Below are 72,089 nucleotides of genomic sequence, written 5' to 3'. Positions count from 1 at the left end.
TAGTAGTAGTAGTAGTAGTATACTATAGAAGTTCAGAGGGGGGAAATATTCTTTGAGGACTGGAGCCTAGGGAGAATTTCATGGAGGAAGTGAGACTTGGACTGCCTCTTTTTTTTTTTTTTTTTTTTTTAAACCCTTGTACTTCGGTGTATTGTCTCATAGGTGGAAGAGTGGTAAGGGTGGGCAATGGGGGTCAAGTGACTTGCCCAGGGTCACACAGCTGGGAAGTGGCTGAGGCCAGGTTTGAACATAGGACCTCCTGTCTCTAGGCCTTACTCTCACTCCACTGAGCTACCCAGCTGCCCCTACGGGACTGCCTCTTTTAAGAAGGAAGACTATTTAGTTAAGTCAACTTAGTAAACATTTACAAAGTGCCTACTCTGTGCCAAGCACTGTGCTAAGCCCTGGGGATACTAAAATCAGAAAAAAATATTCCCTGCTCTCAAGGAGCTCACAATCTAATGAGAGAGACAACATAGAAACAGCTTTGCACAAACAAGAGATAGACTAAATTGGGAGTAATCTCAGAGGGAAAGCACTAAAATTAAGGAAGCCTGGGGAGGACTTCTTGCAAAAGGTAGAATCAAGCAGAGACTTGAAGGAAGCCAAGGAATCTGGGAGGTAGAGGTGATAAGGGAGAGATATCAGGCATAAGGGAAAGAAAATGTTTGGAATGTCTTGTTCAAGGAACCACAAGAAGATCAATGTCACTGGATCGCAGAGTATATGATGGGGAGAAAGGTATAAGAAGCCCAGAAAGGTAGGAAGGGGATAGGTTGTGAAGGGTTTTAAAACCCAAATCTGGAGGGTTATATTTGATCCTGGAAGCAATAGGAAGCCCCTGAAGTTTATACTTTAAGACAAATGACTTGAAAGTTGAGTGGAGAATAGAGGTAAGTGGATAGAAACTTGAGGCAGGAAGCCCAATTGGTAATCCTGGACCACAGTGGTGGCAATGTCATAAGAGAGTAGGGGTCACATAGGAGAGATGTTAGAATGGTAAAAACAATAGCTTAGTTAGGTAAGGAGAATGGGTAGAACAAAGATGAGTTGATATGGATGTGAATTGAACAAGGGAATGATCAGCTTAGCTAGAGCAGAAGGCTGCTCAAGAACATTGAGGAGAAGGCTGCAGAGATAGGTTCTGGGTGGGTGGATAGGGACAAATTGCAGTGTAACTCTGCCACTTGCTTCCTGTGTGACTTAGGGCAAATCTCATCACCTCTGATAGCCTCAGTTTCCTTAAGTGTAAAATAAGGGATCGAAATGCATGACCTCTGAGGTCAACTCTAAATCTATGAATGTCAAGGCTAAAAATTAATAGACTTTCTCCTGCAGGTAATAAGGGCAATTAGAAGTCAACTTTGTTCCAAATCATTATATCTCCCTTTGACATGATTCCCAGGAACAGACCAGATACTGAAGTGAACAAGTTTTCCCACGCAGAGTTTGCTTTAATTATAATATAATGACGAAATGCTAGGATTTTGAAAGCAGAATTTGCAATGGGGAAACTACCTCGTTCAGATTCTTCCCATTGGCAAGCAGATTCTAGAGGATCAGTAAGACAACACACCAAAAACAGCATCCAGAAGAGTCATTTTTAACATTCCTCCCCGCTGATGTTTTATTAAATCCCACTGGTTTTTCCTCCCTCAGATAATTTACAGGTTAATTACTTTTATTGTCTCTCTTCCTCCCTCTGTTTCTCCTCGAATTTGCTTCCTCTCTTTAATCTTGGAAACTTAGAGGCAACAGGAACAGGGATATATGGCAAAAGCAAAAGGCAATAGTGGAAAGCGTAACTCTGAGATCAAATATTTATGCTGCAGCAGGCAAGCAAACTGATGGTAATATTCAAAGAACCATAAATCATTTGGAGAGGGAGGAAAAGTGATCGATGCATAGAATATAATATGCCTTCCGTCACATGCTGGCTGCCAAGATACAGATTCTTTGCTACTCTAACTCTGATCGCCTCAGAGTCTGTTTCTCTCTGTCCATTTCTGTCCCTCCCCCTGGCAGCAGAGGACAGGGTCATCAGATCAAACTCTCCATAAGTCGATGATCCTGTAGGGATGAGTGTGAAGGCTGGCTTCCAGTGCCACTGCTGGACTTTATGGGTAAGAGAGCAGGAATAGCATTTTATATCTCAGCCCCAGCATATGAAGGGCCCCTACTGCTGGAACATGATTAAGAAATTGATTGAAGTCCAAGGGGCCGGGGCTTTTCAAAGGCTATCCATGTTCAAATTACTGATTTCAATAAATGAGCCTCATGAAAAATTAAAGGCAGCCAACTGGCTAATATTTCACATCCACAGATTACTCAGCCAACAGGAATAGCAGGTTACAAGCATCTATTACACAAGGAGAGGAAAAGATCATGAAGGCGTTGACATCTCTTGACTGTTAAAGTTTTTGAAAATCTGGTTTAAGGAAGTTTTAAACACTGCTATTGATCTAGAGACTAATGGCATGCTTGTAACCTCAGCTTCTTCAGGTACTATATGCTTATAGGACAAGGATCTCTCAGGGTAAGTCTACAAGAAAATTTCTATGAAGCAAGAGAAACGTCAATTCTGCTTTTCCATCAGATGCTTAATTTCCTCTAAAAATGGCCTGTCACTATCTGAATGAATATGCCAACCTTTAAAATAACCAATCCTTTTAGTGCTGCTCTTAAGTCAAGAGGTCTCTTGGGTTTTTTTTCAATCACTTGATTTTTAGAGCCTTTTAAAAACCTTTTTTAAATGTGGTTGGTAGGGAGATCTCAAACGAGTTTTAGCTAAATGGTTTGTGTTCAAAGAAGCAAATTCTCTCTGCAAGGTTACAGGGTCCTCTGCCTAAAAAAAAAAAAATCTCCACTATCATAAACTTTCGCCCTTGGGACTGACACTTGGGATGATTTCATTATGTGTAAATGTTCCAGGTCTTCTGAAACACCGGACTGGAGTTCTATGACTGGGAATTTTTATTCTGTGTTGTTTCCCATTATTCTTCCTCACTTGTATTTTCGTGTACAACTCATGACCAAATGGCCTTGATGGCATCAGATTCGGTGATATATGAGGAAGACAGGCTGCATTCACTCCTGGGGTGAGACAGGACACAATGGGAGGGATGTTGGGAGTCTTTAAGACTTTAAGGTTGTTGTGTTAATTTTCCCACACCTGCAAAAATTCACACAGGCATAGACCCAGGTGGGTAGTCTCCCACTGCAGTAGGACCACACAGATAGGTTTCTATAATCTGTTATTTCCTTTTTTAGAAAGAGGAAACTAAATTTAAAAAAAAAAGGAAAATCCATATTCTATGCAGTTTCCAGGCTCATCCATTCAGAAAATATGGTCTTTAGGACACCCAGTGAATAAGTACTGAGTGGTTTTGTGAGAAAAATAGGCTGATTGGTGGTGATTATCAAGAATCCTGGTACAATCCAAGGAGTAGGATAACAAATAGCTCAAACTGTAAAGACAATGAAATTCTTGGTCTGTGTCTCTAGGATCTCATCCTTACATCCATGCTGAGATTCTTTCATTCTTCCTTGTCCTCCACCCCCATCTTATACCCCCACAAAGTTGCAAACAACTGACAACATAAAATATTCCTTTCCCATGAGCCGCTAGCTCCCAATCTAGGGTTCTTTCTGTTGTACCATTGCTCAATTAGAAAATGTGTCTTGTAGGAGGTGGCATGTGAGCTGATCCCAGAAAGAAATTAGCAGTTGCAAACTTTGGGAGATTTGGAGAGGATGAGAATCCTAGGGGTGCTTGGCATAGAGTTTTATGTCTGGGACATGCACAGTGGTGCTGAAATATAGAGTCCATCAAGGGTAAATAATGTGCAATATGTCCAAAGAGAGAATTCAGAGCCAGATTGTGAAAGGCTTTTGAATGACAAACAAATCATTATCCTAGAGGTAATCAAGAGTCACAGAAGCTTCTCTAGCTGGAGAATGGCATGATCAGGGTTAGGCTTTAGTAATAAAGCTATGAGAAAATAGATTGAAAAGAAGAGTTGGATTCAAAGTGGCCAGTCAGCAGGTAGGTGGTGATAGGAAAGTCAGACATAGGACGGCCGTTATTTGAGTAGAGATTGGAGAATAGAGAAGAAAGATACTGATGAGTTCAAATCATCAGGTCACCATTGGTAATACTATATAGTCTGTCTATGAAAAAACAAGTAGATGTGTCTACCATGTCATTGTCTTTTTGACTATTTGTCATGTTAATATTTCTGATTCAGATGCACATACCATCACCAGCAGAATCTAGTTATTAAAGGAGAATTTTTGCAGCAGTGAATAGTTTGGGGCCATTAAAAGCACTGCATGATCTAAACAATTCAGGTTGACCTCCCTTTCAATTCTGCATTCATTTCATGATCTGTTTCAAGATATACAGGTTGATGGATGTGATGGTTTGTCCAAACAAATGAATGTTGTAATCTAAATAATCTGAATTATTTATCCACTTTGTTTTTCCAGTCTGGATGGTTTGACCAATCTCTCTAGCATTACTGTGGATCTCATTCAAGAAGCTTTGTGGTTTCCTAGAGCTATGATATCATCTGCAAGTATGAACATGTGGATAACCTTAACATCAACAGAAAATCTTTATCTTGTGTAGGCCTTATGCCAGACATCTTCCATGAAATCAGCAAGTACTTTTAGCAAACACAAATGTCTTCACTTAATTCCTAGACAGATATTAATACTCAGAGGACTAATAAACAAAGTCAGATTGACGATTACATCCATTGTAGAGTCTGGAAGGATTTTGATGTACCCACGAGAGGCATCTTATCTGGAGAAAGCCTTCAAGACTGCATTTTGGTTTTACTTTTTTTGTTTTTGTATGATGTTTTCTTCAAATCAATAAACAATAAACATGGCAGACTCATCTTTTCTGTACCTCTCAACCTGTTATGTGACCATAAAAAATGTGATCCATTATAAAGTGGTCTGATGAAAGCCTATAGGTTTCCTTCTTATGTTTTTACCTAATGGTATCTACTGCTCAATGGAGTCCATGAAAGCATGGGAGGATGCCCAGTTTAAAATACACATGAACCCATGAGAACTCAGACTGAAAAAAAAATTTTTTTACTCTCCTCTCTTTGTCTAGTTCAGCAACTTGCCTCTTAGAGTGAAATCAGATTTCTCCCTCGGATTTTATTGCAAATTTTGTGTTTTAACACTGCTTTTGCCTCTTAAACTTCTTCTAGTCTCTGGCCCTTTCTCACTCCTCAGTTTACCATCCTGGCCCCTAATATTGGCTTTGTTTATTGGTGTGACCGACTTCCAGTTGTCTACTCTGGGACATGTCACCCCCCCCCAAGAAACAAAGGAAGAGATCAGCACCATGAACAGTGTTCAGTCTGTAGGGACCACGGGGAGGGCTGAATGGCACAATGCAACTTTTTGTGCTACAGGCAGGGACTTCTTCACTCCATAGATTAGGGAAAGCTGTCAGCTGCTTGCTAGTGTCCTCCAACAATGGCTATCAAAAACTGATGCCCAGCCCACTGTAGCTATTTGATAACTTAAAGGTTTCATGAAAGAGACAATGCTCAAAGAAGTGGAGACTCACATGAGAGAAAACAGGGTGACACTAGGAGGGAGGAGAGCAGAGGGTAGGACTGGGAAGAACCAGGGAAAGAAACAACCAAAGCAGCAATTGATATGATACCTCCAAATTGAAACAAGAACAAAATGAATACCATCGGAGCACTCAACATGACAGGTAAGGGTTAATGGTTTTATAGGGAATAGTAGGTTCTCCCCCAAGGCACCTAAGCAGCAGTAGAAAAGATACTATATTTTTTGCTCAAAGTTTTGATTTCAAATTTTAGTTCTACCATTTACTCTGCCATCTTGGGTACTTAACTTTTCTAGGTCTCAGTTTCCTAATCTATAAAATGAAAAATGAAAAGGTTAGACTAGATGATCTTTGAGGACTGAACTAGATCTAAATCTATGATCTTGCAATAGGTTTTCACTTCCACTATCACAAACAGGGCAACACTAGCCAGCAGAGAGCACAGAAGTTTGCAACATGGACATTTCCCAATGCCGAAGGTGACAGAAGAGGGTAGGGTATGTTAGTGGACAGACAGGTCCACAGTATAGGTACCCTGCAGCAAATGAGCCTTTATCCAACATATCTCTCTGGGTTACAGTCATAACTGTAGCCATAGAATATCCAGAGTAGAAGGTCAGTTAGGCAGACAGACAAAGCCTGGCTATGATCCCATCCACATGATCCCAACTCTATGAAGTTCTCCAATCAGGTGATGTATCTTCCTGGGTTTCAGGAGGTCCTCTCTGAGTATAACCAGGGAGCTTTTCCTGTAATTCCTCCTAAGAAACTTTGAAGACTTCCTGCAGAAGCTGAGAAGTGGTCATGACTCACTGCACACCAATGGACTGTATGGCTTCAGTGGCAGTGATATTCCGTCATGGAGTTCACCAGCAACTCTTCAGGTACTTTCACTGAGGACATCCAATGGAACCAACTATTTCTGTTAGACCAATTTGTGGAGTCCAGCATATGCAGTCTTGGATGAGCTATCTTAAACGTCTTTATACTTGAGTTTAAATCCCACCTCTGATGCTAATTACCTGTATGACTTTGAGCAAATCACTTAACATCTTGGGGCATTATTTTCCTCATCTATTGGAGAGTTGGGCCAGATTCCTTCTAGCTCCATATCCACAATCCTATGATAAAAAAATCCAGCCAACACCTTCGTGCAGCTCATTAAATGATGTTGTCAAATCAAGACCAATTCCAACCCCCAATAAGGAAGTAACAGATTCCTTGAGAACCGTATCCAGTTCTCCCTACTGAGTCCTACCTTGAGAGGAGAGGGGAGGGGAGGAGAGGCTGAGTACAGTACCTTGAAGAAAGCCTATACTTATTAAATTGAAGAAAGAAGAGCCAACAAAGAAAATGGAGTGGTCAGAACATAGATAAAGATTCAAGAGAGCAAAATCATGGCAGCTAAAGAGGAGAACAGGACGTCCTAAGAAGGAAGTACTGTTCATGAAAGTGTCAGATGCTTCAGAAAGGTCAAGAAGGAAAAGAACTCAAAGACCCCTAAATTTAGCAATTAAGAGGTCAATGGAGAACTTCGAGAGAGCAGATTCATCAGAATCCTGCCTCCATCAGGACCTATCCACAAGATATCCACGTTTCTTTCTATCCAAAAGGTCAAATGGTCCCGGGGTCTTTGTATCTCCTTGAACTCAATAAGCCCTGGCCTGGAATACTCCTACACATCAAGGAGAAGCAAAGGTGAAGTCAAAACCACAGTCCTAAAAAAAACGAAGGTTCCCACGAAATTTCACCCCAGCACAAAATGAGCCAAGGAAATTTAAGCATACACTTATTTTTTTTTAATGCGGCTCTTTATAGGCCACCAGCTCTGGAGAAAACATAGTGAAAAATGAGTCTATTGTATTGCGTTCCCCATCCTGCTGCTGACTCTAGTGGGATTAGAGGTAATAAACCTCTGAGATGGAAGATTGAGTTGTAGCTGCTGAAATCCTCATTTTATTTAGTTACAGATAATATGTACTCTCTCAAAGTAACTTTATTGTTCTTCTGGCATCTTTTATTTAATTCAGGAAAGGGTAATTCCAGGCCTGAAATGGGGTGGCTTCATGCCAACATTGCCACTCCCCTCAGCCCTCCACACCTGGGGTGGACAGCTGTGTGAGCAGAAAGAAACTGGTTCAGTATAGTATTTGGAAACTGGAGCTTCCCTTGGGTGGGGACACTGGTTGGTGATGGAGCCTTTCTTTTCACTTTCCAGGTAAGGCATTAAAAGGCAAAGCCTCTTGGGAAAAGGTAACAAATGCACTTAAACTCCCATTCAAGTGCCGGATACTGACATCAGCTTTTCAGGGGGGCAAGGGAAAGAATGAGGACCATCAGGGGGAGACCAAAAGAGAAAGTAGAAAGGTACAGAAAAGAGAAGCCACTGACATGAGAATGAGTCTAGAGAAGACAAGAACTAGGGGCAACATACTAGTCTAGTAGTCTTGAAATGTCTCAAGAGCCCTTGTTAGGTAGAAAGAATAAACATTTTTAGATCATAGAAGTGATTTTGATTCAATAAGCATTTATTAAGCACCTCTTATGTGCAAGGCACTGGAGGTTTAAAGATCAAAGCATGATAGTCCCTGTCCTCAAGGAATAGCTGGGTGGTGAAGTGGATTGAGCACCAGGCCTGGAGTCAAGCAGACCTGAGTTCCAATCCAACCTCAGCCCCTTACTAACTATATGACCTTTGGGCAAGTTACTTAATCCAGTTGGCCTCAGTTTGTTCATCTGCAAAATGAACTGAAGAAGGAAAAGGCAAACCACTCCAGTATCTTTGCCAATAAAACCCAAATGGGGATCAGGAAGAGTTGGACATGATGGAACAAGGGCCTACGATGTGCAAGACACTGGGGGCTCAAAGATAAAAACAAGATCAGCCTTGCCCCACTAAGAACTTCAAGGAATATTCAAATAAAAGGAGGGGAAATGGCATGGATTTAGAGATGGAAGGGCCCTGAAGCAGGGGTGTGCTGGAGTCAGCCTGTACCGAAGCTCATGATTAAATTTTCTGTGTGAGCACTTACCCCTCAGAAAGTGGCAGCACTACAAATTGGGATGTGGTTTATTGTTTTGCTGATTGTATTTGAGAAAGTGATGAGGGATTTTTTTCAGAAAGCTGATTGTTAAACATTTACCAGCACACTCCAGTCTTAAAGGCCATCTAATCCAACCCCTCACTTTACAGAAGAGGTAACTGAGGTTCAAGGTTTACTTGCCCAACGTTGCACAGGGAGGTAAAGGTAGAACCCAGTATTTGACACTCGCTCCTCTCGTCTGAAAGTCAGCTCCTTCCATCACACCATAACGCTTGACCCCAAATGAGGAGCAATGCTTAGAAGTTACAGAGAGGCAAATTTCTCTTTTATGTGAGGAAACACTTCAAACAATTGGATCTTCCCCAACTCCTCCTAATTGTGGTGTCTCCCTTCTGTACATTATTTCCTATTTATCCTGAATAGAGCTTCCTTTGCATATATTCAGTGGCATGTTGTCTCCCCTAGTAGACTGTAAGCTCTTTGAGAGAAGGACTTTTTCCTTTATAACCCTAGCACTTAGCACAGTGTCTTGCATACAGTAGGATGACTAATCGATTTACCAGTCCAAAAGTAAAAAAAAGATTGTCTCAGATGTTAACACTACTGCCAGAAGGCAGAGAATCCCCCAATTTCCCTCAGCTGTTGGGTCTTCTACACCCCCGAAATCTGCTAGAATACCTAGACTGCTAGGATCATTTTAGGACTTGATCATAGCATATCTGCAAAGCTGAGTCTCCCCAAAATAAAAAGACACAATTTTGCTGGAGAGAGAGAGAGGTTTTTCATGGGAGTCATTGGCATTTATACTATTGAGGAAGGCTTAGCTCAGTAACAGTCTATTTTTAGCAGAAATAGCAAGTGCTTAGACCATTACATGAATTATTAATTCAACAACAAATATACTAACTCTCAAAACTGAATCTTAGCTAAAAAAAATAGAATCTGTAGCTATCACCCTAAACACATAAGCACATCATTTTTCCCATAAAGAGGCTGACAATGGACCACGATACTTGACCTAAACCAAGCAGGGCTTATCAAGACATGACAACACATGGACCTCTCAACTCCTGGAAGAAAAAGAAAAAGGAAAGCCAGGGCTCTGCCAGTTGGCTCAGCTCTCAAGTTTTGGCAGATCCAAAAGAACGAGCAAGACCAGACTGGACTACTTTCTCACGATTGTGAGTAGATAAGGGTGGCCAAGAAGCCTGGCTCAGGAACTCCACAATTTTGGGCCACTAAAAGAGCAGAGAGAGCAAGGTATGGAGGCCAGGGGAAAATGAGGGAAAAGAGGAATGGAGCTACTGGGTTCCTACTTCTTGGGTAGCCAGCAGAAAAAGACATAGGAAGCAAGGTCAAAGAGTCAAACTCCAGAAGCCCTGAATGACTACTTCCAATCAAACTAGGTCATAGGCTCTAGATTAAATAATCTGAGCTCCACCTTGCAAGTAGGAATAAGTTTCCTATCACAAGTTCTGTCTGGAGTCAAGAGGAACTAAGTTTGAATCCTGCCTCCACTCTTACTAACTGTGCAATCCTGAAAAAGTCACCTAACCTCTTTCTCCTTCCATTTTTGTTTATCTGTAAAATGAGAGAACTGAACTTAATAACTTCCCTTCCAGCTCTAGATCTAGGATCCTATGAATCATTTATGAATTAAAGAGATTTGATTTCATCCAGAAACAGAAAGCCACCATCTCTACCTAGTTGACATGACTAACTGGGAAGCAAGATTCTGGATCAATCAATTTATCAATAAGCATTTATTAAGCATCTACTATCTGCTTAGCACAGAGTAGAAAAAAAGAGGCAAAAGGCAGTCACTGCCCTGAAGGAGCTTACATCTATCAGGGGAGAAAACATGCAAGCAAATATTTACAAAAGAAGATATATCCAGGATAAATAGGAAATAATTAACAGAAAGAAGCACTAGAATTAAGAATGAAAACATATTATCTTACATCTATCAGACTGCCTAAAATGATAAAAGGACAAGATGGCAAATGTTGGAGGGGATATGAAAAAATGGGGACACTAATATGCTGTTGGTGGGCCTGTGAATTGATCCAGCCATTTTGGAGAACAATCTGGAATTGTGCCCAGAAAGTTACAAAATTATGTATACCCTTAGACCCAACAACTTCTGTGTTTGTTTCTCAAGATGATCAGGGGGAAAAGAGGGAAAAGAATCTAAATGCTCTAAAATATTTATAGCAGCTCTCTTTGTGCTGGCAAAGACCTGAAAATTGAGGGGATGCTCACCAATTGGGGAATGGCTGAACAAACTGTGGCATATGATTATGATGGAATACTACTATACCATAAAAATGATGATCAGGTTAATTATTTTTAATGGAAAGACCTACACAAATTTATTAAAAGTGAAATGAATAGAATCAAAATAACATTATATACAACTACAGAAATAATGTTTGAAGAATAATTTGTGAATGTCCACCTTCAGAGAAAGAACTGATAAATAGAAACACGAAAGGCATAGTTTATATATGCCTATCGTTTTTTGCTTGTTTGTTTGGGGGTTTTTTGGTCAAATGATACATTCTCTGGTGCAGGGAGGAGAGGAAGGAAGAGTGATGCCTGGAAATTTTAATGTAACCAATAAAAAATCAATTAATTTTTTTAAATTTCAAGAATTAAGAGAAAGGGGGAAATCTTCCAGTAACAAATGGGATTTTAGTTGGGATTTAAAGGGAATTCTAATCTAAATTTATGATGGAAAACTGTCCCCATTTCTGTGCCCACTGGGGAACATCTTGGGACCTAAGTGGGGAAAGTTGGAAGAGGAATGCCATCCATCACTCTCATTTCCATGGAAAAGTTGTTACCTGCCAACAACATCATTAAGCATAGGAGAGAACTGGGAACATACCGTAACACAGTAGGTAATAACAATGATGATAATAACTAATATTTATGTAGATTGAAGGCATATTTTACACTTATTGCCTCATTTGGTCCTCACAATAATCCTATGGGTTAGGTACTATTATTACACCCATTTTACAAATGACAAAACGGGATGAGGAATTGAGTGACTTGTGAGGTTCACACAGCGAGATATTCTTTACTCAAATTCCTAAACTCGAGTGTTTAAATCCAGTGCTCTATCCACTCTACCACCAAGCTTCCAAGGGTAATGGCCTCCCCATTAGCAGAGGGCTCCAAGCAAAAGCATCACTTGTCAATGAGGTTATAGAGAAGATTCTTGTGCAAGTAAAGGTTGGACAAGATGGTCACTGCGGTCCCTTTCAGATCTGACATTCTATAATTCTGTGCAGAATTCTGAGAGCATGAATTCATAATACTCAATTTAACATGATAGCTAAATGTTTACTAATCTTGCCTCCCCACACTGGACTAAGCTCTGAGGGCGCAGATCTTATTCATCTCTAGGTTTTCCCTCACACTTGGCATAGCGTTTTGCTTAATAAATGGCTGTTGAAAATGCCAGTGCATCCATGGACTGCTGAAAACGGGCCCCAGCAAAGAAACTTAAGCTGCCAAAACTTCCCTGACTATCTGCGGGGACTGCTCTGCTCTTGCTACTGAAATGTGTCCATGGTGTGACAGTTTTGACAGGCAAAGTCACAACTCCTTAGCAGGCTGGAGATTTAGCATTTCAGCCTCTGAAGCTGCTCTAGGAGATTCCAATTATGATTCCTATTAGCTTTCAAGGAAGGATTCCTGTCACTGAGACACCACTACAAGGAATCTTCACATCTTTGAGAGCTCCAACATTTTGGGCTATAGAAGTTGGCCCTCGTTGGTCAGATGGTGAGGTACCATCTCCCTGGAGCTTAAAATCAGACATGTCAGGAGCAAAACTTTATATTTGTAAGACTTTTCAAAGTGCTTTCACATCAATTTTTATTTTATTTAAAAGAGACTTTAGAGGGCATGTAGTTGACCAATTTCATTTTATTACTGGACTCTATTATTCATTGAAGAACACTCCCCTCTTATGCCTCACTGTGGTGTGGGTGACCCTGGATTCTGGAAAGCTCTGAAAGCAGAACATAAACTTGGGTAGTTCCTGCCAAGCTGGAAAGTCCTTGGGGATAAGCCTGAGTCTGCTGTGTGAGGACCAGCAGAGCTGAATCCTTAGTTTGAGGGACTTGTCATGTTTTTCAGAAGACTTTTCACATAGCTTGACATCTACTGCTGCCTCTTTTGTGTGGCTTAGATTCTGCTTCCTCCTTTCTCCATCTCCTTATAGTGATACTATCCTTTGATGCAGCATCTCATGGGAATTTGAAATTTCAATATTTTGCAATCAGACTAGAATCTTGGGGACTGGGACCTCTTGGGAATGTAGTTCCAAATGAATTGAGCTCATCTTTGTTTCACAGCCTACTGGGAAGTGTAGGCTTGCTTTTATGAGAGCTGTATTATGTCTAAATAATTAACAGAGGCAAAGAAGGTACCAGAAATCAGTTTTGTGAAATAAAAAATAATTAGCAATATAGTTGAGACAAGACTCGGTACAAGACAGAAGCCTCTTGTCTCCCTTTCCAGGGTGGGGTAGAAAATCATTCATCCATTGTTTTAGTGGCATGCCACATATACCACTTATTTTTGTTGTTGTTATAAATATATAATAAATTATAATAAATTTGTTTAGCCCAGAGAAACAAGTTCTTACATTAGCTAGGTCCAAAAATCTATGTCTTGTTTTTTTCCCCTCCCTTGTACCCAAGAAAGCAGGTAATGAAATATAGATTATACATATATTGTCATACAATACATATTTCTGTATTTGTCATGTTGTGAAACAAGGCACATAATACTTACACTAGAGAAAAATTCATGGAGGAAATAAAGTGAAGAATCTGCATTCAGATTCCATCTGCTCCTTCTATGGCGGCGGATATCTTTTTGTCATTATGAGTCCCTTAGAATTGTCCTGGATTCTTGTCTTGTTGACAATAGTTAAGTCTTTCACAGTTGATCAGCATACATTATTGCTGTTACTGTGTACAAAGTTCTCCTGGTTCTGCTCAGTTCACTTTATATCATTTCATGTAAATCTTTCCAGGTGTTTTTGAGATCATCTTGTTTGTTATTTCTTATGGCACATTAGTAGTCCATTATGATCATATACCACAACTTGTTCAGCCATTCCCCAATTGATGAACATCCCTTCAGTTTCCAGTTCTTTGCCACCACAAAAAGAGCTGTGATAAATATTTGATAATATGTAGGTTCTTTCCTATTTTCTTTGTTCACCTGAGGAAATAAACCTAATAGTGATATTGCTCAGCCAAAAGGTATACAACAGTTTTATAACTCTTTGACGTATAAATTCCACATTGCTCTCCAAAATGGTGAGAACAGTTCACAGCTCCACCAATAATGTATTACAGTCCCTATTTTTCCAAATCCCTCCGAAATTTGCCATTTTTTCACTTTAACCCATCTGAAAGATAGGAAATGATATCTCTGAATTGTTTTGACATATATTTCTCTAATCAACAATGATCTAGAGTATTTTCCATATAGTTATATATCTTTGATTTCTTTTTTCCAAAACTCTCTGTTCATTATCTTTTGACCCTTTATCAATTGGTGTAGTACAAATAGAGTCAACTGCAACTTCTCAAGATTCTAAACCCTTCTTCAACTGTCAGAAACTCTGCAGCAAGGCTTTGCAGGGCTGACATGCACCCTATTTGCACTACATTTGAGAATGGCTTATTTTCTTATGTATTTGATAAAGTTCTCCTTATATATTATATATAATACCTCTATCCAACAAATTGTCTATAAAATTTTCCCTAACTTATTGTTTTCCCTCTGATCTTGGCTTTATTAGTTTTATTTGTACAAAAACTTTTCAATTAATATATTCAAAATTATCCATTTTACTTTTCACAATACTTTGTTTCTCTTGTTTATTCATAAATTCTTCTGCTATCCATAAATCTAGTAGGTAATGTGTTCCCTCTTCTAATTTGTTCATAATATCTCCCTTTATACCTGGGCCATGTTCTCATTTTGATCTTATCTTGGTAAATGGTGTAAAATATTGGTCTATATCTAGTTTCTGCCAAACTATTTTTTAGTTTTCCCCACTTATTCTTTAAAGATGTTCCAATAGATAGATCAGGGCTGAGACGAAATGTGCATACAATCTGAAAAAGGAAAAGGATCTAAGAGTTTTCTAAGGGATTGTTTATTTCTCATCTTTCTAAACTTCAGAAAGAGCAGGAGCAAAATCACAGTAGGGGAGGCATCGTGGCAGAATAGATAGACAGCTAGAATTGGAATTGGAAAGGCACAAGTCCAAATCCTGCCTCAAAGACTTACTAGTTCCCTGACCCTGAGCAAATCATTTAAGCCTTTGTACCTCAGCTCCAAAATGAAGAGTTTGGACCTGATCATCTCTAAGATGCCTTTCATCTCTAAATCTCTGGGTCTATGAACTATGGGTACTTAAATTAACTTTGCAAAAATTTCTGAAGGGTCTTTCAAAAGTAGACAAAGGAAAGGAGGTATATGTGATATATATATATGTGTGTGTGTATGTGTGTATAAATAACACATTTAGAGGTACACATATATGTGTACATGTGTGTGTGAAATTGAGTCACTTGGTTACATGTGAATAGTGAAAGAACCCCACATAAGAGCAAGTCACTTGACCCCACTGTAGAATGGGAGGGTTAGACTATACTACGTTCATTTCCAGCTCTACAACTATGATCCAATGCATTCATGGACAAATAATCCATCAGTTTAGGGCCAAACAACCAACAATTGCTTCTCTCCATAAAAATTGTTTTGGCCAGACCTATGATTTCAGTGTTTAAGGGCATTCCTTATACAAACATCAATCAGCAACAATTCTGCACCTCATAGTCTGAAAAAGCAACCTGGAACACAGACAGGTAAAGTAATTCAGCAACTATAGAACAGAGGTAAAACCTGAACTCAGGTCTTACTGATTCCAAAACTAACTCTCTCCTCTGTAATACATATGCCTTGAAGTTGGGTTACACCAATAAGAAGGTGGAGGTAGGAAAAAAAGTTGGGAAAATATGGTCACAAATAAGAAATGAATGAATCACAAAGTCTGAAGGTTACTTAGGAATGTCATAGCTTTTCTTCATGAATTTTTTTTTCAAGAAGAATCAGAAGAGATCAAAGAAGTGGCAGTGCCAAATGCCATGAAAAAATGAAAATGACTCCTTAACAGATGGGAAATGTCTGGGTACCAGCAAGGAAGTCAGTTCAGAATCATCTATCTGTGTTTAGTCAGAGCATAGACTTGTGGCTAAAAGTCAACAATACAGATCATCAAATTCAATCACTTTCTTTTACTCAGGCCCAGGGAGGAAAAGAGGCTTGCTGATGGTGACAGGTAATGAATGGCAAAGCTAAGATTTGAACCCAGGCCTTTTGAATCCAGAGCATGTATGCTATTCATTGTACAACACTGTCTCCTAATCTGGTGGATATAAATGAACAGTTCTGGATAATTATATTCCTGAGCCTACAATAGCAGGTTTGGTTTTGGTTCTGTTTTTGTTTTGTTTTTCTTTTTCTGTTGATCTAGATAATACTTTTCACACTTTTTCTCCAACAAAGGACTAGAAAAATAGGAGCTGCTCCTGCCGAAGAGATATCACTATCGCTAATGCTAGTTCTGTGGTTTGCTTCAACCCAAGACATACTATGATTATGGCCCAGACAGTGAATCTCTTTAGATCACTTTCCCTCTGTCCAATCCTTGGAGGGAGGCAATATGATGTAGTGGGCATTTTCTCTGTCTGCCCTACCTAGAATACTCTCTCACTTCATCTCTGACTCCTGGATTCCTAGCTTCCTTTATTGTTATTGTTGTTCATCCTTCACTTTCAAACAGAACAAATGACACCAATGGGGTGATGTCTTGACTTGCAAGTGAATTGGATTTAGATGAGGCAGAGTTGCACAGTCCTCAGTCTCACACTCTCTTTCAGAGTCATCAAAGTCCAATGGCAAGACAAAAGTCAGGACTGGCAATGGCCTGGAATGCAGTGGATGCCCTTGGCTCTCTATGAGAAGAGTAAAATGGTCAGCCTCTACCCTCCACCTCCTGCTTTGCTTCTTTATAGAAATTGAAGTATGTCTTAGAGAAAGTTTGGGAGAGTGCCACACAATGGCACTCTCATGCTATATGTGAGGGGCAGCCTTCCTATAGATATATATAATATAGTCATCACAATGAGAAGACAAAAAAGAGCCCAGAAGCTCTTTCAGCCAGCAAATAAGTTTGGCAAGAGATTCAATGGGGCAAATGGAGGAGATATTGTGGAGATACAACTGAAAGGGCTTGGCAACTAATTAAATAAGGGAGGACAGTAAAAGGAAGCAGAAAGAGTAGATGATGACCCCCAAGGTTATAAACCTGGCTTGCCTGGGATGATGATTCCACCAAGAGAAATAGAGGAAGGATAAGTTTAAGGTAAAGATGATGAATTAAATTTGGGACATGTCAAATCTGAGATATTATGGAATATCAAGGGGAAAAATCCAATGGCTTTTTATCAGTCCATTTTTTTCACCCTTTCTTCAGTCTTGACACTGTTGATCACCCTCTCCTCTCTGATTCAATCTTCTCTCTAGGTCTTCAGGACACCTGTTTCTCTTCTGTTTCTTCTCCCACCTATGATATCAGTCCTTCTCAGTCTCTTTTGCTGTATCCCACAGGTCTCTGCCTTCTTCTCCCTCTAAAGGACTTCCCTTGATGATTTCATCAGCTCCCTTGTGTAGAATTGCCATCTCTATGCTGATAATTCTCAAATCTACTTATTCTTCCCTAACTTCCCTGCTGACCTCCAATCTCACATCTCCAACTGCCTTTCAGACATCTGGAACTGGATTCTACTTTATTTACCAAGTATAAGTATGCACAATTATAATCAAGGAAAAAAGAATAGAAGGGGGGGGGGAAGAATTGAAGAACTTTTATTTTAGGACTTCCATGGATCTGAGATCTCCTTTATTGATCTAGGTTTCAACTGATCCATGCCTTCTGTCCTATGTCATTTTTGCCTATATCCTTCACAAATCCTCCACAGATCATGGTAGGGATTCAACACAGGGTAAGGCATTTTACATTTGCAGAGTACCAGTAGAGCACTTGAATAACATCAGTTATTCCTCCCCTATCATGTTCATCTTAAATTCAATTATGTCCCCTCCAAAAAATCTCATTATCTTTCCCCCCTAAAATCTCTTCCCCTCATAATTTTCCTATTACTACCAAAGCAATCATCTTCTGACCCCACCTTCCCAGTTTCTCAGGCTGGCAACCTGGGCATCATCCTTGATTCTTCACAATCTCTATCCCACCCCTCATATCTAAGCTGGGGCCAAGGCCTGCTAATTTTGCCTTTGCAGTATTTCTCAAATTCATCCCCTTCTCTCTTCTAACGCTGCCACCAGTCTGGTTCAGATCCTCATCCACTCTTGCCTGGACTATTGCAATAGCCTGCTGGTAAATCTGCCTGCTTCGAGTCTCTCTCCACTTCAATCCATCCTCAATTCAGCCACCAAAATGATTTTTCTAAAGGGGAGGTCTGACCATGTCACCTCCCTATTCAATAAACTCCAGTGGTTCCTTATCATCTCCAGGATCAAATACAAAATCCTGTTTGGCAATCAAAGCTCTTCATTACCTAGTGCCCTCCTACCTTTTCAGTCTTCTTACGCCTTACTCCCTACCATGTCCTCTTTGATCAGTGACACAGGCCTCCTGGATGTTCCACAAACAAGACTCTCCCATCTCTAGGCTCTGGGCATTTTCTCTGGTCATCCTCTATACATGAAATGAGCTCTTTCTTCCTCCATCCTTGCCTAATTGCTTCCCTTGCTTCCTTAAAAATCTCATCTTCTACAAGAAGTCTTTCTCAATTACTCTTAATTCTGTAAATTATTTCCTATTTCTTCTGTGTATAGCTTGTTTGCATATATTTGTTTGCCTATTACCTCTTCCAATAAATTGGGAGCTTCATGAGAGACAGGACTGTCTTTTGTCTCTTTTTGTATCCCCTTTGATTAGCATAATGCCTGGCACACAGAAGTTATTTAATACACATTTTCATGTATCTTGTTGACTTTATATATGTTATCTCATTTGGTCTTCACAACAACCCTTTGAAATAGGTGCTATTATTTTCCCCATTTTATAGATGGAATATTGAGGCAGGCAGAGGTTAAACAGCTTGCCTAAAGACACATAGTAATTGTTTGAGGTGAGTTTTGAACTCAGGTCTTCATGATTCCAAGTTCCACATTCTGACCATTGTATCACCTAGCTGCCTGTAGATATAGAATGTAAGGGAGACTAATGTGAAATCAATTTGGAAAGAGAGCTCATAATCAGAATATTAGTTTATCTTATCCTCAAGATAATATGGATCCACTGAAATTTCTTGAGTAGGGAAGGATAAAAGTAATCTAACGCTTCAAGATTATAATTTGCCAGGTGAGGAAGATTGATTGGCAAGGGTAGAGCCTGAAGAGAAAAAGTCCAATCAAGAAGCAATTATAATATTTGTTACAATAATTGTGACTGTAATGTTAGAAGTGATGAAGGCTTAAACTAAGGTATCGAACCTATGAGTCAACTGAAGGGAATTGAGGTGAAAGGAACTGTAAAGATAGTAGTGATAAGACTTTAAAACTAATTGGATGAAATTTTTTCTACATGTAATTGAAAAATAAAATTAAAAAATTTTAATAATTCCATAAAACAAAATATTCTATTTGCTGTTTAAAAAAAAACAATTGGATGGAGATAAGGTGCTTGAGAGAGAATGAAGAGTCAAGGCTGACTTCAAAGTCATGAGTTTGGGTAAATAGGAAAATGGCGGTAGCCTTGAGGGAAATAGGAAAGTTAGGAGAAGGAATTTTGAGGAGAAAGATAATGAGTTATGTTTGGGAATATTTGAGTTTGAGATTCCTATGGCATATCTAAGGGGGATTGTGGAGCTCAAACTCAAAAGGAAGATAAATAGGTAGATTTGGGAGTTATCTGCATAGAGATGATAATTGAGCCTATGAGAACTAATGAGATCACTGCAAGAGAATATATTGAGAGAAGGTCCAAAACAGAACCTTAGGGTATACCCAACAGCTGGGAGGCATGACATGGTAACCAGAAAAAGAGACAGAAGGAATGGTCAGTCAGGTAGGAGGAGAACCAGGGCTGGGAGCAGTGTCTTGAAAGCTTGGGAAGGAGAGAGCATCTAGGAGGAGGAGCAGGCAATCAATAGTGTCACCTTTATACCATCCACATCCAGAGAAAGAACTGTGGGAGCAGAAACACAGAAGAAAAACAGCTGCTTGATCACATGGGTCAATGGGGATATCATTGGGGATGTAGACTCTAAGCGATCACCCTAATGCAAATATCAATAATATGGAAATAGGTCTTGATCAATGACACATGTAAAACCCAGTGGAATTGCATGTTGGCTATGGGAGGGGGTTGGGAAGAGGGAAAGGAAAGAACATGAATCATGTAACCATGGAAATATTTTTCTTAATTAATCAATTAAAAAAAGAAAAAAATTCTACACTGAGCATCTAAAAAAAATTGTGTCACCTTTTACAAAGAAGTCAAAACCCTAAGGACTAAGGAAAGGCCATCCTATAAGCAATCAAGGAATTCTTTGTAACTTTGGCAGGAATAATGAAGTCAAAAGACAGACTGTAAGCTATTTATACAAGTAATTTACATTTTTTAGTACAATCCTGTTTTTCTATATGGTGGATATATGGAAATACTCATTTTACACAGGGTGTTTGCTAAATTCAAAATTTTTTAAATTAAATCAGATTTTAAAAGGTTAAGAAGAAGAGGTGAGGAAGTAAAAGTAATGAATGGAAATAGCTTTTTCTCTATTGTTTTTCCTATTATAGTTTTCTCTTAGGAGGGTATCCCAGCTTTTAAGTGATCCACAACACATTCAAGTCATGGTAAAAGGAGAAAGTCCTAGCTTCTAAATTTCCCACCACATACCACACACTGGCTTGGCAGAGGTAGCCATCGGTCTACCCAAATCACCCAGATAAATGACTTTGCTCTACTTTGTAAGGGTAGATGTGCCTAGAGAAGGAGCACACCCAATGCAATCCCTATACATAACATACATAACCTCTCTTGTACATTCCAGATATCACCCTTTATATTGGCTCCTTCCAAGAGCAAGGGTTTGGGGATTAATGGGGAAGTCAGAATAAAATGAACTGTGTGTCACCTGTCTGGCTCAGCATTTGGAATCAAATGTCCCACCAAGCACTTAGCACAGTCCCTTGAACCTACTAGGCACTCCATATTTAATATCTCTATTTCCTACTTTCCAATTCAGCACAGGTTCTACTTATGTGTGTTTTCTTTGCACAACATTTTAAAAGAGTTTGTTCATCTATACTCTCCTAAACAAGCAGTGATAACAACCATTCAAACCAAGAACATGCTATCTACCTCCAGAGAAAGAACTGTTGGATAGAGAATGCAGGTGAAAGCATATGATTTTTCAATTGTTTATTTGGGTTTATGTTTTGGGGTTTTGGTTTCATAAAATGACTCACAAAAATGAACAATTTGGAAATATGTTTCGCATGAAAATACATGTATAACCCAGATCAAATCACCTGCCAGAACTGGGACGGGGAAGGGAAGGGAGGAAGGGAGAGAAGTTCGATCATATAAATTAGGAAAACTTGTGTGGAAATTTGTTATTACATGTAATTGGCAAAAAACATACAAATAAATAAATATCAAGAACACAGAATAATAAATATTTGTTCTTCTTTCCTTTCTCCCTCCCTCTCTTCTTGCCCATCGATCAAGTGGGTGGACCATAAATGGCCATGGCTGCCCTATGGCTTCTGGGGTGAGAGAGAATCCCCATCAGGTGCCACAAAACCATGAATTTTGATGGTGGTTACAATCCCTCTTGAGCTATTGTTAGGAAGTACATGAGTTATTTTAGAAAAATGTCTATATGTAAGGGAGGGTCCAATCTACTTAAGAACTTAAAAAATTCCAACATGGAGAGGTAAGGTTGTCCCTATACACCAGTGGTTCCCAAACTTTTTTGGCCTACCGCTCCCTTTCCAGAAAAAATATTACTTAGCTCCCTGGAAATTAATTTTTTTTTACATTTTAATAGCAATTAATAGGAAAGATAAATGCACCTGTGGCCATCATCTCTCTCCTCTGGATCACTGCAGCACCCACCAGGGGGCAGTGGCACCCACTTTGGGAATCACTGCTATACACCCTCAGAAGAAATGCTGGACCTGATTGAGCAATAACATCAATGACAACAACACACTAGGAAGAAAGAACCTGCTTCCCCTTTCCAATTTGGCACAGGCTCCCCTTACATGTATTTTCTCTGTACTCATCTATGTTCTCCTAAACAAACACCCACCACCACATTAAAACCAAGAACAACACAAGTAGAGAGTAGATTAAGGCCCTTCACCTTTCTTTCTGCCATGAATCCCTGGCAGGCTGGTAAAGCCTGTGGACCCCTTCTCAGAGAAATGTTTGTTGCCTGCATTCAAAATCAAAGGAAATCCTACATTTCAGTAAGAGGTTAGTGAAAACAAAGCCACAATTTTTCACATTCAAGTTCACAGATCCCCCTGAAATCTATACATGGACCCTGCAAAGGTCAAGAATTCTTACACTGGATTTTCTCTTCCTCCCTGGTCTTCAAAAACATCACATTCTGAGAGTTCTCCTCCTGCCTTCCTATGTACCTTTGCCAAATACCTATCCTCTTCTCTACCCCTTAATATAGGTGTCGCCTCCCCATACTCCTGCTACTGCTCCTTGGAAGATAATATGGAGATCTATGGGTACAGAATATTAGAGATAATGTCATTCTTTCAGTGTAGTGATCATTTGCTGAATACATTTCTCTTCTTCCTCTTTCTCTTTAAAAATGTCCTTTATTGTAAAATATGGCTCTCTGGAAGGGAGGAGGGGAAGAAGGGGCAGGAATTTCGGTTATTTTAAAACAAAAGATAGCAATAAAATATCCTTCACAAAAGATCAGGCTAGCCACAACCCACTTAGCTTTCCGCTTATAATGAATTTCTTAAAATTCAAATCACATCAGACACACTTCTTCAGCTCATGTAGAAAAAAGTGTGGCAATAATGGATGAAATCTTAGATTTGGCCTGCCACCTCTGAAACTCACTAGTGAGGGAGAACAAGTCACTTAACTTCTCTAAGCCTCAGGTTCCTCATCCATAGAATGGGTATGATAGTTGTATCAACCTCAGAGAGATGAGGTGAGCCACAAACAAGCTAATGCATATAAAGCACTTTACAATGGGCTATCTGTGTCCACTATTATTATTCATCCAATTCATTTTTCCCCATGCAAAGAACATTTTCACCAGATTAAAATATTTAAATCTATAAAAAGATCCTGTTTTTCTCATTTCTAACTAACTGGAAGACAAGCTTGCAACCTAGCACAGAAAGTGTGCATACTCACCCCAGAAAGGTATCGAGCCTCTTTTATCAAATAATGTACAGAAAAGAAATATGATCCTGTCGGAAAGGCCTAGAAGAATGCAGTGTCATTATTGTTGTTACTATTATTCATTTTTCAATTAGCATAATGTGTCATCCTTAGCCAAAGTGGTAAAAGACAAAATTCCAGAGGACCATGAAATTGCATTTTTACACACTGTGTTTTAAACATTGCCAACACAATCTATTATCACCATACCATTAGGTGGCTAAACCTTTAAAGGATGACAGCATTACCAAGAATGAAGCAATAGTGGTCTCTTGTGGGAGAAAACTGTATTTGCCACTGAAATGCCCCCAAAAAATCATTCTGAGCTATCCAAATCACAAGACTAGGGAACCGGAGGAAGATCCCTAATTTAGACTGGAAAAGGGGCCTTGGAGGCAGAGGCCAAGCCCTGCATTACCCAGAAAAGAAAAATTAGGTCCAGCAAGGTTCCTCGGCTCCCCGGGGTCACATAGCTGATAAAGATTCAAGTAAAGAAGCCATTCTGCCTCCATCGCTAGTCAGGGCTCTCTTTCCATTGTCCAGTGCCTTCTCTTTCCCATTCCCATTATTGATTAGGCAGAAGCTTTGACCTGCTCTGTTTTCCAACCTAGCATTCACCCCTCTTTAAGCCAGTTATTCGCCATATTAATTCCAGACTTCAGTATGGATTTGAGATTGGTTTCAGCCATAACGGAGGCTGCGCTAACTCAGAACTCCTGAGTTTAAGTGATCTCCCAGCCCCGGCACCCCTGAATGAGGAATTCCAGAGGGGGATCCTATTCCAGCCAGTCCTATTTCCACATTCTACCCATATAATAAAAGTGGTCAATTTGATCATTAGACCTTTTACTGACTGGCATATTTATTACTCAAGCCAAAATTAAGGGCCATTCAAAAGCAAAAGCAGCAGTGAATCTGTCTTTAGGTAAACAGGAGAGATAACCCCCTAAGCAATGGTGATTTCAGTCCAACACAATGGAAGGCCATTAAACAAGTATAAGACATGTGTCTTGCATGGATAGCTCCCTCTGGAACTTGTGCCATCCTTCTTGAAGGGAGAAAAGGATTTCTACTTAAAAGGGAGAAGGGCGAGAAGGGCTCCTTCTTTCGTCTCTCTAGATGGCACAGTGAGTAGAGTGCTGAACCTGGAGACAGGAAGACCTGAGATTGAATCTGGCCTCAGACACTTTCCACTGGCCTCACACAGTTTGTTTTTCTGTAAAATGGAAATTATAATACACCTACTGCAAAGCATTATTAAGACAAATGAGATGAGTTGTGTAGTACATTACAAATCCTGAGGTTCTATGTAATTCCTGGCTATTCTTGTTAGCTATTATCATCCCCAAGAGTATGTTGAATTACAATTCTCTCCGTCTGCTCCCTCATATGTTGGTAGTTTAGGGAGACGGCTCTGCTCAGGACAAAAGCTGCCTCCCTGGATGCCAGTCCTTAGTTCGTTTCACCAGCATAATTCCTTCTCACTGAACATTGTGACACACTTAACAAATGGCAAATGAGCAAAGGAAGAATAAACTCATTTATCCAAATAAAATAGCAAAAGTTCATCAGTAGTGTATCAGCTTGCACAGACACTGGAAAATGGATGGTGCTCTCAAGCTTTCCCAAGTCACCAATGGAATGAAGCAAGGCTGTGTGCTTGCTCCCATGCTTTTTTTTTTTTTTTTGGCATGATGTTTTCAGCAATGTTATCAGACACCTTCAATGAGAGACCACATCAAGGTCAACTACTGCACTGATGGCAAACTATTTAACTTGAAAAGGCTCCAAGCCAAGACCAAAGTGCAGGGAGAGTTGGTGCGTGACTTACTGTTTGCAGATGATCATGAGCGCCACGATAGACTGAGATGCAGCAGAGAAAAGATCAGTTCTCCAGCATTTGTGCTCATTTTGGCTTGGCAATTAACACCAAGAAAATGGGGGTTCTCCACCAGCCAGCACCACACCATTCATACATGGAACCATCAGTTACAGCAAATAGAGACATTTTGAAGGCTACAGATCAGTCCAACTTACTTTGGCAATGTACTTTCCAAGGATGTGCATGTAGATGGTGAAATCGATATAGGAATTGCCAGAGCTAGCTCAGTGTTTGGGAGGCCACAAAGGAAAGTATAGGAGAGAAGAATTGTATTAGGCTGCCTACCAAAATGAAGGTCTACAGAACCTACCTCACTGTTGTACGCATGTGAAATTTGGACAGTATACCAGCGCCATGGCAGGAAATTGAACCTCTTCTCTTTGAATTGGCTTAGGAAGATTCTGAAGATCACTTGGAAATGTAAGGTATTGGATGCTGAGCTCTTTTTTTGAGCTAAACAGTCAAGCACTCAAACTCTAATGCAGAGAGTACAATCCAAGAGGCTGGTCACATTGTTGTTCAAATGCCAAGCACACTTTTGCCTAAAAGACTCTTGCAGAGAACTCACACAAGTCAAGCACTCACATGGAGGTCAGAAAAAGTGATACAAGGACATCCTCAAAGTCTCTTTGAAGAACTTTGTTATCAATTGTGAGACATGGGAGACACTGGCACAGGGCTGTTCTACATGGCATGCCCAAATCAAAGAAGATTCTGTGCTCCATTAGCAAAGCAGAACTGCAGTAGCTTCAAGAAATATGAGATGCACAAATTTAGAGACATCTCAATCCCAAATGTTCATACCAGGTACTTTTGCCTGATCTATAGTAGAGCCTTCTGCTACAAGGAAGAGGATTTTAGCATGTCAGGCGTACAAAGGAGAGTGGCAGGAAGGAAAAGATTCTGGAATGTTGGGTAGTGAGTGGGTTTAGGCAGTTGGGTAGTGAGTGGGTTTAGGCAGTTAAGTAAGGTTTGAGCTGAGAGTTTTTCTCTGGTTTGCCCTGGAGAAGACTGGCTATCTTCCTTGGTGTTCAGACTGCTTTAATCTCCCATTTTACCTGCTTACCTGCTACTTGCTGTGATCTACTGGTGTGATCCTGAGTCTTTTGGACCAGCTGTCTGTAAGATCTGATCTGGATCCAAAATCTTCCCCTAGGCCCAGATACCTGCCATAGACCACTTCCCTATTATCATCAAAAAGGGGGTTTAGTTTAGCATAGGTCGATCTAGTTTAGGATCAGTCACACAGGGATCAGTCTCTGTGAAGACTCCTTGAGGAGACATTTAGATCTGGGGGGGAGGTTTAGGTAGTTGATATTAGCTTAGGGTTATCCAAATTCTCTTTCCACCTTTCCTTGTTATAATAAATCCAACCCTATCCCTGTTATTGAGTGGTCTGTGTGTGTCCTCTTGGTGTCTGGCTCTGCCTTCCCAAAGGCTTGGTTGGCCTTCCCAAAACAGCTTAACCTTCAGATATTGGCCTAATTAAACATCTAATCCCATCCCCCAAACCCACCAACATTACACTTCTGAGCTGGTATTGGCCTGATTAGTCATATACAGACACACTGTACATTGACCCCAACATAGTGATGCCATTTTGGTCCTCTTGAAGTACAAAGGGTAATAAGCAACCAACCAACCACACTTCCCCTCTCCATGAATTCAACAGATAGAAAGGAAATAGAGAGGGAGAGATTTGAAGCCTCTGCCATCATAATCCCAATAAGAGTCTTGGGCCAACGTCATGGAACTAACAGAAGTGAATGTGACACCTTCCAGGCAGGAATGGATCCCATCTTCCTAGACCCCTGGTTGCAAGGAAAGCTAAAAGAGCTTACTTAGAATAATAAAGAAAAACCTCACTGGAGATGGGACTGAAGAGAAGTCTAGCTATTGTAGGCTTAGAAATGCAATTGTACAGCATAGTAATTTGCCTACACTGGATCAGGGAGGAAGTCTGGTACACTAGTGAAGTGGCTCAGACGATTGAGAGCTAGACCTGGTGATGGGAAATCCTGGGTTCAACTCTAATCTTAGACACTTCCTAGCTATATGATCCTGGGCAAGTCATTTAACCCCCACCACTGGATATCCCTTATCATTTTTCTGCCTTGGAACCAATACACAATACTGATTCTAAGAAGAAAGCTAAGGGTTTTAAAAACAAACAAAAACAATGTATAAGAGTACAGGTTCTGGAATCCGAAGGCCTGGGTTCAAATCCCGGCTTTGCCACTCACAATCTGTCACCTTGGGGAAGTCCCTTTTACTCTCCTGTAAAATGAAGTAGTTAAATTTGATAATCTATCATGCTGACTTTCCGCTCCAAGTCCATGAGCATTGCTTACATATTCACTTGGTTTTGTTTCTATAAATAGAAGTTAATGATGTTCAGCCAATGGAAGTAGGTGGTTGTTAAGATACCTTCCAGGTTTAAGCTTCTGAGAACTGAGCAGGAAAACACTCCTTGGAATATCTGTCAAGCAGTCATCCAGTTTCTGCTTAAAGACCTCCAGGGATGAGGATATTAGCCACCTCCTAAGTCAGTATAGTTTACTTTTGGACAGCTCTTGCCGATTGCAGTTACGTGAGGTCTTTTTCAGCTAGAAGGCTCCTTGGATTCATCTTTGTGAATTTAAATGATTTCCTAGAATTTGGATTTCCCTAAGAGTCAGACAAAGTTTACTTAAATGAGTCAAAAAGAGTGGGGAGGGTGGGTGGGAAAGGAGGAAAACATGACACTTTCATCCATAATAAAGACAGCACAACCAAATTCTTGGCCAAGACAGCCTTCTGAGGATTCTGAACAGCTAATTCAAGACTGTGACTATTATCTCCTTTTATGATAGATTTTGCTCACAATCATTCAGCTGGAAGTCATTTCTAGTATCTCAGGGGCTCTTCTCTGCTGCTCATTTTTCCCCTCATAGAACCTTATTAGAATCAGTTAATTTATCAGTTTGACTGAATTCATAAATCTCTGCCACTCTCTTTGAAGATCCGACTTGCTTAATGACTGTCTGGAAAACGTGAAGTTATATCATGTAACCAGATTCATAAGTGAACAAGATTCCCACATAAATAAACACATAAAGAACATTCCTACATACTTCTATTGCTTATTAACTCTTCAGGAAAATTATACAGAGTATTCCAAAAAAGTCTTAGGGACATTTAAGATGATCAAGGTTTTAATAGCTATTATATATATTACCCTATTCCATTAATATCTATTAAAGGTGTGGCTAGGTAGCATTGTGGATAGAGCAACAGGTCTGGAGTCCAGAGGATCTGAGTTCAAATTTGACCTTGGACATTTCTACACTCTTTGTGGTGGTAAAAAATTGGAAAATGAGAGGGTGTCCCTCAATTGGGGACAAATTGTGGTATACGATAGTAATGGAATACTATTGTGCTATAAGGAATAATGAACTGGAGGATTTCTATATGAAATGGAAGAACCTCAATGAACTGATGCAGAATGAAATAGGCAGAATCAGAACACTACACAGAAAGTGAAGCATTGTGGTACTATCCAATGTAATGGACTTCTCTACTAGCAGCAATGCAATAATCCAGGACAATTCTGAGGGACTTATGAGATAGATGTTATCCACATCTAGAGAAAGAACAGTGGGAGTAGAAACACAGAAGAAAAACAGCTGCTTGATCACATGGCTTGATGGGGATATGATTGGGGATGTAGACTCTAAACAATCCCCCTAATGCAATTATCAATAACATGGAAATAGGTCTTGATCAATGACACATGTAAAACCCAGTTGGGAGGAGGGGAAGGAAAGAACATGAATCATGTAACCATGAAAAAATATTCTAAATTAATTAAACTTAAAAAAAAAAAAAAAACTAGTACCATTGGTGCCAAGAAAATTTATTCAATCATTCACAGTAAATAGAAACCAGTAGGATTCTGGGTGGGACTCTCTAAGGCAAAATGCTTAATTAAGAAGTTGTTCTATTTCACCCAATTCAGTATTCTTGACCTAAGTTTTCCTGGAAAGGGGAAAGATCTGTCATTCTGAGAAGTGGGAGCACAGGATGACTTTGCAAGAAACTAGGTCACAATTAATTGCAAACAGCTGAAAGGAACTGAAATCATCCCAAGTAGGTACTAATCTCACAGAAATGTTTCTCCTCACACAATAAAGGACCCATCTCCTAGGAGGAAGAAATAGCATCGAAGAGACGTTAGGGATCTAGTGAAATCCCCTTGACAAAGCAGCATGGTGCCACAGATTACACACTGGATTTAGAATCCAGAACTCTCCATTTCAAATCCTGCATCTGATACTTACTACTCCAAAACAGCTGTTTAACCTCTCTGGGTCCTACTTTCATCGGTTAAAATGAGGACATTGGACTTGGGGCATCTCAAGGCCTTTCTGGCTTTCTGATCCTTTATTTTACAAATGAAGAAGTCAGGGCACTAAGGTATTAAAGTAATTTACCCAGAACCAACAGTGACAAAAACAGGTCTTTAAGTTCAGAATGTGAATGTAGGTTCCTTGGAGTCAGGAACCACCTCACTTCTATATTTGAATCACAAGCATCTGGCTTGTTCCTGGCACAAATTAGGCACTAAAGAAATGTGTAATGTCTATAATGGTAAACACTATAATACATGTATATTGATTCTGACCCTGCTTTAAACACTAATTCTCCCCTTACGTCAATATCATACACACACACACACACAAAAGGGTGCAAGTAAAAAAAAATCTTTTAATGAAAATCGTAAAAATTCTAATAAATTTCAAAGAGCAAGAAGATATTCTTCATGACATTTATAAAAGAACATTTGGTCCTTTTACAAAAAAAAAAGCACTCCCCTTTAATTTAAAATCATTTCTTATTTACATAGATTAAACATATCATTTGTTGTTGCAAATTATATTGCACATTACAGAGTGAGAAGCACAACAGACCTGTATATTCCAACAAGTCACCCCAGCCGTTTCCAATTCTCAGTTTTGCAAAAACAGATTTGCTTTTCTAGTGCAAAATAAATAAAAATATGCCCTATGTTTTGCTATTTAAAAAACAAAAACCACCTTCCAAAATCCTTCCACCCCACCTCCCTCATCTCTTGGAATCAAGAGCTGAGAAATGGGTTTGAACTGGGAAGTGCCATGGCTACCAGACATTTGCCCAAATTCACATTCATTTCAGTGTGGTCACTCTTCAGAGCCTGCTTGGTGGCCCCAGAGGTGACCAGTGTCTACCCAATTTGATCTTATCTCAGTTGGCTTATCACTTATGGAACAGATCACAGGGACTGACTATTTTCCTTCTAGGAGGGCCCCTCGATAGCAGAGGCACAATGGTGGGAGTCAAGAGGACTGGGGGCAGAGGAGAGATGGTTACAGCAACCATGATGGGAGAGCTCCTTGCACCTAGCAGCAGACTCTGAAACCTTCAAATTAAAAAAAATACTACTATACCCCAGAACCCTTAAGTGGCAAAGGGACAAGGTTTCAGGGTATGTGTATTCACAGCACAACACAAAGGAAGACTTTTTATAATTAACAAGTAACTGCAGATTGGGGGATAGGCAAGGCTACCCCATACCCTGTCCCATGCCCAGCTCTGATGAAGTAAAAAAAAAAAAAAATCATTGATCAGAACTGATAAACTATTTGTATTAAGGCATCCAAACTAGATAACTACTAAGACTTTCCTTCATATGGAACTGCATAGATTTTTCTTTAATCATTAGCCGCTTTTTTTTTTAAAGTCAGCTAAAGATTTCAAATCGCACATTCTAATGCACCATCAAAATGAAGAGACTCAAGAAGGCTATTATTTTAAGCTGTTTGGAAGCTACAGATGGTAGCATCAGGACCCTGGGCAATATGTAAAATTAGGAAAGTTTGATGGCACTGAAGGAAAGTCTGAAAGTGCAGTGGGCTCCATGGTGAGCCTGCAAAGCAGAACACAAATCAAAAACAAAATTAAACAAAATAATTTCCACCAAAAATTTGGAGGCCTGACTTTGGTCGTGTTTTTGATGTATAAGAACTGTACCCTACAATGCTTTGGGACTCTGGGTGGAGGAATGTACAAAACACTTAGGAAGATTGAGACGATACAATGCTAATGTAGAGACCAAGACTGTCATGTATTAGTCATCAGTCTTACATGCTTTGTAGGGACCCATAAACAATGTTTGCCAGCACAGTCATTAATCCCACACGAAGATGGCACACAGGTGATATCAGTGCTCCCAAAAGCCAAATCAGCAAAAATTGCCCTCTCTGTGGCAATTACCTTTCTTCTGCCTTCTGAGAGAGCCACACTGATGACACAGTGAAATAAAAAGGTGCCACAATTATTGGAGTCAGCATCATATTAAATGGCTAGTGCTGGCACTGGTGTGTTGCTTCCAAAATAGAAAATGAAAGCATTTGCTCACAATCAAATCTCATTAATATAGCCTCCTTTTGAAAAAGCCATCAGACTTGGTTCAGCTTTTCCTAATGATGAACCAACTGATGCCTTCCAGGATCAATCCTGGGACCTAATATCTAGCTAGGATGTTTTGGCTTGGGTAGGGCTGGAACATTCGGGGTTTCCATGAAGCCACTCACCAATCCTCAATAACATTTCTGCAAAAAGGTGCAGTCCTGGGAGCTGATTCTGGATTGGAGCATTAAGTCCCTGAGTTTCATAAATAGCTCAGCAAAGGAGAGGATCATGATTCCAGGCACAGCTTCTAACACCAAAAGAAAGGTGGTGTTAGACATGCTAGAGGAATGGGAAAGGAAGACATGCAGAATGGAGGACTAGAAGAGGATGTTCAAGTGGCTCTCTCCCACTTTGTCATGGAAATATGGGATGCAGCAAGGGCAAACCCAGAAGAGAAAGTTGGCAAACCCAGTTCCCACCCAGATCACACACACTGTTTGTTCCTCCTCAGTGCCACCAAGGTTTTTTTTCCTCAAGTTGGCTGAAGAAGGAAATTGGGGGAGGGCAAGGAGGAAAAAGGAAGGAAGAGTTGATTACAGGGAGTCATGGAAGACTTTTTAAAAAGTAAAGTATACTGAATGAATGCTTGATCTACACAGCAAGTGCAGGTGGTGATTCAGAATAAGGCTTTTGAAGATTAAAAAGTGAAAAGAGCAAAATATTTTATGTTCTTGCTTTAAAAAAATTATATCTTACATAGTAGCAAAGAGTTTTTAAATGAGTTCAAGGATTTCTTAACCTCATTATTAAAAATAACCAAGAGCTGAATTTTATATCTAACTTAAGAAAACATAAAACACCTAAAACTTATAAAACTTACCAAAGAAATAAAAAGAATGAAAAATTCCCCAGTTGGTTGATAAATGTGAGGATTTAGGTTCCCTTTGGAAAAGGGGGAAGAAAATTTAAAGTGGGCAGCATTGACTAGCTAGGAAATACCAAGTGAAGCTAGAGCTTCCTGTGTTGAATAGCCTAGCCCATAACCCCTGATAGTAACACAGTATTCAGCTCAATTCTAGCTGGAGTTCACTAATGACTAGTTTAAATCCATTCATGAAGGAAATACACTACCACAGGAAAGAGTTTTCTGTTTCTTTCGAATAAGAGGAGGCTTTAACTCCAAAATGTGTCTAATTTCCTGGTTACTTACTTCCCTGAAATGAAATATTGAAAGGTCTGTTCTCTCCAATCCCCTTCTCTCTCTCTCTCTCTCTCTCTCTCTCTCTCTCTCTCTCTCACACACACACACACACACACACACACACACACACACGCACGCACACACACACACACAAAACATTCCTAAGGAATAAGAATCTAATATTTCACTGTTTATTCTGGTCCTGGTTCTATGCTAACACCATGAGATCCTAACACAAACTGAGCCTGCTAAGAAGGAGAAGCAGCTTCAATTTTCAATGACCCACAACTGAGTCATCCTAAGGCACTAACTGACAACCTGGGCAGGCCAACTGCCCAAACCATGTAAAGAGCATCATCCTTTCTCTCCCCATCCCCATTCAATGAGCACTAGTGATGTATGAACCAAAAGAAGGGAGGGGAAGATTTTTTTTTTTAACCCCAAACATAGTTAGGATCAAAAAAGCACAGTCAGTAAACGTGAAATCAGGATAGGGCTGGGAGGAACTCTGGGCAGGCTGGCTCCACCCCAGAGTTCTGGACTACAAAAGCTCTTCTGCAGAGTCCATGTGACATTAGATTTTAAGACAAGGTCATTTCTTAGTTCCATGATGTGATCCTTCAGAAGCTATTGGTTAGAATTCAGACCTGGCAGTAATGATTAGTTAGGGTTACTTGGTGCACTGGTGGCAAAAGATAGATTTTCTTTTCTTTCAAAAAAAAAGTAATCCAAAATCAGGGCAGACAATGGCTTATCGATGAGCTAGAAGGCAGCCTAAGCATCCCACAAGAGAAAGGGTTGTCATTTCAAGAAAAGAAGTGATTCCCATAAACCCTTCTGCAGAGATCTTATCCACGATCCTACTGTGAAGAGGGAGCAAGAGCCTCTCTTACGAGGGCTGGCCGCTCCGCGACACTTCCCTCCACAAGCAGTACTGTGTTCAGTAAAGGGACAACCTGTCAGCCACTCTTGATTTCAAATCTTAATAAAGAAATAAGGGAGACCAGTTTGGGTTGTTTGTGTTTTGAACCAGAGAGAATAATTAAGATATTCAAGAACAGAGAGCAAGTATGTTGCAGGCCAGATCTGCCGCCATTATATTCACAGCCAGACTTTTGTAGTCCTTCTTCCACTTCAGTTAGAATTCTGCATTTGTTTTTTGAAGATCACCATGCAATGTAATAACTCAAATCAGGCCAACCATCTGATCAATCTGTCTCATGTAGATGCTCTTGAGGGGTAAAGAGTACCTTCTCTCATCAGGAATACGATTGCACTAGGAGGGAAAGAAAATGTAGGAAAATTAATTCTGAATTTAAAATTCCTAGCCCACCAGTACCCAGGTAACATGACTGTCATGACTGTATACCTGCCCTTCAATCTAAAGAAGCTACAGAAAAGAGAGTTAATGTATTGGGCACCATAAGATGACATTACAAAATATGAACTGGAAAGGCATTTCACAGATAAGGGAAACTGAGGCTCAGAGAGGTCAGCAAATCTAGATCATATAATCAGTGACAATTAGGAAGAGAAACTATATTTTTTGGCTGTACTATAAATTAGTCATCCCAGAATTTGAGCTGGCAATTTAATTATCTAAAAAACATCCCCACCTTTATAATGGAACTGGAATTCAGGTCTCTCTTCCTTTCACTCCTAACATTCACATAGCTATCCAAATGCTAGAAAATGTATGTTGAGAGCACTTTAAAAAAGCTATTTGGGGTTCTAAATCCCTCCTGATGGGAGAAATGTAGATCAAAAAAGCTCTGAGGTAGGACCTTAAACCTCGCAGAGTGGCCAATATGTCAGGAAAGGGAAATAATAAATATTAGAGAGGATGTGGCAAAATTGGAACACTAAAGCTTTGCTGGTTAAGCTGTGAACTGATCCAACTATTCTGGAGGGCAATTTGGATCAACCCCAAAGGGCCTTAAAAGAATGCCTGCGGGGGCAGCTGGGTAGCTCAGTGGATTGAGAACCAGGTCTAGAGACGGGAGGTCCTAGGTTCAAATCTGGCCTCAGACACTTCCCAGCTTTGTGACTTTGGGCAAGCCACTTGACTCCCATTGCCTACCCTTACCACTCTTCCAAGATGGAAGGTGAGGGTTTAAAAAAAAAGAAAAAAGAATGCCTACCCTTTGATTCAACAATACCACTACTGGGTTTCTATCCCAAAAATTAAAAAAAAAAAAAAAAAACAGGCAAGGACCTGTTTATGCAAAAATATTTATAGCCACTCTCTTTATGGTAGTAAAAAATTGGAAAATGAGGGGATGCCCTTCAATTGTGGAATGGCTGAACAAATTGTGGTATCTGATAGTGATGGAATATTATTGTGCTAAAAGGAATGATGAACCGGAGGGATTCCATGCGAACTGGTACGACCTCCAGGAAGTGATGCAGAATGAAAGGAGCAGAACCAGGAGAACACTGTACACAGAGATGGATACACTGTGGGATGATCAAATGTGATAGACTTTTCTACCAGTAGCAATGCAGCGACCCAGGACAATTCTGAGGGACTTATGAGAAAGAACACTATCCATAACCAGAGAAAAAACTGTGGGAGTAGAAACACAGAAGAAAACATGGGATTTAACACTTGTTTATTTGGGTATGTGATTTTGGGTTTAAAGGATTACTCTTTTATAAAAATGAATAATATGAAGGGGCAGCTGTGTGGCTCAGTGGATTGAGAGCCAGGCCTAGAGACGGGAGGTCTTGGGTTCAAATGTGGCCTCAGATACTTCCTAGCTGTGTGACCTTGGGCAAGTGACTTAAATGACTTAACCCCCATTGCCTAGCCCTTACCACTCTTCTGCCCTGGAGCCAATACAATGTATTGATTCCAGGATGGAAGGTAAGGGTTTAAAAAAAAATGAATAATATGGAAATGGGTTCGAATGATTTTATACATGCAAACATACACACATGTATGTATGTATAACCCAGTGGAATTGTGTGTAAACTCTGGGGGGGGGGGGGAAGGATGAGGGGAGAAACATGGAAAAAATTTAAAAATTAAAAAAAGGGCAAAAATAAAATAAATAAAATAAAATAAAAAGCTATTTTGGAGAAAGGGGGGAGAGCAAAGCACAGGGCAAAGCTACATGATTGGGCTAGGACTGCCTCCTTCAAAGATTTCAATACATAATGTGATACAGATATATGGTCCCCTAAATCCAACCTTGCCGCTATTCAAATAAATAAGCTTTTTCCGCCGCTAGTCAAATAAATAAGCTTTTTCTTTTAAGAGAAGCAAACAAAATATGTCGGGGATATTCAGAACAGAGGGCAATTAAAAGGTTCTGTGAAGGATGGCTATGGAACAAAGTGGATAGAGCACCAGATCTAAAGTCAGGAGGACCTGGGTTCAAATCTGGTCTTAGGCACTTCCTTGTTGTGTGGCACTGAGCAAGTCACTAGATCTCCTAGTCTGTCAAGCCTCTGTTATTCCTGTGTCTTAGAATTGATTCTAAAACAGAAAGTGAGGGTTTAAAAAAAAAAAAAGGTTTTGTGAAACCCTGGTTTGGGTTCATTTTAGGGGCTGTCCCACCAAAATTACTCATTTCACTTTGGTCAAATATTGATGACAACCATATTAGGTCTTAAAAATCTAATCCTCTGTCTTGTTCATATCAGAACATCATGTTACATTTGATAAAGTATAGTTTTAAAACTGGTTTTTCTATATCAAATAGTTGGACCTAAAAACAACCACCTTCAACTTAAAATTTCAGTTAACAGTTATGTTTTCCACCTTCCAACCTCACTCTTTTAAAAATGCTTCTTACATTTAGGCCCGAGGTGTTGACTTTTAGCTCCAAAGGTTTGGGCCTGGACATATGTTTTTCTTCTTGGTGTTCTCCCACCTCTTCTTCTGAAAGGGATTTCTTCCAGGGAGAATTCCGAAGATGTTTATCCACAGATATGATATGTCCTTCAGTAGTAAACATGTATCCATTTCCAGACTGATGCACTGGATTCTCTTCATCAAACAACTAGGAAGGGAGGAAAGGAGAGGAATGTGTTGGAATTCTCAAGCAGAAAGCCAAATTTCCAAAACTGACCTAGTTATAGACTACCTCAACAATTCCCATAAAGGATAATAGCAATGAAAATGGACCACTAAATGTGCCTGCTATTAATCTATGGTACTGTAGTTTTATACTAGAAAGAGGACAATCTGGAGTTGATCACTTATAGGGAGGAGAAGGTTTAGATCATCATGAGAATTTAACTGAAAGTCATCCCGGGGTGATCTCAAGTTTAATTCAACAACACATTTTAAAGGTTCCTGTACAAAGCACTGTTTTAATTCCTAGGAGATCTTATGATTCACTTAGTGGAGAAGACCACACACACACACACACACACACACACACACACACACACACACACATACACACACAAATATCTACAACCAAAGCTGGTAAGTCTAACTACATCACAGAAGTGGCAAGTAAAGTGCCATGTGGAAGGAAAAGGCAGATTACTGCCTAATTTGGAAAGGAGAGGGAAGATGAAGGTGACAGCTGAATTAATATTTATATACAGGATATGCAACAAGGGCCTAGAGAACATTGTAAGCAAAGACACAAAGGTGAAACAATGCCAGGAGTTTATATCAAGTTATTCAGTCTGGTTAATGTAGAGACAGAGGAAAGCAGTAAGAAATAAAGCAGGAAAAGTGAAATGGCTAAAGACTGTAGATAGAGAGCCTTGAATGTTAGACCAAAGAAGGTTTTTCAGTTGGAAATTAGGAGCCAAGGGAGAGCTTTGTGCAAGAGTAGCGTGACCAGATTCATGCATAAGGAAGGTAAATCTTTTTTTTTTTTTTAAATGTTCTTTATTCTGCACTCAGTTCATCAGTTTCACTATGGAGATAGCATTTTTTTTTTTAAACCCTTGTACTTCGGTGTATTGTCTCATAGGTGGAAGAGTGGTAAGGATGGGCAATGGGGGTCAAGTGACTTGCCCAGGGTCACACAGCTGGGAAGTGGCTGAGGCCGGGTTTGAACCTAGGACCTCCCGTCTCTAGGCCTGACTCTCACTCCACTGAGCTACCCAGCTGCCCCCAGAAAGGTAAATCTTGACAGCCAAGGGGATAAGGGTTTCCCCAGGAGAAACAATAGTTAGGATAGCTTATTAGGTCATTCTTGCAACAGTCTAAGCAGGTGGTAATAAGAGCCTACATTCTGGCAGTAGCAGTGAGAACACAGAAGGGAATGGATGCAACTTATTTCAAAAATGGAATCTGCATGATCCAGTAACTGATTATAGAAGAGAGGTAAAGGGAAAGAGAAAAGTAAGAAAAATAAAACCAAGGTTTTAAACCTGAGAAACTGGGCTCTACACTGATAGAAATAATCACATAATAAGGATTAACAGGCTTGGAGGGAAAGATAAGCAAGATTGCGGCCATATTGGAGTTGAGGTGCCCACAAGACAACCAGGTAGAGATGTATGTCAGGAGACAGGTCCAATTTGGAAGTCAGATATTAAGATTAAGAAGCCACAGGATCGCCAAGATTGCTAAGGGAGAGGAGGGGAGAAAAGAGGGCATAGACATTAGAGCTGGAAGGAACCTTAGAGATCATATGTTCAAGCCCCTCAATTTCACATTGAAAGAGATAGAGGCCCAAAGAATAAAGTGGTCTCTGACTCAAAGGCAGTGTTCGCAGCACACCACCAAACTGTGCCTCAAGACTTATTAAAAACACACTGGAGGGGGCAGCTGGGTAGCTCAGTGGATTGAGAGCCAGGCCTAGAGACAGGAGGTCCTAGGTTCAAATCCGGCCTCAGACACTTCCCAGCTGTGTGATCCCGGGCAAGTCACTTGACCCCCATTGCCTACCCTTACCAATCTTCCACCTATAAGTTAATACACAGAAGTTAAGGGTTTAAAATTTAAAAAAAAAAAAAAAAACACTGGAATGGGAAAATAGCTGCATTATCAATGGCAAAACTTTGGAAACTGTTCACGCAGAGACATAAGAGAACAAACCACCGGAGAAGGAGGCAAATAAGTATCACTTGAGTCCAGGTTCATTGAAGATGAGAGAAAGAAGCATTCAAAAGGAGAGAGCAAGCAGAGTCAAATGCTGCCAACAGGTCAATAAGGATGAAGACTCAGGGAGAAAAAAGCCATTTGGGACTAAATAAAAGGCAAACTTTGCAAGAGGGATAAGAATGTAAAGCAGATTTAAGATTTAGAGGATGACAAAGTATCAGAGAGAACTTTTTCCAAGAAGCTTAGCAATGAAGAGAAAAGAGATATAACTGTGACAGAAGGGCCAAAAGAAGGCTTTTTAGGATAAGAGAGACCTTAATATGTTTGCAGGAAGGAAAACCTAATAAAGGATATGTTTAAGAAAAGTAATGAATGCAATCTTGCTAGAACAAGATTCTAGAAGAGGAAAAAAGTTTTGTGTTCAAGGCACCAATAGAAGAATGTCTTCCAACATGAAGACTCTGTCATTATAGCCCATTTACCTCTTGAAATGATGAAAAACTAGAGGATTAGAGAAGATAAGCCATTTGTCCAAGATAAGTTCATTTGAAGCAGTGCCAGAACTGGCACCCAGTTTTCCAAATTCTTGGTCTAATGAATTTAATTTCACAAGCACAAGCATGAGTATGAATGTCAGTATGGGAGAGTGTGTGTGTGTGCGCGTGTGTATGCACACTTTTTTAAGCTATCATGCCTACATGGTAGCATATCCTCATAAAGCTCTAAGATCCTGCCTACCTCTCATTTTATTTCCAAATGCAATATAAAACAACATTTCACAGACCAACTCAAATCAGAGCCAAAATGCAGCCAACAAAGGAAGGGAGTGAGAGGGGGAGGGAGGAAGAGGGAGGGAGAGAGAGAGAGAGAGAGAGAGAGAGAGAGAGAGAGAGAATGTATGTGTTCAAATTCTCCCTCTAACCACTTAGTAGCTGCATGATCCTAGGCTAGCTTCTTAAATTCCATGTTTCAGTTTCCCCATCTGTAAAAGGGGAATAATAAGAATACCTTTTCCACAGGGTTATTGTGAAGATAAAATTAGATATTTTAAAAACACTTTGCAAACTTCAAAGTACCAAATAATTGCTGTTATTATGTTGAATATGTTGGGGGGGGGGGGGGGAAGGTGGCAGGGAGATGGGAGGAAGGAAGATTACAGGGTAAAAAATATATCTGAATAAATGGCTGGCTGGAGTGTTTGTCCCCAGCAAGTTTACAGATGGGCCAGGAACCAAATAAATGTTCACAGCACTGCTCTAAGCTTTATTGAAAATGTTATCATTGAATGAATCACTTTTGAATGCAATACATACCAAATACAAGTATTTACAGGTCTCACTCAGAAAGAAACTTTCCATCCGGTCCTCTTTTGATTTCTCTATGACATGATGTAATGTAGCATAACCACATCTGTAAAAGAATCATGCTTTTAATCATTCTCTACCCAACAGTAAAATAAACATCCTAAGTACGGTCTTTTGAAACTAATCAAATTCCACATAGACAACTATATGAGCTTAAATGTTCTCTATTCTTATTTTGAAAGGACAGTAGACATACTAATGAACTAATCTGATGCCAATGGAATATTCTACAATACAGACAAGACCTGGTTTCATTTTTTTAACTGCAGTAACCAAAGACTTTTAAGAATTTTTAAAAGCCATCTAGAATTTGATTGAGGAACAGTAATTCGGCTATAATTGGTGGCAGGTTACAACTTGAAGGTAACTACCAAGAGCAAGATGATAGTACCAATTGTAGCTGAAACTTTTCAAAATGAAACTGAACTTTATACCACAAGATCTCAGTGTTGCCAAGTACCTTCAAGGTCAACAAACTCATGTTAGAGGGAAAAATAAAAGCCCAGACTTGCCCAGGGTCAAAAAACTAGTTGACTGTGAAGCTTATATTAGAACTCAGACCTCTTAACATCTCATGCTGTGATCTTTTTAAGATCCTACCTACCTCTCATTTTATTTCCAAATGCAATATAAAACATTTCAGAGACCAACTCAAAACAGAGCCAAAAAGCGGCCAACAAAGAGAAAAGAAGGAACTTTAAAACTGACTTGACTTTTGTATGCTTTTCCAGGCTCTGAAGAATATCCATTCCTACATGGAGATAAAAGGGATTCTTGGTTGCCTAAAAAGAACAAAAAAAGGAACATAATCTAGCAAAAGAAATTTTTAAATCCCTTCAAAACATATCAGAAAGCCAAGAGCACTAAGTTAGGAGATACTAATGCTAATCAAAAGAAAGTAGGCACAGAGCAAAATTAATATTTTGGGGTACTTCAAGAATACAGAAGGACTGGGGAAAATGCATTTTTTGTAAATCACCATAACCCACATCTAATAGTCTGTTTTGTTTAAGTTTTCAGTGATCTTAGAACATCTTGCTTCAGAAATATTGACTTCAGCTCTCTGGAGAACAAGGTGAGGGTTAAAAATAAAAACACAATATTACTCAAACACTTGGCATTAGAGCTACATCAGGAACCTTAAAGGTCCAGCTCAGGTTCTACTTGTCTTTAAATAAATGGGAAAATTAAGAAGCAAATAGAAAAACAGTTTTGGCCTTTACCTCTGACCCAGGTATCACTCCAAGGCAGGACACAATCAAGCAGTAGAAACCAGGCTTTTCAAGAAAGCTTAAAACCAGGTTCTGCTAGAACTTGGAATCACTGAATTTTGGATGTAGGAGATCTTGGATATCAACATTTCCTCTAATAATTTCCAGAAAAAGCTTTCTGACTACATATAACCATATTCCCTCCTCCCCAATAAATTATCATATTTATACCCAGGAACAAGCAGTAGTTTTTCTAGTGCTTTAAGTTGTGAATCAAAGGTCCTATTGAATTCAGATACACACATCATTTAGCGTCAAATATGGCACCTCTAATATCATCGAATCAAAAGATGGACAAGTTGTAGGTAAAGAGAATTTGAGAAATGCTAATTTTTAAAATGTCATGGAAGCACTAGACAATTTAAAATTTGAAAGTTAAGAACAGAAGTGAGGAATTGAATAAAACAAGGAAAAGAATATGAAAAAAAGGAAAAGATCTAAAAGCTGAAAGGCAATAAATGATGCAAAAGAGAAAAAAAAAACCAAAATCAAGACTTCCAGTTAAAATTTTATACCTTTGCTTTTTAATGATAAGAAATATTATTTTTTAACTTTGAAAAAATTTAAGGGAATGATGTTATCTTTTTAAAGGTGACTTTTCTTTCTGCAAATAAGTTCATACCCCCAAACCATTAAGCCAATCACTACCTTCTCCTCTTCCTTGGTTTCTCTCCTTTCTTACAAACAGGGACAAACTGCCAGGATTCCACAGATGCTACAGGCTATACTTAAGCCAACCCTTAGGTTCCTTTCTCTATTTCTAGGCAGAGGACTTTTAGAATATCTGTATCCTCAGGAAGATATAAAAACGTAATATGCTGGATTAACACTGTAGCAGGACATGACATTTCACAATTAAGACTTCATTCTTGGTGATAATGAAATAACTTCAAAATAAACGCTCTGTCTGTCTTTACACGAGGTTCCCTAGTGTGCTGCTGAAGCACACTAATGTGCTGCCAGTGGAACTCTGAATTAGAGCAACCATTTTGGAAAGCAATTTGAAATTATGCATGTGATTAAAATGTCCATGACCTTTGACCCAAAGACTCTCTTAATAGGCACGTTTCCCACGGAGCTCATTGGTAAGAAACAAAGTAGTCACATATACAAAAATATTGACAGCAGCATGTTTTGTGGTAGCAAAGAATTGGAAACAAAGTAGATGCCCACAACAGAATGTAATCAAATATTACTGTGCTCTAAGAAATGATAAATGTGATAAACAGACTCACAAAGATTTACCTGAATTGATGAAGGGTGAAATAAACTGACACAATGAACACGGTGGCGACAACAATGCAAACTGGAAAGCATAACGATCATAAAAAAATGGGACACAAAGTATAAAGAATAGGCAGAGCACCCAAAAAGAAATAAAAAGCTCTCTCCCCTCATTACTTTACAAAGGTGGGAGGACCTCAGGGGTGGAGCATATATATTTCCATATTTTTTTAATGTATTAATTTTTTTCTGTTTCTTTTCTCTCTTTTTCGCTTAAAGAAATTGTTACATAAGATGGTTCTCCAGGAGAGAAAGTTTACAAGGGAAATTTTGGTGATGTAAAAGTAAAAAATTTCAATCATTTTTAAAAAAGAAAAAAAGATTTGAATGAAAACAGTAAACAGGAATCCCATTGGATTTCTTTATAATCAAGGGCACAAGAAAGTAAAGATGTGTTCTCTATCTGAATAACTATCTCATGCTATAACATGATAATGTGGCTATTTTATTCTGCTTACTGTATGTCAACAAATATTTACTGAGGGCCAAATATCCACACTAAGTACCTAGTGCTCTGTGAAGATTTATGGGTATTTATATTGTGGAGAGAATGTATAAACACCAGACACACACACACACACACACACACACACACACACACAATGTGTAAATACATGATAAGTCTATAATTTTGTGAGAATAATTCCTTCCATCTACCCAGTTAAGTTCCAGTTACCTAGAACACATAACAGTTAATTTATTCAGGGTCAAAAAGTCTCTGTGTCAAAATTCAAGCCTAGGTTTTCCGATTCCAAACCCTGTACTTTATCCACTACAACACACTGTTCTCTCATACATATACGTCTCAATTACACCACAAATACTTACAACAAATTCACTTACATACACACACACACACACACACACACACACACACACACACACACACACAGCAGCTGGGGATCTGCATTTGTTAAGGAAGTTTCCTCAACCCACAAAACCCCCTTGCTAGACTTTATATACTGACATGTTTAGTGGCTATACATGTATATGTGAACAGATACACACACTAATTTTTCTCTTCTCAAGTGAACTTGCATACCTGGTAAAGGAGATAGGTGGATTCCACCAGCTCTGGCCTCAGAGGGTAAAAGGGAGTTTCAGGCACCTGGAGCTGCCAGTTGTATCGTTCTGGGAGGGCACCAAATCGCTTCCAAATGGCATAATAAAAGGCATGAAGGCAGATGGCATTTTCCACATCCCCTATTAATATCTAGAGAAAAGACCAAAAGCTCATTTGACAGTCCCCTCCAAGGAGAAAGCTCTTCACCCCAATTCCATGGGAATGATTCGCTACACTGTAAGCTATGGCTGGAGGCAGGCTGCCAGGGAGGAAGCTAGGCTGCACCATCTGAGCAAACAGGATTATTTGGCCTATGCAGCCTCATTTCATTAAAGAGTTCCAAACAGAGAGTCCAGGACATTTTCAGAGGTTCTATTAATGAATGGAGAAGCTTCAATTGCCTGTTAACAAGGATTCAAAAATTACTCTAGCCGGCGGAGTGCATTTTTGTGCTTACTTGAATGGGAGAGCACACTGGCCGTGCTTACTCGTGGACTTAGAAGGCACAGAGAAGCCGCCTGGCTTCTCTGCTCAGTCCCTCCCTGATGACAGACAGCTTTGCTGCAGCTGATCTCCCCGAGCCTGTCTACAAAGCTGCCTCCCCTCGAGCCTCCCTGGAAGCTCAGATTGGAGCACTTCAGCTGCAAAAAGCTTCCAAAAAGAGAGCGCAAGACAGACAGTGATCCCTGTGCACTTTACTGACAAACACCAGCAGCCCATCATCAACAAAGGAGCCACAGAAGACCTCATCAAGGGCCCATCCGGATGGACAAGGAAGCAGGCTAGCCTTGATCCAAATACTGAACTGGACAGCAGGAAAGAAGCCTGAGAAAGGCCTGTAGCAAGCTAAAGAGACACTCTCTGTAGGATCCGCTTCGGATGATAAGCCAGGGGGGGCTGGGGTCAGGGTGGGTCCTGGCAAAGGTCCACCCAGCCCTGGGATCTCACCAGCTTCTCCCGATGAATGCAGACCTTGCCAGCTCTGAAACTTGGCTCTGAAGTGCTGACTGGGCCGCAGGGACAGCAGGTGGGTCTCCAGCCCGTGTCTTCCTCAGTCTATGCTTGGGATCCAGGGCAGGCTGGCCAGGACGACGACACACTGTCTACAAGTTCTACCTCACATATGCTGAACACCGAAACTACAGAACTGACCTGAATAGTTCCCTCTTTTCAAGAACAGGAACAAATACATGCCTGGCACAGAATAAGTGCTTAACAAACGCTGGTTTAGTATCAGCCACAGAATCCCAAGAGTTGAAGGGCATCCCGGAGGCCAGACTGTACAACCTTCTGTCCAGTACAGGCTTCCACGGCCTCCCTGGCACGCAGCCTTCTCATCTCAGCCAGTCGCTCCCCAGAGACAGGAAACGTACAGCATCCTTCCAGAGCAACTACAGTCCTCCAACATATCTGTGCTGGAATTCCCTGTTCCTGAAGGTCCTGCCTAAGTTCTGAGGAAGGCCAGCAGGAAGCCCTACATACTCCATCTTCTAAGGAGAGGCTATTCCAGCTGGTACAACCTCACAGTGTTTACAGACCTGGGACCACACAGCTGACATCTGGTAAACCTGATCATCCTGATCTCATTACCTTTATCTTCAAGAAGACTTCCCGTATCCTCTCAACCTCCAGATCCACTGAGGGAGCTCTGGCAAATGAGACCAACTGTAAATGATGTCCAATTTGTCTCCTCCAAAACAGAACAGCCAGGCCTGGCTCTCATTCTTTAATGGTCTATCAGTGATGGGCAAATGACTCCCCTCTAACCACCAGGCCCCCACATCCAGATGGAATGATTAGGTTATTGCTTAAGGCAGTGATGGGCAAACTAGGGCCTGGATCTGGCCCTCGGGGAATAGTTTGCCCATCACTGGTACACCTCATAAACTCCCAGAAGTGACACAGCTTCTCCCAAAGCCCAGTCTGGCTGCCAGCACTAGAGAGCTGAGGTGGGAAGGAGCCATGAGAATAACATCAGGACCAAGCATAGAACAGACCAAATCTACTTCAGAGACAAACAGAAATGAATGATTTTAGGGTTACGTGTTTGATGTTAACTATTTTTATCCCTTTTCTACTGGTGCAACTAAAGACTCGGCTACATCTAAGAGAAAGCAATTCATACAAAACATTTCTGAGCTCCAGATTACATCTGCACACTGATAGCTTCCAAACCAACGTGGGTTGGTTATTCCAGTCCTGACTCACGCTCAGTCACAAGCTATTGGCTAAAAAAGAGATGCAAAAAAACCCTAAACACGACCTAAACAATTTTCCAATGTCATTTTCCTGCTAGGGGTGCCAAAGAAGACCAAGAAGGAAGAACCAAATCAAAACAAGAGGCTCTCACTAAAAGGTGGCATTACCTTCTTTTCTTGGAGAACTTAATATAAACCCACCTGCAATCCCGGGAAAAAAGCTTGCAGAGAATCAATCCAGGTATTCATCATTTGCCCACTGAACATGTTCACATTCACATATAACGGAGGGTCTCCTTCACCTTCATTACAAGCTCTCCGGCTATAAAAATCAAACACAGCAGAAATGCATTGATGGGCCACACAATTTCTAAAAGGGAGAACATGTTTCACAGTTAACTTGCCTACTAGCTTCCTTTCAAAAGAAGTTTCACCTTCTGAAGGAACTTTCACCTATTCGGTATAATGCATATCCAAACTGGACTTTCCCCAAAGAGAGTTGGTCACTGAAGTTCATGTAAAGCCCGTTCTCTTCTGCCATTAAGTAGTTCAATGACCACTTTGGGCTAGTCATGGCTCATCTGAATCTCAGTCTCCTCATATCTAAAAGTTCTAGAACTGAAAGAGGACCTAACATATATACATGACAAATGCTTCCAATGGAATCATCTAGGGCCCTGTGGCATGGACCCAAAGCATCTGCTCTGGGAGCAGTGTGGTAAACTAGACTGGAAGCAGAAAAACCTGGGTTGTGGTTCAAGTTCTTGAACAAATGAACTCTGTGATCTTGAGAAATTCATTTCACATCATTAGGCCTCTTAATTTTTTTCATCTATTAAAAGGAGAAGATAGACTATATCGCCACTAAGATACTTTCCAATTCTAAAATGCTTTGACTCTACGGTTACATAAGTAAAGCTCAAGTTTATTCCCACTTTTTTTCTCCCACAAACAAAAATGACCAATCTTAGTCTACTATGGTATCACAGCCTATCTACAAATAAGAGTACTTTAACTGGGAGCTCCTCCAGTGCCAAAGATAAATATTGTTAGCCCAAGAAGACCTGGAGCACCACACAGCAGACTCGTGGAATCTGTCAGAGTCCAGACAAAATGATGTATGTTGGACAAGAAGAAGCAAGAAAGGAAGAAAGTCGTTAGAGCACTGAGAAGGGAATAAGCATTTATATATCACCTACTATGTACAGTGCTAAAGCACTTTACAAATATTATAAGTCTGTCAAGTCCTCTACAGCAATAATCACCTGACCTCCTGGACCTCTATAATAGGTGATAATGGATGACCCATCATTTAGATAAGTAATAAGAATTTCCTGCAACAATCTTCAGCAGCACAAAAACAAGAAGACCAAAAGAACAGTCTGGTATAGAAAAGGAAGGAGGTGATGATGGAAAGGGGGAAGGGAAAAAAGAAAGAGAAGGGGAAGTAAGTAGGCAAGGGAAAGAGAAGGAAGAGGCAAACAGCCTGAGACTAGCAAGGCAATTTCAGAACACTTCTCATTTGTTTTAACAAAGGCCAAAAGAACGGGGCATTAGATACACCTACCCTCTTCTTAAAAAGGTCTGAATACTCCGATAGGCAGCATTAAACATCTCCAGGTCATCATCTTCTCCAAAGAGAATGTAAGATTTCAAGAGGTATTCATAGAAGGAATCTAATCCAGCTCCAAGACCACTCTGCCTTCCAACCCAGGTGCCTGTTTGGATGTTTACAACATTCCCTGAGGAAACACACAAGACATGGCATTTTAAGATTCTGTTATCAAGGGGTGAGCACAGCTCTTATACCTCTCAACCACCTAGTATAATCTGACCTATTAGAAGTAATCTCAATTTGTAGTCAGTAAGAAAAAAAGGAAAAGCTTTGGTTGTTAAAGTTTGTCACAAAGCTTGCCACAGGGCAATACACACTAAATTTGAAGCAAAAATTTCTGGGCTTAAACCCTAGCTCTGCTACTTGGGTAACTGGGCAAGTCACAACTTCTTAAGAAATCAATTTCTTCATCTATAATATGAAAGTCAAATTAGATGGTATCTGAAGTCCATTCCAATTTTAAATTTAGAACCTTAATCTCCTAGAAGTTATAGCTCTAATTCTCAACTTTTTGGAACAGAAAGGTTCCCAGATCCTCTGTTATCCCATTACCTGTGGTATAACTACAGCTAGGGAAAAGGGACAGTTATCAAGCAAAAGAAGTGACAATTTTTTTTCAATGACTAGCTGTGGCTCACAAGAATCCAGATCAAGGATGACAAAGACTATGTACTTGAGAAATATTTTACAATACAAAGCATAACATTAGAACTAAACCTATTTCAAAACTCTGTCTTCAAATAAATTCAAAGCCAAATAACTGGAGAAATTTTAATTGTTCATAGATAGGCAGAGCCAATATAATTAAAATGACAAGCATACCTAATCTATTTATTCAATGACATTCCAATTAAATTATCAAAAAAGTATTTTATTGAACTGGAAAAAAATTGTATCAAAATTCATTTGGAAGAACAAAAGACTATCAAAAGAATTAATTTTTAAAAATTAAAGATCGAAACTACCACACCAATGCAACTACCAACAATTTGGAAATTGGTCTTGATCAAGGACACATGACAAAACTAGTGGAAATGCGCATCAGCCATGGGTGGGGGGAGTGCGGGGGGTGGGGGTGAAGGGGATAAGGAGTATGAATCAGGCAACCATGTTAAAAATGTATATTAATAAATGTTAAAAAAAATAAAAATAAATAAAAAAGTCTAGCCAAATTAAAAAAAAAAAAAAGGAAGCAATATAATGAAACTAGGACAAGTGAGATAAGAAGTGGAAAAGAGAAGAAGGAAAAGGAAAATGGAGAGACAAAGAAAGGAGGAAAGAGAAAGGCAAATGAAATACATATCTGTTTTTGATGTTATCTCACAAAATCAACTTAAATTTTATAAGCACCAGCCATTTCTAAAATTATAAGAGAAAAATTGGATATACCCACTTGCACATACATACATGTGCATTTGCACATAATATATAAACAAATTTGTTAAAATTACATGTTCTCATATATCTAAGTTTATATATTACAATTAAAAGGCAATATGAACTATGACAAAAAAAAAATTAAAAAAAAAAATGAAAGGAGGTCTTGCAGTACCAAATTTTAAATTGTTATTATAAAGCAGTAATTACCAAAACTATCTGGTACCAGCCAAGAAACAGAAAGGTAGATCAGTGGAATAGAACAGACATCAAGAAACAATAGTAAAATATCATGATAATTTTGTGTTTGTCAAAAGCATAAACCCAGGTTTTGGGGATAATAAATTACTATTTGATAAAAAAAAATTTTTGGCACAATTTCCTACACTATTCACTAAGATCAAAATAGATATGTGATCTAGACATAAAAGTAAATATCTTAAGTAAATTAGAAGAGGAGTTTATGAGTCAACAGAGATGGAGAATATTGTGAGAGGCAAAATAGATCATTTTGAGTACAGTAAACTGAGTATGTTAAAGTTTTCATACAAATAAAACAAATGTTGCCAAGATAGAAAGGGAAAAAAATTTTTATAGGTAGCCTCTAGGACAGAAGTCTCATATCTAAATATACAGAGAATTGTCAAATTTTTAAGATTAAGAGCCATTTCCCCAAAGGATAAATGGGCAAAAGGCATGAACAATTTACAGATGAAGAAATCAGACACATATAAAAGTATAAGAAAAAATGCTCTAAATCACTACAGATTAGGGAAATTCGAACCAATTCTGAGAGTTCATTTCACATTCATCAGACTGGTTAAAATGACAAAGGGGCAAAAATAACATATGTTAAAGAGGATGTGGGAAAATGGGGGATACCAATACACTACTGATGGAGTTGTGAACTGATCCAACCATTTTGGAGAACAATTTGTAATTGCATTGAGAGTTATAAAAAGAATAAAAATAATGATTATTGTTATTGTTAACAACTAGCAATCCTACAGGGTCTCTGATTGATACTAGCCAGGTAACACTGGACAAGTCCTTAAACTGAATGAAATTCAGTTTCCTCATCTGTAAAGTGGGGATAATAATAGCAACTACCTCAAAGGCTTATGAGAAAATGAATAGTGAAATGAGTAAAACCAAGCGAACATTATACATCGATACAGATTTAATACTTGAAGAATAACTTGTAAATGTCACTTCTAATGAATGAACTGAAAAATGGAAACATGAAAGATATAATTTATATATACATATCTGTCTCCCAGATGATATCTTCTAAGATACATGGAGGGAGGGAGAGACTGAGACACTTGTATAGTCTATTAATTAAAAAAAAAAACTACCTTGACTTATTAGACCACAGAATACACACACACACACACACACACACACACACACACACACACACACAACTTCAGATTTTTAATTCAGTCTGGTACTTAAGAGTTTGGGTTTTTTCCCAGATGGAGACACCCCTGCCACCACCAGTGTTTAAAATCTAATTTTGGACATGCAGAAAATTCTCTCAGAACACTTCTTTTTTTAGTGTCCTTATTCATGAATCATTTATTTTTTTTAAAAAGGAATGTGCTCAGAGATGTCAGTTCAGAAGAGTCCTGCCAGATCTCTCAGCAATTCTAAAGGTAAAAGTTCAAGAGGAAAAAAATCAAAGGGGAATCTGAAAAGATGAGACTCCATGGTCCAAGGAGAAGGGGCATAAAGAAAAGTGAAAGGCATAGAGAATGGGGAAATCAAAGGCAAAAGAGAGAAACAGTCACCACACCTAAGAGCCCAGTGTAATTGCTTCGAAGATTCCAAAGGGCCTTCACAGCTCGCCTCGCCACCCACTCAAATGTTGAATCCCCCAGCAGTCGGCTAAGAATCCCAAACTCCACCAGCAAGGAGCCAGCTCCAGCAGTACAAGTCTCATTATTGCTGTCAGGGGGGACACCACTCTTGAGATTCACCTGGAAATGGAAAAGCACAGGGCCTGTGTGAGCTTCACTGTGATAGAAAATTACAAGGCAGTCCTGACTCCTGACCCAGTTGAACTAGTGTTCCTAATGAACACCTGCAGATCCTTCTGAAAAACAAAACTCTGCATACTGAGTTCTCAGCAAGATCAGTACACATGCTGTGAAATTAAGATATGGACAGATCTTGAACCTTTTGTCTTTTGTGGGATTGCGTGTTCCTGGCACCCACCTGCATCTTCTCCCCAGTTCTGATAAATCCACCTTATTTTGCATAAAGGTATGTTTGTATCTACTCCTGAGAGGGGTTAAGCTATTTTTAGCCCTAATGAAAAGCACCCTCTTTGCAGGTGGCTCAGCCACCTCTAGCCAGAATGGGTATAAGACTCCTGGGGATCATGGTCATCCCCAGAGATGGTGATGGTTTGGTACCACATGTGACTGCACCCCTCTCCCCGTGAGTATGATCTTGTAACTGGCTATTTCAGTCTTTGCTATTTATTTCCTTGAGGCTGCCAGCTGTGGCCAGAATACAGCCCTGGGTCCATTTCCTCCTCCTCTGACCTAACTCTACTATTTAACTGCTAGATGAAGCACCAGTCTAGCATGGCAAGTTTTCATTTCACAGTAATCCTGAAGGCTCCAGACTTTTCTCAGAACACTTCCCTACAGCCTTGGGTCAAATAAGTATGACTAGGAGTGTATACAAAGAACAATCAAAACAAGAATCTAGAATGCTTAGGTCACTGACAAAAGGCTTTAGAGGAATCATGACAGTGCCACTTGCTAAACTACATCACTGCAGACCTGGTGGATTTCCATAGTTATAGTGACTCTGAGCACATGGATCCAGAACAAAAAGGAGCTATAAAATCATAAAGAATTTATATATTGTTACTGTAATGCTTTCAACTCACTCCTTTTTGCACCTTATTTCTTCGTGATCCAGGATCCAGGCTCTTCCGTGGTTCTTATTACTGCCTAAGAGACTGGCTCACCCCTCAAGAGGAAGCAGCTTAGCTGTAAGGTTACCAGGACAGTTCCCATATTTAAATCAGAAGTGGAGCAGTAGGACAGTGGTTCTATTGTACTATGTAAACAGCATTTCAAAGAAACTACCCATAAGGTCTTATTTCCATATCTATAAAAGAAATTCATTGAGATAGCCTCTAACTTCCCTTCTAACTCACCAACATTTGCCTAGAACCCACTGGATACAGGAATATGCTAGGAGGTTGAGGAACAAGGAAGAGATTGAAATCAAGATCCCTGTCCCAGGAGAGCTATTAGCCAGTGAAAGATAGAGAATATAATAACATGTAAAGACTAAAAGACATCCATAGGACAACCCAGGAAAACTTAAAAACTATAGCATTTGGAAGGAAAAATCGCCCAGATATATTATTCTCTAACCACCCCATTCTCTTATGCCTTAGCCCCATCCCTGCCAAAAAAAATTTTTTTTTATTTCAAAGAATAGAAAGAAGGCTTCATCATATGGAAAGTCAGAAGACCCAATGCAAAGGGGTTCACCTACCCGAGGATACGGAATTCCAGTTTTTGTATTTTCAAAGGCAGGGAGCAATCTCAATGCCAGATCTCGGGCCATATGCAGCAATTCATTATCATAATCCTTAATTGTCATGTCACCAAAGGGCTGTTCAGAGTCAGTTATTATTCTGTGGGCAGAAAGGAGACTTCCAAGGACCCTGTTATGAATAAGAAAAAAAGCAAAAATACTCTCATGTTATACATGTAAATATACTTACAACCCAAAGGAACTCAGTTTCTCATCTATAAAATAAAGTGGTTAGACTGGATGATGTTTACACTCCCAGGGTGAAATCTGTTAAGATTCAGAATGGCAAAAAACAGTATATTTTTATAGTACACTATTCTAGTGTATGACCTGGAGTCAGAGGAATGTACCTGAATACTCCTCTGGACATCCATTCTAGTCCTAATGAGACATCCTTGTTGATCTGTGTCACTCACATGGAGAAGTGCTGTTTGTTTCATGGGTAGATCACTTCAAAGGATAAAAGGTGCCTTGATAATCCTAATCATTTAGAAGAATAACACTGACTCATTTTAAGGGTTCCAGTTATTCCCAGGATTAATCAACAAGCATTTAAGTGCCCACTATGTTCCAGACACTGTGCTAGTTACTAAATTACAAATATAAAGAATAAAAAATCTCTGCTCCCAAGGAGCTTACAATCTAATGGAGGAGACAACAAATACCTAAGTTTATGTAGAAAAAACAGAAAAGGACACAAATAAATACAAAGTAGTTAGAGATAAGGCATATGTAATAAGAAGGGCTTTGCTCAGAAAGCTGCACACAAGCTAGATTTTGAAAGAAGAGAGAAATTCCATGGAGTAGAAGTGAAAAGGGAGGGCACTCCAGGCATGGAAGACAGTTAAGAGCACAGATGGAAGGTGCAGTGCTATGTATAAAGAGCAGAGGGCTGTAGTAGAGAAAAGGAAATAATGTCTAATTGAGGCTGGAAACTCAGGCAAGGATCAGGTTGTAAAGGGTGTAAGAGCCAAAAAAGGAACCACTGGAGTAGAAAACAGGAGAATGCCAAGGCTAGGTCTGTGCATAAGGAAACTCACATTTGCAGCCCTGTGAAAGCTGGGCAAAGGTCAAGGAGGAAGTGAGGCAGAAGGCTGCTGTGAGAATCTAGAAAAGCCAGGATGGGGGCTGAGCTGCATTTGCCACTGAGTGAGAGAAGAGAAGGGATCAGAGGTGAGACAGAAGGAATAGCAAGCATTAAGACCTGAGAAATGTAGAAATATTGGAGGTCAAGGACATCGCTGAGGTTACAAACCTGGAAGAAGGGGATGATGGCAATATCCATAGAAATAAGGAAGTTTAAAAAAAGAAGATGTTTAGGAAGAAAATTAATGAGTTTAGTTTTGCACATGTTCAATTTTAAATGTCTTTGGGATATCCAGTTTGAAATGTCCTGTGGGCAATTACTGATGAAGGCCTGAAGCTCAGGGGACAGGCTGAATCTTGTGTAAATAGAATTAGCTCTAGTCCATTCTATAGTCAAAACTCTACCTACCTGAGATGAGGTCACTCCCACCTCCCTTAGTGGGGAGGGGAGACGAGTTACCCGCACGTGACAATAAGTAACAAATCAAGAATAAGGGACTGCCCTTTGGGCAGTCCAAATCAATGTAGAGACTGCCATTTGTCCACCTGAATTAGAGGTGACCCACGGGAAGTGACAAAAAGACACTGTCTCTTTAAGTATGTTGGTTACTTCCTGTGAGGCAGTTCCCCCTTGAACTTGGTGCTGAAGGAGCTCCTGAGACCACAGACAGCTTCTACTCTGTATTGTCACGTGGGTAAGTTAGGCTGACTTCCTTGGCCTACCTAGGCTGCTTCCAAACTCTGCCTTAAGTAGGCAACTAGCCTATCTGGTTGCTAAGTCTTGTGGCTTGCAGCTTCATTTATTTAGCCTTTTAACCTTCTCTCTTTGTCCAGGCCTCTACAGGCCTGGTCTAGCCTCTCCTTTTTTTATTCCTATACCTTTACCTTCCTGATTGTAAATAAAGTGCCTTAACCCGATGCTGACTTAGGTCTGATTTAATTACGGAATCAACCTGAATTGTTGATTCCTGGCAGCCACACTTTAAATACATATCTATAAATACCTAAATTTCCCTCTTACAATCTGGATCCATTTATCTGTGAGTCAGCTACATAGAGAAGATAGTCAAACTCATGGAGCTGATGATGTTACCACGAAAGAAAGTATGGAGAAAGAAGAGAACATTTAGGATATATCTCGGGGCATACACAGAAAGAGCAAGATAGAGAAGAACCAGCAAAGGGGACTAGAAAAAGACATAGGGTAGGAAAAGAATCAGGAGCAAGTCATGTGACGAAAAATGTGATGAAGAGATAGTATTCAAGAGAGGTCAGTCAGTATTGTCAATGATAACACATAGGTCAAAGAGAATGAAGACTTGGGGGAAAAAATCATCAGATTTGGTAATCAACAGATCACAAAAACATAGTTATATGGATGGAAGCCAGGTTGCAAAGAGCTGTTGAGGAGTGAAAAAAGAAGTAGAGACCATGGATGTAGATAGCTTTCTTCCTATGAATTTAGTCAAGAAAGGGAGGAAAGATATGGAATAATTTAAGGAAGTAATAGGGACCTGTGAAGGTTTTTCAAGGAGGGTGAGGTATTAGGAAGTTTTGAAGGCTTTAGGATAGAAAGATAGAAGTTGAAGATTAGAGAAAAGGGATGATCAACTCAAGTGAGGAAGGAGGAGTGGAAGAAAGGAAGGAATGGAGGAAAGAACAGAGAATACACCATGAGAAGAGAAGCTTGGGATAGCTTGAAGGACATGATAGAAAATCAACTAGGGAAGAATAAAAAGATTGCCTTATTGCAGTGAGGGCCCAGATAAAGCCGAAAAACATAAACTAATAATGTACCCAAGTCAGTACAGTTGTTAAGATTTCTTTCTGCTCTGTTCAGCAGCACATTACAAACAGGAACAGAGGAGGTGGGTTAGGAGAGTCACTCTGGGCTGTGATATAGCAAGGAACAAGCAGCAATATGGGATGAGGGGTCAATAAGACAAGGGCCAAAGAGCTTTGGGAGCTGATGACAGTATGGAACTGGAAAGGTTAACTATAGGACTTGAGAATTAGGAGGAAAGAAGTGAAGTCAGAGCAGGAAGAAAGGCCTAATAAAATAAAAAGGAGAAGAGAGACTAGAAGTCTTGAAGATAAAGAATAGGTTTAGGAGGGTTGAGACATATGGAAAGAGAAAATGAAAGCTACAGTCAGACAGAGGAATGCCACAGTTCTTGATAAAGGAAGTGGAGCTCACTTGTAGGCAAGGTTGAAATCCAAGGAATGATCATCCATGTAGATGGCTAAAGTGGAATGGCATGAGATTATTAAAGTCATGGAAAAGGACCATGAGATTAAGAAAGTTGTGGGGCCTAAGGAAACTGAGGAATTAAGTAGCATCAACATGAATGCCAAAGTCCTCCAATAAGCAAGAGGAAATAGTCTAGCAAAGAATAATATTTAAATCTTTTTTTCCTAAAATATTCCCAGTCCAAGAAATAAAATTCATTTCCCTTGAAGCCCTAACATATTTCCTCAAAAATTAAGTTCCTCCTCTTCAGGATGATTTAAGATACCCAAAAAATAATAAATTTAAAAAATCTAAGTGATCAACTAAAAAAATAAATCAGTCTCCATCAACCAAGGCTTATCACCTAGGGAGCCTGGTTCAGCTGATAAACAATCAATAGCCTCTTGAGCACTGAGGTAGAATAACCATAAAAAGGGGAGGGGAGAAAAAAAAATGTTACTTCTGAGGAGACTGATGCTTTCTAAGTTAACTAGCACACATCCAGGAGCCCAAGGATTTCTCTGAACTGGTCTTCCTATGCCCTAGAATGTCTCTAGTTATTTTAAGGAGACTCTAAAAATCTGAAGACAAAATGGAGAGGGTGCTTTAATTTAAGAATTAACAACTTGTCATATAACACATGTAGGAGAAATCTGCAGTACTCTTTCAAGATGAAGGAAGCAGAGCAAAGTCAGAGAGGCTCCCCTATTCTCAGATCTGTCAAGGCTGAGGCCCAGAGGGCCACAGCCTTGGGGCCAGGCCCAGCTCTGAAGCAAAAGCTGTCTCATTTCATTTCCATCAAACCTTGGTTTCCTTAACCATGTAGTGGAGATTTTAATGGTTATCTCAGGGCTGTCATATGGAAATGTCTCTGTAAGCCTTAAAGCTCTAGAAAAATGTTCTCACAAAGGAAAATAAGACTAGTGATCATTAAGGGAAGTCATCTAAATCTGGCAATTCTTCAATGACATAAATGTATTTTTAAAAAGCAAACAAAAAGCATTCTTATCCCACACTGAGATAGTTTGAAACTTTTTGCTTACCATTTGTGTAAGTTGTTTAACTTTTTAGTCACTTAAAAATGATATAGCTAGGTGACACAGAAGTTACAGTGCTGAGCCTTGAATCATTCAAATCCAGCCTTACATACCAAAAGACCCTGGACAAGTCACTTAACTGCTGTTTGCCTCTGTTTACCCAACTATAAATCAGGGAGAATAATAATACCTACTTCTCAAAAAAAAAAAAATACCTACTTCTCAGTATTGCTGTGAGGATCAAATGAGATAATATCATAAAAGCACTTAGCACAATGCTGGGCACTCAGTAGGCACTCTTTAAATGCTTATTTCCTACCCCTTCCCTTCCCCTTCCCCATTTTACAACCAGGGGAACCTTTCATTCTACACACAAAAAAAATGTCCTCAATCAATCTTTTTTATGATTACCTGATTGTAGCCTCAAAGACTTGGACTGTGGAGTCTTTGTCAAATGAAACTGTGTTGATCACTAATTTCACTGCCTTCTGGAACTCTGATGAATTTCCCATTATCTTGAAAGAGGAACATAAAACATTAAAACCGCTTCAATGGAAATGGAGGCTGCAGATGTTTTACAGTTGGGCTACTCCCACATAAGCATCTGGATGTGGTGTTGCAATCTACTAGGCAGAAACAAGAAGCTGAGAATTGCAAAGGTCCCATTTATGTAATGTGTCTTCTCAAAGAGCAAATTCAGCCTCTTGGGGAAGCCAAGTCTCTTATTTCCAAGAGACAAAAGCACAAAATCACTCTCTTCCTTCCCTCCCACTCACCCATTTCCTCCTACTCAAGATAAGTACTATTAAAAACAACTGGCAAACTGAAGTCTACAAACAAAACAAAAAACTTAGAATCTTGCTCCTTTCTCCATAAAGAAATTTACAGATTTTAGCTAGAGGATGCCAAATATTTTCTGGCTCATGATCTTAGAGATACATCATCTGAAAGAATGGGGAGATTTTTAAAAACACTTTTTTATCAAGATATATTGACATTGTAAGAAATTATCAATTTGATGTTGAATGTTGGTTGAGGATTTTTGTTTGTCTTGGTTAAGATTTTTGCATGCCAAGCAAAATACCTAACTCCTTTTCTTAAAGAATAACTTATAGCAGCCATTTCATATTGATATGAAATGAATGGAAATTAATTCAATTTACCAAGAAATTCATGACACCCCCTAGGAATTCCTGGATATGTCAGGGTGTTACAAACCCCCAAAATCACTGATCTACAGCCATATTCTTTTCAATTCTAGAATCTGGGGGTATGGTGGGAAGAGTAGAGATAAGACTACACAGTCAAAGGACTTGGACTTAAACCAATAACTAGATAAAGGAGCAAGTCTCAGTCTTTTTTCAGTATCCTCATCTATAAAATGTGGATCATGATACTTGTGTAAATATGATTATGATGGTTATGATGAGACAAGTACTTTGTAAATCCCAAAGCCCACAAAGTTGTAAACCTTAAAATGTTATATGTGAGTTGCTATTATTTATTTTGCAATACTGTCTAATTCAAGCCAACCATTTCCTCCCCAACAAACTTTTCCATCTCTTCTTTTGACCCAACCCACAAAAACAACTATTTTCAGTTTTTACCTACAGCAGCAGTGGCAGACTCAAATAGAAACATCCCAGAGGAAGCATATTGACTATGAAAACCATAAATTAATATTAACTTTGTTGTGTTGCATTTTTATTTATTTTGTTAAACATTTCCCAATTGCATTTTAACCAAGTCAGACTACATTCCGGGAAGGAATTGAGTTTGACACCTCTGCTTTACAGAACCTTATTAAATCTATCTTAATCTTATTTCACAGATGAGAAAGCTGCTCCCCAAAGAAGTGAAGTGGCTTGTCAAAAGTCATACCACTAGTGAGTGGCAGAGCAAGATTTGAACGTAGGCCTCTGCTTCTCGGGCCCATGCACTTTCCATGTCAAAATCAAAAAGAAACCATCTTTAATTATCTATGCCCCTGTTTTAGTTCATTATCCCAGAAAACCAGGAATCACAGCTGGAATCCGAACCCAGGCCTCCCAACTCCCAGTGCTTCATTCTTTCCACTGTAACAAATTGCCTCTCTTTTAAGGATTGAGCAGCACACTGAAGGTTATAGCAATGTCAAGAGGAACTCCCCCACAATTCATTTGTGGCATTCCTATAATATAATGGTTACAAATTATTTGACACATCATGGATGAGGATAGCCTCAACTGTAAAACTGGCACCAGCAAAACAAGTACCATGTAAAACCTTTTTTTAACAAACCCTTACCTTCTTTCTTAGAATCAATATTAAGGTCAAGGCAGAAGACTGGTAAAGGCTAGGCAAATGAGGTTAAATAACTTGCCCAAGGAAGCCAGTTTGCACCCAAACTCTCATCTCCAGTCCTGGCTAGCTCTCTATCCACTAAGTCACCTAGCTGCCCCTCATTTTAAACATTTAAAGCCCCAATGTTCTACATTGAAAGTCACCAAGAGAAAAGTTTGTTGTTTGTTTTTTTAAGGGATAATTTTGATGCTGATGGCTAGAATATGAAGAAATCTTAACACAAAGCCTAAAACTTAGAATTGTTCATCTGGATGAGTAGTCATCCCAGGGGAGGTATTGGGTGGCCACTCCCCTAGAAATCACTCTTCAGATAGCTGAAATCTGATGAAAATGAAGGTTAAGGGAAGCCATAAAGAACTAAAATACAAGTAGCCTTTGGAGGGATATTGCTGGGGGCAAAGGAGGTTGAGCAAGTGCTCTGCTGATTTCTCTCTAAAGTATCATGTTTAAAAGTATATTTTCTGGGGGCAGCTGGGTAGCTCAGTGGATTGAGAGTCAGGGCTAGAGACAGGAAGTCCTAGGTTCAAATTTGGCCTCAGACACTTCTTAGCTGTGTGACCCTGGGCAAGTCACTTAAATCCCATTGCCTAGCAATATAATAAAATAAAATAAAAGTATATTTTCTATAATGATAACTTACATAATAATAGTGATAAGACTTATAAAATTCATAAATATTTACTAATATAAATAATAAACAGATTTTACAAATAACTTATTTTTATATTTGTAAAAATTATAAAATAATATTTATAAATTATAAAGTACCTACTATATATCAGGCTTAAGGGATTCAAACATAACAAATCATGGGAATGATAAAGATGTATTCAAAAGCTGATTATAATAATTCACATGATTGATTTATACTGAATCCTGCGATCAGAGAAATTAGATTGGGGCAAAAATGAATAGGCCAATACATTAAACTTCTATTAACATTTGAGGAATGTCAAATAGCAGCACCTACAGAGTGAAAGGCTGCAGGCAAGACTGAAAGTTCTTTGGAATCTCAAAAGGCTTAACTTTACCATCTGAATAAGCAGCAGGGAAATGCAGATAGTCAGGAAAGATGTCTGACTAGTAGTTCCAGAGGAAAGGAAGTTTTACAAAGGCCAGAGGACTATCAAATAGCTTCTTCCTGGCCATCAGGTTAATAAGCTGTAGCAGTGTCTCCATAGCGTTATTGGAGAACTCATTGAAGTATTAACATATTAAATAAACCCTCTGGGTCAAGAGTCAAAGAGTCATCTTTGCTTTCTGACTGACTACAAGCTCTCTATGGGTTTCTTATTTTCTCTATTACTCTTCTAGTCTATTTCTAGCCATCCCACCCATCTTTTTCCAGTTCTCGGTTTCCCTTCTAGGTCATTAAAACCCGTGCCCATCTTTGAAGGTGCTGGATCTCTTCACAAGCTCCATGCTAAGCACATTATAAATATCTTCTCATTAGATCCTCATAACAACCCTAGGAGATAGGTGCTATAATTACCCTATTTTACAGATGCAGAAACTGAGGCCAACAAAGTCTAAATGACTTGTCTGGGACAAAACAGCTGGTAAGTGTGTGAGAAAGGTTTTGAACTCAGGTCTTCCTGACTCTAGGCCTAGCATTCTACCCACTGTCATACCTTGCTGCCTCACTAAATCAATTCTTTATGATTATGATTTATTAGTTATACTTATCTCATTTAATTTACTTCACAATAAACCCATGATATATTCTAAAAGACATCACCCCTATTTCCTTTTTTAAAGAAGAAACTGGCTAAGAAGGTTTTAAGGCGTTGCTTTTTTGCTCATGGTTACAAAGGCACACTTTGACTCTGAATCTCAAAGTTCTGGCTCTCTGGAAAACATTTCACTGTTTTGTGGCCCTTTCCTATCACCACCCTCTCTGGTGTCACCAGGAACTGCCCAGTATTGTAATTGCCCTTTGTATGTTTAGGAAGGAGAGGCAGGAAGCTCAAGGTCCTGTTTAGATTTTAAAGGACAAGAAACTGAAATTGTTATGGGTACCCTGGTTCAATAAATAGGTAAATGAAAAGACCTACAGAGGGGGACCTAAGTTAGAGGAGCAGATTCCTCCATAAAAGGATTCGGAATTCTCCCAATCTTTCCCACCTGGTTGGATTCTGGACAACTTTTTTCCCCAAGTTTAATCAACCCCAACAGCTTCCAACTCACCACCCCCTGCCACCCTGGCCCACCCCCACCCTCAAGACCTAAGAGTTCATGAGTGTAATCTGTGAGACTAGACCAAAGGAAGAACTTTCTGACCATAAATGATAATAGAACAGAAAATGGCACTTTGGCCTCTAGAGGCAAACTATTTCTGGAAATCATGTCAGAAGGCAAACCAGCTTCAGAAAATAAACTGAGCAGGTGGAAAAACCCATTTCTCTCTCCCCCACACCCTCCACTCCTACCCCCTATTCAAACATCACTGCAAATATATCTCCATTTAAAAGAGAAGGCCTGCCTGGATAGAGATTCTCATCAGTCTCATGGATGGTCCTGCCCAAAAGCAGGATCATGAGACTTGTTCAATTTGAGTCAGTTAACAAGGGCTAGTTCTCTATATAATTCTGAAGACTCACATTAGGGCTTTGTTATCAAAGCACTATAGAGCGCAGTGATGAAAGAGGTGCTCTCAAAACCTAATCTGTTTCATTTGTAGCATGTTCCTATTCTCCTCCCCTTTGAAAACCAAGTTACTTATTTTCCCACTTTCTAAGCTCCCAAGGAGAGCAACTATTTGAATATACTATTTAACCAACACAGCTATGTTATGTAGCTGTCATCTTGGCTGTTTTCTTCTCATGCTTGCCACCCTTTGGGAAGAAATATTGAAAGTATTGGAAACAAACTCCTTAATTTAGAGATTTTTTTTTTTAAGTAGTAAGTTAGCCACTTACTGCAAGTGTATCCAAGGCATCAACCAGAGTTAAAGAATAGTTTCCTAGAACATCATTGATGTTCACGTTCGAACTGTAAAAGAAACAAAGTTGAAAGTTATAAGAATCAAGAATAATACCTTTCAAAGAATAACTTACAGCTAAAATACAAAACATTTTTACAGATTACTTCATTTGATAAACACAATAACCCAAAAAGGCCAGTGGTGAAAACTATTGCCCCATTTTACCAAATAAAGAAACTAAGGCTCAAAAGAATTAACTGACTTGCCCAAGAATACAGAGCTGGAAAGCAGCAGGACTCCAACTCCAGGCTTGGGACTCCCAATAGAATGCTTTTTGCAGTTGTTCCATCCTACATCAAGTTAAGGTAGGTACTTCCAAACAAAAACTTCTTTTTCTCTTCTTGACAGGTCACAAGCTAGTTCACAATACTAAATATTTCTAAGATGACAGTGTCCATGCCAGCAGTACTCACAGTTAATCAACTCTGGAGCCACATTTGAAGGCTGGTGGAAAGAACACTACACACACAGCGAGTCAGGAGACTAGCAATCTTGTAGTCCCAGGTCTGTCACTATCCCTCTTTGTGAACTGGGCTAATCACTGGGCCCCAGTTTCCTTATCTGTAAAACAAAAATGACTGGACTAGGTCTCCTAGGTCCCCTCTACCTCTAAAATCCTATGCTTCATCATCATTCTATGTTTATTATATTCTCTAGTCTAGTATAATATTCAAAATCAGAAAATTAAGCACCTTTAGCTGGTTACACATGAAAGAACCATGTATCTATTGCCATGATTTGAATATCACTATTCCACATTTTGCTGGCACCATCATTCTTAAGAGGATTTTTCAAATGACGGTAAAATAGAGGTAAGGGTAGAAGGTTGTTGCTGGAGTCCCCCAGCTAAGTGGGTAAAGTATAATGGCATAATAAACATGTGTTGATGATGATAAAGATTATCTAGTATCTCTGGTTCCCACTTTCTCCCTTTTCTACTTATTTGTTTGTTCCAGTACCTCTGGGGAAGAGAAGGTCTGAACTGCCAGATGTGGATACTCCAACAGCAGTCTACAATCCACTCACACTTGGCTATCCTCTGCTGTTCTTGTCCATGTCCTCCCATAAAGCTTCCATAAAAGATTTACCACTCAGCACACAGATCCCTTCCTGTAAGCCTTTAAGCATTCCATAAGGACCAACAGAGCCTTAAGCAGTTCATCTGTCATCCCTCCATCTCTACATGACCAAGCAACCTTTGTTTCTAATCCTATTATTTCCTTGATGATTTGAAGAGTCACAAAAGTATGGGAGGAGTTGATCCTGGTTTCTCAAATGTAATACAAGCCAAAAACATAAAATCTGGTTAAGTGACTTGCCCAAAGTCACACAAGGTAGTGACAGCAGGTATTCAAATTTAGATTTTCTGACTCCAAGTTCAACACTTTTCACTGTCTCAAAGATCATGTGAAAAAACTCAACAACTTCAGTGTACCACAAACTGAGTACAAGTCAAGAGTGTAATGTAGCATCCAAAAGCTAAAATACACTAATGCAATCTTAGGCCGCATTAATAGAAACGTCTTGTGTCACCAATCTATAAAACAAATCCCTCCTTTGGGTTAAATATCAATAAGCTGTTTTCTTCACATGTGCTTTGTGGAGGGCTCAAGATTTGTGGTAGAGAAACTGGAGATTGGTTGGAAGTGTCTAATAGGAGAACTGATTGTGTTCAGTATGAGGGAAGCAAACAGCTCCCGTCTGTCCTTTACCCTGATTCACACCACATCTGGAATATGATATCTAGGTCTGGGCATCACATTACATGAAAAATTCCAAAGGAAAGTGATCAAAAAAATGATAAGAAATCACTTTCATCTGAGAATAAGTTAAAGAGAATGAGAAATTATTTATGACCAGGGACACAAATTCAGAGCAGAGAAGGAGATCTATCTTGAATTTAGAGAACTACTATGTAGAAGAGGGTTACTACACTTATGAGAAAGCAGATTCTAGTGCAATCAACAGATATAAGCGATTCCAAGGAAGAAGGGTACGATCCTTCTACCCTCTATCTTAGGTAACGCTCTTCCCATATGTTTTTGTGTCTTCACTCACATGTCTAGTTTGCTTCATAAGATTGTATGTAAACAGTTTAAAGGGCAAGAATTTGATCATCTTATTTCTGCTTTACAGAACTTGAACTAAGCACCTGTAGGAAATACATGACCTTCACTGTCATTATTAACTGGCTAAATTGTCAGAATTTGGAATTGGGTTTACAACTTAATTCTAGTGTGTGAATTTTTATCGCATCATCCACCTCTCCCTATCTCAGTTTTTATGGTGCTTATTTTTGTTGTTCTATGCCTAGTGTTTAGCACACTGGCTGCACACAGGTATTTAATAAATGGTCATCAAATTGAGAAACAGAGAAAAAACCCTTGTCTCTGACTGAAAAAATAATTTTGAATAATCTGTCATCTTAATGAGTACTGATTAACAGACAGAATCTCAGCCACAAGAGTAATGCAGAGATAGGTTCAAGACCTACCTTTGGCACATACTGTATTTGTGTCCCTTGGCAAGTCATTTAACCTCTAGATGCCCAAGGCAGCCTTCTAAAACAAGAAACTGTAGGTAATATGCCAATCTGTTAGAAGAGTGTCTTATGCTCAGAAGCTCCAAAGGCTGATGAAATTAGTTTCAGTCAAAAACCAACAAGATCAAGAACATTCAATGTTAGATGTTTGGCACAAATTAAGGGCAAGGGCTTGGACAAATATGGACATGTTAGGAATGGTCTCCTAGTCTCAAGTAGCTAAAAGCAAGGAGACAAAACAATAATGAACACATTAGAGAATATAAGGAAATACACAATTAGGTATTAAAATACATGATCCTTAAATAAGTTTTATGAGCTCAGAGGAAAGGGGACTCATTAAGAGCAATCTGAGAGTGGCATCAAGGAAAAACTGGATAAGCCAAGTTTTGAAGGATAGATAACACTTAGTAGGTTCAGAGGAGTGGGGATGGCATCCCAGACAAGGAAACAATCCTAAGGAAAACAGGATTTCAAGTGGGAAGGGACCTTCATCTTACCTGATACCTGAGTAAGAATCTGCCTTCTTCAACTACCCGAAGATTTCATGAGGGGAGAACTCAATGTCCACTGAGGCAATACTTTCTATTTCTGGTCAGCTCATTACTAGGAAATACTTCACTAAATTAAACAGAAACTTGCTTTTAATATGAAATTTTCACTTCTTGTTCCTACTTCTGCCTATTGGAGACAAGCAGAACAAATCTAATTCCTCTTCAACCTAAAAGCTCTTCAAATACTTTGAAGACAACTATCACGTCCCTTAAAAAAATAGTACTATGTGGGGAGGGGAAGGAAGCATAATTCATAGAGTAGGATGTTCAGTAATGAAATTACCAATAAATATTTACATAATTTACACTAGACTACTCCAAAATACTACTTCTGTATCCAATATAAACAGGAGTATGAGAAGAAACAAGGGTTTAGTCTAGTTTCATCCTTGCAACTCCAGGACATGGCATAGCACTTGAATGAATGCTTTCAGGATCCAGAATTTATGAGTTGTGAGTATTCTCCACTTACCAATCATCAGTCCTAGAAAAAGCACTGGCTCTGGCTTCAAATCCTATTTCTCTAACTTTGGATCCCTGGACTCAACTGGGTCTCTAAATCCTCAACTGTAAAATGAGAGGGCTGGACTAGGTGCTTCTGAGGTCCATCCCAGCTCTAGACACATGATCCAATAATCCTATAACTTAAGACTTCATGAGCTGATGGAGGCTGAAAACTCTCCCTGGCCAACCTGCCAAGGAGCCTACAACTGACATGAATTATCAGTAAACCTTTCCAGTGTGGTAGATCCTGCCTATCTTATGATTCAGAAAGCCAAAGCAGCCAACAAGCCCTCTCACAGCTAAAGGCAGTTCATATTTATCCAATTGAATGTATCTATCTGTGTTGAGTCAGGAAAAGTGGGAAGGAAAAATTTTTGTAAAATGGTTAGGAATTATTTCCTTAATACTGATCCTCTCATTCTCCCCAGCTTTAGCAAATAAACCATGGAAAATGATAAACCACAAATGCATACTGTTACTAATTCTTAAAGGGGAGAGTGTTCCACTTTTTATTTCATTCTATGTTGTATGTTGCTGTTCAGTTGTGCCTCATTCTTTGTGACCCCATGAACCATGGCACTCCAATACTAACTATGAGGTTTTCTTGGCAAAGATTCAGGGGTGAGAATGTATTTTCACATACTCTATTAATTTTTATATCAGGGCCCTAGAGTAGAAAGGCTTTGTTCCCTGTATGGTAAAGAGAATTACTGAGTTGAGGTCTTGGACCTCAGGTGCCATCCAGTCTACAGATGTTTGTCATTTCTTGGTCCTTAAGTATGTGTTCCTTTCACAAAGTCTGGCTGACAGGAAGGGTTTAAAATGATTCTTTTCCTACCTATGTGACATCATTACCTGTCTGACCATTTGGGGAAGGGCAGAGAGACTAAGGGCCTATCTCTTAATTACAGAGTTCTGTTCAAGAGATGAACTCCTAAAACTCTATAGATCTACCTAAAGTAATTTTCTGGGTCTTTGGTCATCAAGGGGGTCTCTGACCTGTCACTTTGTTGGCTATAATGCTAACTCAATCATTAAATTGATATTCCTACCCATAAATTAGTCTCCTAAAAGAATTTTCATTGTAACACTGGAGTGGTTTGCAATTTCCTGATCCAGTAGATTAAGGCAAACAGAGGTTAAGTGACTTGCCCAGGGTCACACAGCTAGTAGTATCTGAGGCTAGATTTGAATTCAGATCTTCCTGATTCCAGGCCAGGGCTCTATCCACTAAGACCTCTAGCTGCTTCAATGTTACTGTCCTTTTAAATTACTTTTTAGTTAAATAGAACAACATTCTGCTGTGTGCATCTTAAGAAAAACAGCAGGCCTTATTATTGGAATACAAATATGTCCCACTCGGGGAGAGTTGGCAGGGAAGAACTCAGGATAGTTCTATATGGAACCTCTCTCTAGCTACAAAAGTCTTAATGTACATCTCTGAAGCAAGTTTTTTAAAGGATTAGGAATGAGAAGGAAGGAGCTTCCATTCCAATCATATGCCTGCATGCAAAGACTGGCATTCTTTTAAATGAGAGGATGGAAAAAAAACAGAACACCAGTTTTGGTCAATTTGAAGACAGTATTTGACCATGTAATGTCAACACTACTAAAAAATGACACCAGGGGCAACTGGGTAGCTCAGTGGATTGAAAGCCAGGCCTAGAGACCAGAGGTCCTAGGTTCAAATCTGACCTCAGACACTTCCCAGCCGTGTGACCCTGGATAAGTCATTTAACCTCCATTGCCTACCCTTAACACTCTTCTGCCTTGGAGCCAATACACAGTATTGACTCCAAGATGGAAGGTAAGGGTTTAAAAAAAAAAAAAGATAAAAAATGACACCACTAGCTAAGCAGCTGTCCCTGAAGGGGGGGAAATATGTACATACAGAACTATTATTCCAAAAAAGAATATAATGAGTTAATAATACTGCCGCATAATCATGTAATCTTAGGGACCACAGTATGTTTAAGCTCTTAAAAACCTTGGAGGTGATAGGATGTTTGAACTGATAGATGGGACCTCAGAAACCTAAGCTCAACACCCCTCATTTTGCAGATAAAGAAACTGAGTCCCAAGGAGTTTAAATGACAATTAGTTTGCTCAAACATTGCTCTACATAATTTGCAAAACCTGGACTAGAATTCAAGGATTCTAAATTTATGTAACATTGATTTATAATTTCCTACTCCCTCTTTACCCACTTTACTCCCATAAAAATTCTATCTGATCTTAACTGCAAAACATAGAGGGTGGGGGTAGGGGTAGGAGGGATGATACCAAGGCATTCCGCACCTTAAGAACAGGGACATTTAGTTTTTGTCTTTCTAAACTGCTTCCTTATGCCCCAGTCTCTAGCACCATTCCTGTAATGTGGCAGGGACTTAATAAATGCCTGTTGATGGAATGAATGATATCCTACTGAGATAAAGGTCCAAATCAGAAAGTTAATTAAGGCAATAAATATTTTCTCTGGAATCACAAAATTCATCTATTAGCCAAAACCTCACCATAACTTGAAAAAGTTAGGTTTCCAGTTTTTTGTTTGTTTGTTTTTAAACTTTTACTTTCAGTCTTAGAATTAATATGCATTCCAAAGTGGAAGGGCAGTATGAGGTAACTGGTTTTAAGTGACTACCCCAAAGTCACACAGCTAGGACAAGTCTGAGACCAGAGTTGAATCCACATGGCCTCCAGTCTCCAGACCTGGCTCTCTCTATCCAGGGGCCACTTAACTGCCCCAGTCTACAGAGTTTTTAACAAACTACATTAAAATTCTTTCAAGTCCCACTCCATACTCCTATCACATCTGGAATTGAAAATGCTGGAGCATTTCAATAGTAGTCCCTCTCTTTTTATGGAGAGATCAGAAGGGTACAGGAATATTTGATATTAAAAATCAAACATTCACTTTGGCCACCTTAAAAAAAAAAAGTTGTTCCTCTCCCTTTTAATATCAAAAAAAAAGGTGAGATAAAAGTTAAAACTAAGTATGATGCATTTGACTAAGACAATAAAAATAATTTCATTCTATCTACCATTTTCCTCTCTAACAGCTAGTTAAAAATACTTGGAAATGTTTTGTTCTTTTGAAGCCATCATGGGATTAAAAAATAACTCAATAACAATTCAAAGTTTAATTTTTAGATATCCAAATAAAAAGCTGAAAGCCAGCTTTTCTGAAATAAACTCTATAAAGTGAATCTAGCTGATTTCCAACTTAGGGGATTTGAAAATGTATTAGTCCTAAACCTACAAAGCCTACAACTACAACCCTGGGCAAAAGTTCCTCAGTGCTCAAAGGCAGCACTCAGTTGATCAGCCTATCTCTCTCAATTCTCCCTAAAGAATACAGGTTAAAAGGAATATTCTTAACAATTAAAAAAAAAAAAAAGTTGTTCCTTCCCATAACCATCTTGGCCAGCTTACTTTTATAGAAGTTCTCCCAAGAGACCTAGGAGGACCTTTGCATTCTTGGACTTTGGTGTTAATAGTAATGAACCATGAACCTCCCAGCTCTGACTCAAGGGTTAGTCTTCCTCCTTTCTCTGTGCCCCTACCATATGGCATTTGGGGATGTGATCTAAGAGGACGGTTTTTAAGCCGGCCAAGGGCAACAATCCTAACATTGACCCTCTAAGGAGGTCACCATTTTCCTCTAATTAGTGGTGTCCGAGTCCAGAGTGCTAATTGGACACTTGCTCTTGAGAAGCCCTAATTCACATCATCCCCAGGACTGACTCATTGCAACTCTCCCTGCCATCCTAGGCTTCTCAAAGGAAAACCTGGTACTTTCCCTACCAGAAGGTTTAACTTATAGATAAGAGTCAGTTTCCTTGGCAGAGGGATTCAGCCCAATGTGGAGGCAAGGGGGCTTCCCAACTCATTAGCGTTCCAGGAGTAATTAAAATTGGGTAGAAAGTGAAGGGCAGTTTAGAGAGGGGCGGTGTTGGCTGTTGTTTTTGCCCTTTTCCTAGGTCGGGTGGGAAGCCCCAGAGGATCGATAAATATTCTCTCAGTATCCCAACTTTGCGGGAAGGGGGGTGGGGGGTTGGAAAGACGTAATGGGAGTTGCCCACAAATGGGAAGAAATCTGGGCAGTCTGAGCTGGGGCCGGATAGCCGGACAGATGCTCCCTCCACTTCCAGGTTTCTCCAACACTCCCAGGCCCCCTCAATGCGGCTCCCCTAGCCCCAAGTCCTAGCCGTCCCAGGTCCCCTGCGGCCCGACCCCGACCCTCCCAGCCCCCGACTCGCCCACCTCCCGTCCCCTCCAGGTCCCGGCCCCAGTCCCGGCACACTCACGGGTTCCCGCGATCCGGCCCCCGGCCCCGGCAGTGGATGGGGTTGAGTTCGTCCTCCGGAAAGGCATGTGCCATGTAGTTGTCATAGCCGAAGGCGAACATGCCCCGGGCCAAATCGCGCATCTGAGCCCGTAGCTGGGGCGGAAAGGCGCCGCTGTATCGCCGCTCATACTCGTCGCCCCCTCCGCCCGGGGCCCAGCCTCCCAGCAGAGACGCCCAATACGATTTAGGGCACATGCCCGGCGCCGGCGGCTCCGGGCCCTTCCCAGGCCGAGACGACCGCTCCGCTGGTGTCCTCCGCGATGGCTGCGGGCCACCGACCCCCGACGCCCCCAGCCAGTAGGGCGGCGCGGAGGAGGCGGCGCGGCCCTCAATGCCCTTCAGGTTCTGCAAGCCGAAGCTGATGGGGAAGCGCTGATAGAAACCCATACTGGGGCCCAGGCCGAAGGCGAGCCAGAGAGCGCCGTGGAGGCCGAGCCGCAGCAGCAGCAGCCCCAGGACCAGCGACTTCCATTGCATGGTGGCCTGGGCTCCGCGGGCATTCTCCCCGAGTGCGGGGCCTCCCCGCTGGTCCAGCAAACGAGCGAGCAGCGGATGGACGGACAAACGAAGCGAACGACAGAAGCTGCCGGCCACCAACCCACTGAGCCTCGAGCTGCGCTGACCGCCCGCCCGACGGCGACACAGCTACTTCCCCTTTAAGGGACTCCCCGTGACGCACCAGGAACTCGCGCGCGTTTGGATGCCCGGACCCGCCCCCACCCCCCAACGCCCGCCCCAGGGGCCTGGCCCAGCTGGGACGGAGGCGGAGTCCGACTAGGGATCCCCTCGGGTCTCATAGGCCCGACCGAACGTCTTTAGCCTCGGAAAGATCCCGCCCCCTTAAAGGGCAGCGCTACTGAGAGGGGCGGGGTGGAATGCGGGGACAGGGATGTCGTGGCAAGTCGTGGCCACTCGAGAACTTCCAACCAATGGCAGCCCGGCAGGTGGAGGCACGCCCTAGCCGGTCGGCTTCGAGGTGACCCAGAAGCTCGGCTCGGAGTTGGTTAGGGAGGTGCCTGCCCTGGGGCACGCCTTAGGATCGTAGGTCGAGAGCTGGAGCTTCCACAAGTTGACAGAGGAGGAAAATGAGGCCAAGGGGCTCGGGACTCATCTGAGGTCACCCCCGCAAGTTAAACGGCGGAGATTGGCTTTGAGCCTGCACGTGCCAGGGCCCTCTTCCCTGACCTCTCTGCCTTCTCTGATGTCCTTTAGTGTGCCGGTGTCGGATACTCCCCAACCTGACCCTATCTTGCTTCAGTCCATCCCTTCACTGTTGCCAAAGATTTGAGCCCACTGAGATTAAACAAGACCGAGGAAGGAACTCGGCGGGCACTTACGGAAGGGTTGTGCTTGGGCAAGAGGCTAGGCGAAAAATGCAGCAACTAGTCTTCTCACCCTGAAGCCGGGCAGTGAACATTTCACCCAATTCCCATCAACCTTCCATTCCATTAGGATAATAATCATCCCAATCCCCGCCAACTCTTTCCTTCTGCTAACTACCATTTCAATAATAACACATAGCACTTACATATACCCTTAAGGTTTGCAAAGTACAAGTTTTCTCTCATTTGATTCTCTCTCTCTCTCTCTCTCTCTCTCTCTCTCTCTCTCTCTCTCTCTCTCTCTCACACACACACACACACACACACACACACACACACACACACACACACACACACCCCTCTGCTAAATGTATTACTGTTATTATTATTATTCTTATTCCTGGTTTGAAATTACTAGAGATGTTAAATGCTTTCCCTAGATTCACAGAGCTACAGTTGGGCAGAATCTGAGCCCAGGTCTTCCTGACTCCAAGTCCAATACGGTAACTAAAAGGCCTGTGCTGGACTTATGATTCTATTTATCTCAGCTGAAGAAAACCTCTGTAACATCTCCTGCCCAGCTTCTTCGGTAGCCTTCAGGAGAATCTACCTCCCCTAAGGTCTTTCCCCCTAGCCCCTCCAATTCATGTCAAAGTGATCATTC

The 72,089-nt window shown here is 40.1% G+C and overlaps 1 protein-coding gene across 1 annotated transcript; it reads right to left on the bottom strand.

The window, feature by feature from the left end:
- Positions 1-33,787: 33,787 nt before the first annotated feature.
- EDEM1 (ER degradation enhancing alpha-mannosidase like protein 1) lies at positions 33,788-70,580 on the bottom strand. Its single transcript, XM_044656829.1, has 12 exons — positions 70,063-70,580; positions 62,091-62,163; positions 57,241-57,344; positions 52,435-52,606; positions 50,708-50,891; positions 47,485-47,659; positions 46,119-46,239; positions 43,699-43,869; positions 40,810-40,883; positions 40,051-40,147; positions 36,519-36,725; positions 33,788-33,994 (listed from the first exon to the last, which is right to left on the bottom strand). Exons 1-12 carry the CDS (start codon positions 70,578-70,580, stop codon positions 33,905-33,907), a joined length of 1,986 nt encoding a protein of 661 aa, XP_044512764.1. The 3' UTR covers positions 33,788-33,904.
- Positions 70,581-72,089: the final 1,509 nt, after the last annotated feature.

Source organism: Gracilinanus agilis, chromosome 1 (genome assembly GCF_016433145.1).
Source record: "Gracilinanus agilis isolate LMUSP501 chromosome 1, AgileGrace, whole genome shotgun sequence".
NCBI classification, from domain to species: domain Eukaryota; kingdom Metazoa; phylum Chordata; class Mammalia; order Didelphimorphia; family Didelphidae; genus Gracilinanus; species Gracilinanus agilis.
Note: the sequence above shows the minus strand (reverse complement) of the source record. Positions and strands in the feature narration are given on the sequence as shown.

Bases quoted from the DNA above. Each gene is read 5' to 3' on its own strand.
- EDEM1 (XM_044656829.1), bottom strand. From the start codon at position 70,580: ATGCAATGGAAGTCGCTGGTCCTGGGGCTGCTGCTGCTGCGGCTCGGC. The intron at 40,148-40,809 runs GTCAGTTTTAAA...ATTCTTTTACAG, and splicing joins GAAAAGCATACAAAAGTCAA to ATGTGGTTATGCTACATTAC. The intron at 36,726-40,050 runs GTATGTATTGCA...CTCCCTTCCTAG, and splicing joins CCTGTAAATACTTGTATTTG to TTGTTTGATGAAGAGAATCC.